The 53,424-nt window shown below is 44.1% G+C and overlaps 2 protein-coding genes across 6 annotated transcripts; both read right to left on the reverse strand.

Annotated features, from left to right (window-relative positions):
- Nucleotides 1–4,840: 4,840 nt before the first annotated feature.
- On the reverse strand, nucleotides 4,841–13,104 carry ATP5B (ATP synthase, H+ transporting, mitochondrial F1 complex, beta polypeptide). Of its 3 annotated transcripts, none has more exons than XM_015429690.1 (11): nucleotides 12,919–13,104; nucleotides 10,140–10,322; nucleotides 9,330–9,504; nucleotides 8,499–8,620; nucleotides 8,053–8,237; nucleotides 7,423–7,581; nucleotides 6,938–7,060; nucleotides 6,110–6,322; nucleotides 5,681–5,882; nucleotides 5,047–5,102; nucleotides 4,841–5,003 (listed from the first exon to the last, which is right to left on the reverse strand). In XM_015429690.1, the coding sequence occupies exons 1-11, from the start codon at nucleotides 13,049–13,051 to the stop codon at nucleotides 4,962–4,964; spliced, it is 1,593 nt and encodes a 530-aa protein (XP_015285176.1). In that variant the 5' UTR covers nucleotides 13,052–13,104; the 3' UTR covers nucleotides 4,841–4,961. The 3 variants fall into 3 exon arrangements, with proteins under 3 accessions (XP_015285176.1, XP_015285174.1, XP_015285164.1); XM_015429688.1 differs by having other exon boundaries at nucleotides 4,841–4,960; nucleotides 5,004–5,102; XM_015429678.1 differs by having other exon boundaries at nucleotides 4,841–5,102.
- A 5,549-nt stretch (nucleotides 13,105–18,653) lies between these two features.
- On the reverse strand, nucleotides 18,654–25,760 carry ATG101 (autophagy related 101). Of its 3 annotated transcripts, none has more exons than XM_015429743.1 (3): nucleotides 25,741–25,760; nucleotides 21,376–21,632; nucleotides 18,654–19,555 (listed from the first exon to the last, which is right to left on the reverse strand). In XM_015429743.1, the coding sequence occupies exons 2-3, from the start codon at nucleotides 21,625–21,627 to the stop codon at nucleotides 19,151–19,153; spliced, it is 657 nt and encodes a 218-aa protein (XP_015285229.1). In that variant the 5' UTR covers nucleotides 21,628–21,632; nucleotides 25,741–25,760; the 3' UTR covers nucleotides 18,654–19,150. The 3 variants fall into 3 exon arrangements, with proteins under 3 accessions (XP_015285229.1, XP_015285246.1, XP_015285238.1); XM_015429760.1 differs by lacking the exon at nucleotides 25,741–25,760 and adding an exon at nucleotides 25,198–25,292; XM_015429752.1 differs by lacking the exon at nucleotides 25,741–25,760 and adding an exon at nucleotides 25,022–25,071.
- Between the last annotated feature and the right edge of the window lie 27,664 nt (nucleotides 25,761–53,424).

A 53,424-nucleotide genomic window follows, 5' to 3' on the forward strand; every position in this document is an offset into this window, starting at 1 on the left:
TCCCTGTGCAGAATTAGAGCTGCTAAAACTCAGGGCTTGACTCCAAATTTCAGGATTTCTCAGTATTTCCATTTAAAGCTCAGCCAGAAGAAAGGGGACAGGCTATGAACGTTTATTATAGCAGCTGAAAGATTAGTCAGGTAGCCCCTTGTTCTCATCCTCCCTCTGCCCATAAAGGAGGAGGAGGAGGAGATTGGATTTATACCCCGCCCTTCACTTGGAGTCTCAGAGCAGTTTACAAACTCCTTTCCCTTCCCCTCCCCACAACAGACACCCTGTGAGGTGGGTGGGGCTGAGAGAACTCTGACACAAACTGCTCTTTTTCAAGGACAGCTGTGCCAGAGCTTGTGACTGACCCAAGGTCACATCAGCAGGTGCAAGTGGAGGAGTGGGGAATCAAACCCGGTTCTCCCAGATTAGAGGCTGCACACTTAACCACTACACCAAACCGGCTCCCCTAAATAAGCTTCTCTCTGCCTCAGCCCCCTTCCCCTTTATTATGGAAACAATACCTTACAGGGTTGTTGTACAACTGCAAGATAATCTTAAGAATTTCAAGCAGTTGACAAGACTGGAGGAGGCTCCTCTACAGTCTTCCCTTCTAGAGTTTAAACCACCTAATCCCCCTTTTCCAGCATGGTTTCCCAATCACAACACATTTTGCTCTGAGAGAGAACAAGCAAGCAAGCAACTAAGAGGTAAACGGCAAGGCAGCTGTAATATTTTGAAAATAGAGTGGAAAGCGGGCAGTGTAATTTTATTGTTGTGACCCGCCTTGAGCACACTTGTGGGGAGGGCAGGATAAAAATTCAGACAAACAAATAAATATATAAATGCTGAAATCACTGTCTGATCCCTTGAAAAGATGGCCTGATGAAAATGGAGGGATGTTTTAACAAGTTATTTTTTTCTGTTGGTACCTAACAAAAGCTGTAGATGGCAAGACCTCATAAAAGAAGCATTCCTCCCCCCCGCCCCCCAGAGGATGGAAGACCTTTTCAAACATACTGTAGGTGTTATGATACAAGCAGTCACCCGCTAAAAACAAAGAATGCCTTTTGAATTCACAATTACAGATTGAGTCATATGCAAGTTGACACAGAGCTACAAGGGGTCCTATGCTGTTACTCCATTCTAAGATTTCAGTGGCCTTATACTGGAATGACTCTACATGGGATTTCTCTGTTAATAGATGAAGTAAACATTGGACTAAGCTTTCTCTTAGTTAAATTACTGCCCTATTTGTTTTCTCTTTTAAAAAATTATCAAGTGCTGCTAGACTTTGCCCTCCTGCTTCATCCGGTGCTTTTATTGAGTTCACTAGCTCTGTAGTCTTACGCTTCAAGAACTGAACAAAAAAGGAGATCTGGTAGCTCAATGGAAACTGTATTCCCCCATTTTTCTTGGAAGCAAGACTAGTTACTAGTGAATAAATGATCAGGCTGTAAATTTTAGATGCGTATGGGAGCTGAGAAGATCTGTGCAGAGGCATATGATGTTCCATAAAAATGGCCCCATACGTACAATCAGGCTAACCATGCTTGTAGTGGAGGTACGCAACCAGCTGCTGGAGTGATATTCCTTTTTATAGCCAGTAGAGGGCACTTTGTGGCAAATCCATGCAAATAAAAAGTTGTATTGGCTCAGTCATAGTTAAAAGTTATGGTAGTAAACTTTGCCAAGCAAATGGCTTCCTTTTATGTTTTGTTCTATTACACCTCCTCAGATATAAACAGAACTGTAAATTAGAGAAATTGACACTGCAATGATAGCAGCTCTCTAAGGAGAATTCAGCTGAGTTAATCCCATATTACTTTCATTTCACAGCCACCACAGGGAGTATTGTTCTTCCTCTTTTGAGGCCAAGAAGGTTCATTAAAGATGCTGAAACTTATTAAACTGAGCTCTAGGTGACAGCAACACCAATAGGGCCATACAGGTCTCAGCATTCATGTGAAGAGCATCCTTACCTCCCTTGTAAGGCAGCTCCTAAAAACAGTGAAGCACTAGCAGAAACAGATACTGGCAGTCGTTAACAGGACCAAGGGGGAAATCAATACCTGGATACTTGGAGAAACGGTAGTTAGAGGATTTGGTATTCAGAGTTCAGTTACCAAGATTTTGATGGGAAAGTCAGTCAAGTTTTTATTTAGTACCTTTTAAAATCCCTAAGGAGCTCAAAGATGGTGTATCCGGTTCTCCTCTGCTTCACTTTATCTTAAAAAGCCATTGCGGGAGGTAAGACTGAGAGACAGTTACCTGGCCCAAGGCTACCCAGGAAGTCTAATGGCAAGTGGAAGCAGTACCTGGCTCTGTTCATCAAAATTTTACTGAACTGAACACAGAACATGTTTGTCCTACAGTTCATAAGGCTCCAAACATGCAGCATGGAAATGAACTACAGATTCTAACGCAAGTGACAGTCTTGGACAAGCCATATCCACTGAAGCCTGTACTCTCTCATCACTCAAAGGAGACAGGTTAATACATCAGCAACGGAGCATGTGATTAGCTGTACACAGTAAGGCTCCAACATGCAGCATGGAAATGAACTACAGATTCTAACGCAAGTGACAGTCTTGGACAAGCCATATCCACTGAAGCCTGTACTCTCTCATCACTCAAAGGAGACAGGTTAGTACATCAGCAACGGAGCATGTGATTAGCTATACACAGAACTAAGGTTTAAAGATACAGGAATGTTTCCGGAAACAGGCTTGAGAGGCTTCTAGCCAAGCTTGATGCAACTAATTTAAGTAGAAGTTACTGAGGCTGCAATCTTCAAGCCTTAGCTCTGTAACTCCTGTGTGCCTTTGTTTCCCTCAGACTCCCTCATGGATTTCTTCTTAAAAAGGAAATAAAACACTGAACAAAAATGGTGCCATTCGAGACATGAGTCAGACCAATAGCTCTGACCCTTTTAATGCACCACATGCAAAATTACAAATGTTCCAGCCCCAAGTGAAAAAATGAGGACATACAAACCACTGTAGATAGTGTTTATGCTCAATACAGAGATATCAAGCACCATATTCAATGAGGCCCGTGTCTGATGGCCTCCAGTCAGCTCCAAATTAATTTGATTTCTATTTGCTGTGCATCACTTTTTTCGAGGCCTGACAGAGAGAATAAGGGGACCCGAGATATTCCTTTTCTACTAGAAGCCATTGTAAATGGGAGAAGAGCTGCCTGAAATCATGGAGCACCCCCCACCAATTTGTACTTTATTTCTATTAAGAACCATGGAGTTACAAGTCATATAACCCATTAGTCTATGATTAATCAATCCAAGGCAAGCTTCTTCTAATAGAAACATTTTAAATGGCCCACAAGTGCTATACTAGATTCTTTGACAGAGGAGTGTTTCGTGAGTTTGTGATGAACATTCGCTGTTGTCTGATAGCTAGCTGTTTAACAGAAGAACAATCAAAACCAAGCTCCATGCTGAAGTGTAATCAAAGACTGAAATTCCACCCATAAGCCCAGGAACAGCTTGAGCGTTGAGTACTTGTGGCTGCTTCAAAGGTCCATTCTTTTTTTTCTGGAAGTGATGTACTTTAGGCACTGAGATGCTGTAGTAGAGGAGTGTAATAGGTAGGAAACATACAGAACAGCTCTGCCTATGCAATTCTAGTTCACACGTACTGCATAAACAATAAAGCATTTAAGCAGTAGTACTGAAAGACAGCTATTTATTCTTTTGCACTTAGGAAATAGTTCATAGTAATGTTGCTAGGATGACCACCACCACCCTTCCTGTCTACGCACTACCTAGAAGGTCCGGTCAGAGATTCCTGGCTTCTAACAGCTAACTGAAAGATTCTGACGGGGGCTTTCAGTGTAGCTATGTGAAGATCAGTTGTTGCAAGAAAATTTGCCATACTTGCTACTAAACAAGCCTTCATCAAAGCAAAAGCTACATCACAGACCTATGACCTGACTGTGCTTCTATACTGCAAAGCACAGGATAAACTGAAAGTGGGACTTTTCCATCTCATACCCATAGTTCCACCTTCTAGCCCTTTTCTCTAAATGCTTTTTGTCCTAGGTACAGTTCTGGATATGTTTGCTACACATCACCGCCATATAATCTTTGTTCACTTCCAACAGTGACTGCTGGTTGTCTCCCCCCACCCACAAGTTGCTAACATTCAAAACTGGGAGTTATGAAATAGGCTAGGGGAACTATAACTCAGCAAGCTAAGAAATAGCAGGATGCAAGGATTCTGCTCCCCATCATCTGGACAGATTATTTGCTGGTGATGAAATGTTCTGGAGACCAAGTACAGCAACATTTACTCTCACTTAACAAGGTGGGGAAGAGGAGGAGGGAGCAGTATGGAAGGCTAGGGGGAGAGAGTAGAATGCCTTTTATAACTGGAGAAAACCGTCCTGGGGTGTTTTCTGCAGTTGCAGTGTTATTAATGGGTATTCAGAAAGCCAGATGACTGCAGACGCACGAATAATCATTTCTAGCTCCTCACCTCACGCAGAAGTTCCAGTTTTCAGATGAGAGGCTGGATGAGTGCCGGCAATGTAATCTTGTTAATGAGAAGGTATTAGCCTCTCTCCAGTGTTGTCCCCTCTCACAAAGTGAAAAACTTCAGAGCTACCTGACAGGACACAGGTATACATTTTAGAGTGCTTTCTTAGCCAGCTCAGCTAATGATGGCCCTCTGCAGAGTGTGCTGGAACAGTTTCCAATATCAAGTTGCAAGATCTCTTGACTAACCCCTGCCAGGCAGATAACCTCAACCTATTTCAAGCTGGGGCAAAAGTACTGCTCGGTCTCCTTTTCCTAGCTACCTTCAGTAAGGCACCAAACACTTTTTAATCTCACCAGACATTTTTATTGGAAACTTTAAATAATTTTTAGACATATTACATGGCTTTCCCCAACAGGAAACTGGACAACATGAACCAGTGACAGAGGAGCAGAGGTTTTGCCTCAGCAGTGAGACTCATGAATGTTCTTCAGCTAACTTCTCAGCTTTCGCCACAGCCTCATGAATGTTCTTCAGCTAACTTCTCAGCTTTCGCCACAGCCTCTTCAATGGGCCCCACCATGTAGAAAGCCTGCTCAGGAAGATGGTCATACTCTCCTATACAAGAGAAGGAAAGGATACAGCAACTCAGGAAACAGCAGGAGATTAAACAGTGGTCTTTTGTGTGTTTTAAAGGATACAGCAACTCAGGAAACAGCAGATTAAACAGTGGTCTTTTGTGTGTTATTAATAAATTGTTTCATTTATATGGTAAGCAGCCTTCAGTTCTGCAAAACAGAAAGGCTACTAATAAATGTTTTTTTAAAATAAATAAGTAACTCAAGGAGGAGGGAAGAAGACTGTCACTCGTTTAAGAACAGCACTGACCATTGCTGTGTAGTTGAATTTTATTCCCCCTACATCATGCAGTTTTTCTGTTAAGGACAAAGAACTGTGTCTTATGTCTGTGACAACCTGTAACCACATTATAGATGGTGATTTGCTACTGCCACCAACCTTGACCCAGTGTGAAAAATTCTTAACTGACTTACAAATCACTTGCCAAGAGCTATTCATCCTGGAATATGGACTCTTTTTGCTCAAACAGTGCAGAAGCAATGGATGTGGTAGCTGCAGCAGCACTATGAGCAAAATTTTAAAAAGAGTTTCAAAAGGCTGCCAAGACCACTATTTACCTTTCAGGATTTGCTGAAAGCCCTTGATTGTTTCCTTCAGGGGCACTAGCTTGCCTGCATGGCCAGTGAAGACTTCGGCCACCTGGAAGGGCTGGGAAAGAAACCTCTGAATCTTACGGGCACGGGCCACTGTCAATTTATCTTCTTCAGACAACTCGTCCATACCCAAAATAGCGATGATATCCTGGAGGGACTTGTAGTCCTAGAAAGAAACATGTTTGTAAGATCTCATCCATGAAAGCACAGCCAGACACATGACAGTGCAATTAAATTTTGCCTCTTGGGCAGCAGCTGGCACTAGTGTGGGATCTCACAGCTGGAAGACCTTCTGCTCTAGACATATTGCAGAAGGTGTCAACCAAATAAGGCCAGAATGCATTCTTAATGCCTTTAAGCTCATGTTCTGCACACCAGTCTACCTTCTCTCACCTGCAGAATCTTTTGCACTCCACGGGCCACATCATAATGTTCATGCCCCACAATATTGGGATCCATGATCCGGGAGGTGGAGTCTAGAGGGTCCACAGCTGGATAAATGCCCAGTTCAGCAATGGCACGAGACAGCACAGTGGTGGCATCCAAATGGGCAAACGTAGTTGCAGGGGCTGGGTCAGTCAAGTCATCAGCCGGTACATAGATAGCCTGAGTAGAGAAAAAGTTACAGAAGAACCATACAAGAAGGTTTAAGACAGATGTGTCGAATTCATTTGTTACAAGGGCTGGATCTGACATAAATGTCACTTTGTCAGGCCGGGCCATGGGTGCCATAAATGTAATGCCAGGTACTGGTGATATAAACTTTATAAAGGACACAAGCAAACCCAATTAATGATGTTATTTTTATAAAGGACACAAGCAAACCCAATTATTGATTTTTATTCAATATACAAACATGCTTAAAACATTCTTACAGTATTACCTTACAGTACCTCCTTGACACCTGCCCTCCCACTTCTATCGCCCATTACTCATTAGCACCAGAACAGTATGCAGGGACATAATGCACAGCCTTTGTCACCTGGCAATAAAGGAAATGACCAGTTGCTTGCGGGCCAAATAAGAGTTCTGGTCCACAGGCCGTATGTTTGAAACCCCTGGTTTAAGACCATCTGCTTACAAATTTGCTGTTTCCCTGCCATATAAAGGGCCTGGGATGGGAATAACCAGACTTCTCGAGAGTATAATTCTACTATCTGTTCATAACTTATTACTGGAATTAGGGGCGGGTTAACTCCTCTGAAAGAGACTGTAGAATACCTGCACAGAAGTGATAGAGCCTTTCCGAGTTGTTGTAATTCTCTCCTGCATGGTACCCATATCAGTTGCTAGAGTAGGCTGGTAGCCCACAGCTGAGGGGATCCTACCCAGCAAGGCAGACACCTGAAAGAGAAAGAATGTATATTATTCCTCTAGAGTGTACTTGCCAGCCACGTAAGTTTACTTGAGAAAAGAAATCCTTGAACAAAGTTCTGCAGATGAATGGCTAAGTTACCAGGGACAGGTCCACAGTCACTAGAACAAAAAACAGGCTTTCCATCCTATCTTTCTGCTAAGCCACATCCCATTTTCACTAATACATCTTAAGACTGCTGTACATGTCTTCTCCTAAGAATGAGCAAACAGATCCCTTGGCAACCACTGCCAATCTTTTAAGCACATTCCTTGTCACCAATTTATTTTTCCCCATTAAGATACAAAGACCAAATTTAAGCCTGAGGTTAACACACTACATCCAGCCATACCTCAGATCCAGCCTGTGTGAAACGGAAGATGTTGTCAATGAAGAGCAGCACATCCTGACCTTCTTGGTCCCTGAAATACTCTGCCACAGTCAACCCAGTTAGTGCAACCCTGGCACGAGCACCTGGTGGTTCATTCATCTGCCCATAAACAAGGGCGACCTGGAGGAAAAGGTGATAGATAGCTGAGGTTTTAGAGAACAGCACAATACCTTACCAGACACATCATTAACTATAGGACTACAGATTGCACTATACAAAAAGCATTCCCTTGAAAAACAAATTCAGTCAATTGTTGCAACAGATATGCTAGCAAAGGGATCTCTTCTACTTTGGTCACTAGTACTTGGCCTATTAGCAGTCATACTAAAAAAAGGGAACTGGACATTAGTCCCTTAGATGGCAGACTAAAGCAAATGATACCATACCCATGACAGGGGAAAAGTAGGTTAGCCACATTAATCCACAGCAAAAATCCAAGCCAAACTAGGTTAGCCACATTAATCCACAGCAAAAGTCCAAGAGCCACACAATGCCTTTATTAATTGCCAACCAAAAAGGAACAAGGATCTTGTATCTTTGAGGACAGAGCTCAATAACTTTATATTTGGACAACCCTACTAGCTTGCTCACCTTGGATGTGGTATCCTTCAGATTGATGACCCCAGATTCAATCATTTCATGGTACAAGTCATTTCCCTCACGAGTTCTTTCCCCGACACCAGCAAACACTGAGTAGCCACCATGGGCTTTTGCAACATTGTTGATCAGCTCCATGATCAATACTGTCTTGCCCACACCAGCACCACCAAATAGACCTGAGGGAGAAAGACCATTCAGTACACCAGAATTTTTAAAATACTTCCCCCTTCCCACCATACCCTTTTCCTTCTCAGACAGAAAAGGTTGCTTCAGCAATCTCAGAAGAACGAAAGTCATGATGTTACTCATCACTGAAGGAAACTAAGTGAACACTGAATTTCTAACTTCTAGTGAACAGGATCCCAAACTGCTGGAAAGGAGGAGCTTCAGATCACCCCATTCCATGACCATCCCCACAGTCTTTTTTGGGAGCTTACCAATTTTTCCACCTTTGGCATATGGGGCAAGGAGGTCTACAACCTTAATGCCAGTGACAAGGATTTCCTGCTCAACACTCATCTCAACAAACTCTGGTGCTTCAGCATGGATAGCAGCAAACCTGTGAGAAACAGATGGATTTGTGTTAACATGCTCCTTCTGAGACATCCAGAAAGTGCTTACACAGCTCTTAACAACTAACTATGCAAAACTAAAACTTGTGGGGATTAATTAGCACTCTGCTGTACTCTAGAACAGGATGGGCAACACTACTTCATTTTGCCAAGGATGGCTAGAACCTCAGCTTTCAATTAAAAACTGTAAGGTCTCATGTTTGAGAGTGTAAAGAAGTACTTCAAAATTCTGCACTAGGGTGTGGTTTTTTGTACAATAAGATATGGTGTAAGGACGACGACTTGCTTATGAATTAAAATTTAATTTTGTGTCAAGATGATCTGGATGCTCTAACTCATCAGGTCAGTTTTCCATTGTCTAGAGAAGAGCTCAATCATCTGTCAACATTAGTAAGATGATGATGTACATATAAATAGAATCCCTGTACTCTACCTGCTGCATTACAAATGGTCAACAGTTATGCATGTAGCATCCTACTATTAGCATATATTTTAACAACTTTAGAAAACCAATACAATTAATAGGTTAATGATAACAAAATAATACTTCCCATAGCAGAAGGATATAACTATGGCAGGTCTTCAGAACTTATCAAAAGATATCCCATCAAAATGGAATCAGCTCTATGAAAATTAGCTACCATGCTATTTAGAATAACTCTTGCTTATCATTTAACCATATAGATTCACACTTACTGTTTTGTTGTTATTGGGCCTCTTTCATCAATTGGTTCTCCAATTACATTCATGATTCTTCCAAGGGTCTCAGGTCCTACAGGAATTCTGATGGGTGCACCTGAGTCCAAAACCTTCTGGCCTCTTACCAAGCCTTCAGTACCATCCATAGCAATGGTACGAACAGTATTCTCACCTGCAACAGAAGTGACAATGACTGTAAAAGTTGCACTTCCACTAGGTCTGCACTGTGGAAATAGCTGCAGCATTCAGTGATCAATCCCTCCCTTAGTATTCAGCCCCAATAGTTAAACCAATGAGTTAAAAACCTCAAATACCATTTTAAAAACACAAGATATAAATATATATTCTGCTTAATGTGAACATCCCACCATCAATGTGATACAGCTTACCAAATCTCAAAGAACTTTATGAAAGGGAAAACAAGCTTTTGCTCAAGCACCTCCAAAACAAGTAAATTAGACTCCAAGCTCGTTTCTACTGGATACAATTAAGACTTGAGCAAAGTTGCAAGACCACGGACAGGCCACATTTTCTAAACCTCTGACATGTTCTGCTCCTTAGTATGGAACATTCAGGCAACAGGATGTTCATTCCCTCCATCTCTCTCTTGCATTCACTTGAGGTTTGAACACAGTATGCTGACTGCATGAGAATGATCCCTAAGACATAAGGCAATCAGGGAATTTGTTTCCTTCTCAGATAATAAAAGAGGCTTCAGCAAGCTCAGAAGAACGAAAGTCATCTTTTATTGATCATCAAGGAAGAAAACCCCTCCCTCCAGTTATATTTAATATGTACAGTCCTTACCTAAGTGCTGTGCCACCTCCAGCACCAGCCGGGTGTCCCTGCCTTGCACTTCAAGGGCATTCAGGATAGGTGGCAGCTCTTCATCAAACTGGACATCCACCACAGCACCAATGACTGCCACAATACGCCCAGTGGAAACTCCAGCTTTAGCTGCAGGAGTTGTCTGCGCTGCATAGTTCCGGCCTAGAGAACAGAACATCAGAGAAACAAGCAATTAGGTGCAGGCCACAGAGCAACTTCAGTCCCCAACATCCTATCAAGGGAGTAAAAATCACAAGAGAGCAGAGCTTAAAAGGTTGACACATTTCTACTTCTCACCCTAAAGGACCCCTTCCATGTAGATTTGTCAGTGTACGAACCTCTATATAACAGTATGCTAATGGAAGTTCTAGAAAACACACAGCACCAGGCAGGTTTCAAAATACCTAAAACATTCCCTTAGAGCTAAGGTGCCAACAATGGACAAGAATGCAACAATGATGTGCATTCTTAAGGTAACTGCTCAACTGCTACCAACAGCTTCCAAGAACCCTTAGCTCCCCAGAACATAGTCTGAAGGCCCCTACTCCAGTACTTCAAAGAACGTGATCTGAAGGTCCATAAAGACTTTTGCATAAAAACACACATCACCCTATATACAGGTTGGTGTCCATTTTTGCACAAACCAACCTGTTTGCTACTTCAGGACCTTCAAATCCACCTCCCCATCGTTATTATAGGGAGCCCTGGGGCCCAGCCCCCCAACTTCCTGTCAAGGCCCTCCCACTTCCTATTTAGCCCAGGCCCCTCAACTTGCTGGAGCTGGCAGTGCAGAGCTCCAGGTGAGGCCAGCACTTGGAGAAGAATCAGCACCACAGGAAGCCGGTAGGCAAGCTGGGACCGGCAGGAACTTCACGCAGAGTGCTATTCTGAAAGCAGAAAGGAAGCTGGGGACGGTGCAGGCCATGGAGGCAGCAAAAGCCAGCCCGCGGGGGGCTGGTGCCGATGAGCCAAGGGTGGAGCAGGGCATCCGTGCCGCACACACCCTTCCATGGCCACCACCAGGGAATGCACCACCTGCCTGCTTGCATCTGTCCTGGCTGGGAGGCAGAAGGAGAGAGGCGGGCGAGTCCCCACAGGGGAGGGCAGGATCCCACAGACTGGCCGGGGGGAAGGGGCGCTCCAGAATCAGACTGCAAATGGGGAGAAGCAACCCAGGTGCTTTCAGAAGGGACTCACTACCCCCTTCCACGGCTCCTTGCTTCAGGGGGGGGAGCTGTCATGGTGGGGGGGAGGACGGGCAAGCACTGCTCTGTCCCACAGGAATGTGGCGCCCTTCCCTCCAGCCACCACATGGGAAGACCAGCAGGGACCAGCCAGCCTATATGAGTTTTTAAAAAAATTATTTCAGTGCCCCTCGACTTTTTAAAAGGCCCCCAAATTAAAAAATCTCAGCTAAGGGCCTGACCAGCTATCAAGTTCTAGATTCTTTCCTTGTGGAGTGATAAAGGCAGGTTACAGGTTCTGCCACACACAAAAAACCACTTATAACTGAGGAAGGAATACTCCTTGCAGCCTCTTCCTTTAATTCAGTGCCTACCCTTCAGAACATCTTATTATTTATTAAATTTATTAATTACCCCATCCCAGCTTGCGTCGGGCTCTGGGCAATGTACAAAGGGGCATAATACCATAAAATATACAAAACATTAACATTCAATATACAGCTTAATAAAAATTTAAATTCAGAATAAAAGATCCAAGATGGCATCCTGTAATTTTTTTTAAAATCCCAATTGTGGACTACCAGCCAATTTTCTGGGCAGGGGAAAAGGGAACTCAGAACAAAAGCGTGTGTGTGTGTTAGAGGAAGGGTGCTAGCCAATAAGGAAACCGTTGGTGCCCTCAACCAAAAGCCTGGCAGAACATAGGTATTATGTGCCCTGCAACTATTCTTGCCTTCTGCATAACCTGGTCTCTAAGACTGGCCCTTCGATGAGCTTTTTACACATGAAAATAGACAAGGTAACACAGAATTGGGGGGGGGGGGGGAACCAAGGAAAGAAAATTTCAGGGGCCCGTAGAGCTGTGCAAGGCATGCCATTTTGAGTTTATATATGGGACTGAGTCTTTCCAGTTACGCAAGTCCTCCCCCTCCACTGGAGGGTTGCAGAAAGCTTCTAGTCTCCAAACGTCTTGTGCGCTTGGAACTACCCAATTCAGTGCCGCAATCATGGCCTCTTGTAAAAATCTCTTTTCTGCCTAACCTGCACAGTCGCCAGGCGTTAGGCCGCTTCCAAAGCGAACCTCTCCATCAGTCTCATCCCGCACAGGACGTGACGCCTTAGCCAGGACACGAGAGCCCTGGAGGACAGAAACATTCTCCTCCAACTCAGAAATCTGAAGGCTCTAATTTAGGGAAAGGAGTCTGAAAAATAATGGTGGGACGGTAAAAGCTGTCAGAGCTCAGGACGATGCACGCCGTGTCTCTCCTACTTTATTCCTACAACAACCCTGTCAGGGGAGGCGAGTCTGAAAAAGCGGGACTGGGCCAAGGTCACTTCGCGGCGGGGGGAAATTTGCACCCACGTCTCCCCAGTTCCAACCTGAAAAAACCAGGAAGGTTCAGAACAATGAAGAACCAGGGCCTGCCGCTAAAGAATCGAGGTTACGCACAGTGATGGCAGCCAGACAACCGCCTCTCCCGCACCCCTCGCTCTAGGCCGCGCGGCTTTCCCTTCTCCACTCCCGCCATTAGGCCCCAAGGTGACCCCGCCCTCTGCTGCCTTCCCGCACTCACGAGCCGCGGCGGCAGCCCCAGCAGCGCCACCCCGCAGCAGCAGCAGGTCCTGGAGCGGGCTAGATACGCTCCGCGCGCCCCGCAGCAGGGAGGCGGCCGAAGAGGCACAGCAGCGACCCGCGAGCCCCAACATGGCGGTCACCGGCTGACTGAAAGAACAGTCCCAGCGCCAGCCTGGATCTGTTGCAGCCGGGGCGGGATCAGGGAATCTGAATCTTCTATTGGTCGGGAGCGTTTGGCTACCTAGAGTTTATTGGACACCAGCCTTGTCACCTGTCTACTGGAAGGACTATATAGCGCCGGAAAAAAGGGGAGGAGCTATGAGACATTGTCCTATTTGCCAAAGGGCCTGCTCTTCACCAGAACTACGTGTTTCATTTAAAAAAAAAATCCACTCGGTAACTGGCGAGAAAAGAATACCCTCCCATTGGGATAGGGATAGCCAATGAAAAGTACGAAAGGGGGCAGAGGCAATGTTTTTAAAGGCGCCGTCCTTACGAGAGCTGACATCATGGATTTGTCTTTTCCTGCTTGGGCAGGTTTCATTATTTCTTCAGGGCGCAGGGCCCGCTAACTATCAGAAACAAGGGAAACAAGAACTAGAAAAGGAATGCTAGTTCCAGTTTAAAATTCAGCGCTCTTAAAGTGTGTGTGGGTTGCTGACTTACTCGGGAGTAAGTCAGCAACCTTACGTAGAAGGTGATTCTTTCCTGGAGTAGAACTGGAGGCATACCGGTGTCACGCACACAAAACGACAAATAGTTTCTCAGTCTGCTTCCAGACAATGGACAAGCATGGTCTTTCAAACCGTGACTCAGCTGGGTTACTACACTGTGTCCCTCTCCCCAGTCAGTCAGGAACAGGACCGTACTTTCTGGACACTGGGAATGCTTTTGGGATTTCCGGATATTGTCAGCTGTAGTGCAGGTAGAATCCGGGATACTCTGGTCATTCTCTTTCTTGGGATGTGGTACAATCCCTATGAGCCAGTTTGGTGTAGTGGTTAAGTGCGTGGGACTCTTAATCTGGGAAAACCGGGTTTGATTCCCCACTCCTCCACTTGCACTTGGCTGGATGACCTTGGGCAAGCTGTAGTTCTGATAAGAGCTGTTCTTGAAAAAGAGCAGTTTCTGTCAGAGCTCTCTCAGCCTCACCTACCTCACAGGGTGTCTGTTGTGGGGAGAAGGCAAAGGAGTTTGTAAACAGCTTTGAGAAACCTTTGGGTAGTGAAGGATGGGGTATAAATCCAATCTCTTCTTCCATGTTAGCAGTGCCTGTTCCCAATGAAGCACATAACCATTTACCTGCAAAGTAGGGTCGCCAGCTCTGAGTCTGGACATTCCTGGAGATTTGCAAATAGAGCCTGGGGAAGGCAGGGTATAATACTTTAGAGTCCACCCTCCAAAGCAGCCATTTCCTCCAGGGTAATAGATCTCTATAGTGTGGAAATCAGGTGTAATCCTAGGAGATCTCTAGGTCCCACTTAGAGATTGGCAACCCTAGGAAGATGTATCCAACATGTGTCTAACATGGTTGCTCAGTTTGTCAAGGCAAATTTCAGCTCCTCTAATTTATGATATTGCGTTAAAGGTACAGGATCCATGACAGAACACAAGGGAAGTCACCAACCTTTGCTTTAGTTCCAGAATAGTGGTGCCATTTTTCCAAACAGGGAAACGGTACAATTCCTTCCTCAAATCATCACTATACTTCTTGAGTGTATATCTACCCCATAATGTCCTTTACCAGCCATCATACTCGTGAGCAGGGTGTTCAAGTGACAAAAATTAATCCCACAGAGTGACAGGAGAAAACAGGGATTAAAAAAAAATCAAGCAAGATGCAGGATTGTTTTAAAACAATGCTTGCTAAAAGTGTTTTGCTGTGATTTCCAGGTTTTGATAGCCATGGTTCAGTGGTAAAGGGGCTGTGGCTCAGTTGGCAGGGCATCTGCCATGCATACAGAAGGTCCCAGTTTCAATCCTTGGTATCTCGTTATACTGAACCAGGCAGTAGGTGATGCAAAATACCTTGACCCAAGACCCCGGAGAGCTGCTATCAGTCTGAGTAGACAGTAGTCAACTTAATGGACTGATGCTTTGATTCAGTACAAGGCAGCTTCATGTATTCATGTATAATGGCCAGGATGATGACTTCACACCATACAACTCTAACTTTCACCACTGAAACCCAGTCTCTTATCTATTACATTTGTATCTCAACCTTTTTCCAAGGACCTCAAGGTAGCAAAAGTGTGCGTGGGTTGCTGACTTACTCGGGAGTAAGTCAGCAACCTTACGTAGAAGGTGATTCTTTCCTGGAGTAGAACTGGAGGCACCGGTGTCACGCACACAAAACGACAAAGTTTCTGTCTCCTTCCAGACAATGGACAAGCATGGTCTTTCAAACCGTGACTCAGCTGGGTTACCACTGCATCACTGTGTCCCTCTCCCCAGTCAGTCAGGGACAGGACCGTACTTTCTGGACACTGGGAAATATTTTTGGGATTTCTGGGCATTGTCAGCTGTAGTGCAGGTAGAATCCGGGATACTCCAGTACAAGGCAGCTTCATGTATTCATGTATAATGGCCAGGATGATGACTTCACACCATACAACTCTAACTTTCACCACTGAAACCCAGTCTCTTATCTATTACATTTGTATCTCACCCTTTTTCCAAGAACCTCAAGGTAGCAGCACATATGAGGGTTTCTTTTTTTATGCTCATAGCAATCTCATGAGACAACTGAGTCTGAGGGAAAAATCACTGAATTAATTTAACAGCTGAATGGGCTTTTGAACCAGCTAAAATCCATAGTGGCAAATGATTTCCCAGACTTCAGTTCTACAGGATGAACAAAAGTAAAAAGTAAACCAGCCCAAACCCATTTAAATCAGCTCAAACTGCATGAATAATCTTTTAAAAAATTAAATGATCCCATCTTAACCATTCCTCCAGAACAAGGACAGCAATACAGTTATGTCAATTTACATGTGTTTGTCCTCCTTTTCGATCTCATTTGGACAAACTCTTTAAAGTCTGCCTTCTTGTCTTTTCTTGCTTTCCTCCATTTGCTTGTTAACCACTTTGCCATCACAGCTTTAATTATAATGATTGGAACTATCTTTCAAGTGTCCTGAGGAGATCTGACCGTCTCATTATTCCCTTTCAAGTGATCTCCTAATTTCTGAGATTTCCTCTTTTGAAATAAAATATGACCCTGTTGATTTTCTGGACAACATGGCATTGGAAATATTTTGAATTCTATAGTGATATGGTCACTGTTTCCACTTGGTTTGACAACATACACATCTCTTCTGCTTCCAGGCTCTGTTCAGGATTACCAGCAGTAAAGCATAAATCCAATCTCCTCTTCTTCTTTCACGTTAGCAATGCCTGTTCCCAATGAAGCACAGAACCACTTACCTGCAAAGTAGGGTTGACTGATGTATATTAGGATGAATGTGTTTAAACAGTCTGAAATTGTTTGAAGCGGTATACGTAAAAGTGATCCAAGCAGAGCTACTTGGAAATTTTGGTGCTTTTCAAACATATTCTTTCTGAAACTACTTCTGTATGGTATGAACAGACCAGGTGTTGTTGTTTTTTTAATTTCCAGGCTACTGTTTATTATACAGATAACATTAAACTGGAAAAAATATACTAAATGCAGAGAAGCCTTATTGTTTCTAGTACTGCAACTGCTGCTCTTCCAAACTCTGCAGAGAACTAGGTTTGCTTAGGCGTGGATGGGAAAGACCAGATGACTCTTTGAACAGGTCTATTAGACTCAGCGCCTTTTCAAATCCAATGCTCACAAGAAAAACACAAGTCCTTGCTACATCGCTACCCTGAAATCATGCACAGAAAGACAAGCATCTTGTAACAAGGTTCAATTCCTATAAAGCCACAGGTGGGATAAGGATAAAGACCGGGCTAGCAGAAAGAAAGGCACCCATTTTGCCAAGGAAAGTAATCCCAGCCTGCGCAGACCTGCAAAAGATTGTACAGTTAAGAGATCAAGGCATCTGTTATGAATATAATGTTAGGACTCATGGAGATCACCAACTTTGGAGATATCATATAGGCTTACTAAGGGTAATTATCACTAAACATGCACACAGTTTTCTCTCACAAAATGACATAACTGTAGTTCATCTAATGGAGCAAAGAAAAGGGAACTGATGGAGGACTCCAGAATTTCTTTCTTTATTATGAGGATATAGAGAAGTGGCACCAGGTTCAATCCCCAACACCTCCCGTTGAAAGGACCAGGTGAAAGATCTCTGCCTTGAGACCCAGGAGAACCTCTGCCAGACCAAGCAGACGATACTGGCTTTGATTCAGTACAAGGCAGCTTCATGTATTCATGTATAATGGCCAGGATGATGACTTCACACCATACAACTCTAACTTTCACCACTGAAACCCAGTCTCTTATCTATTACATTTGTATCTCACCCTTTTTCCAAGAACCTCAAGGTAGCAGCACATATGAGGGTTTCTCTTTTTATGCTCATAGCAATCTCATGAGACAACTGAGGCTGAGGGAAAAATCACTGAATTAATTTAACAGCTGAATGGGCTTTTGAACCAGCTAAAATCCATAGTGGCAAATGATTTCCCAGACTTCAGTTCTACAGGATGAACAAAAGTAAAAAGTAAACCAGCCCAAACCCATTTAAATCAGCTCAAACTGCATGAATAATCTTTTAAAAAATTAAATGATCCCATCTTAACCATTCCTCCAGAACAAGGACAGCAATACAGTTATGTCCATTTACATGTGTTTGTCCTCCTTTTCGATCTCATTTGGACAAACTCTTTAAAGTCTGCCTTCTTGTCTTTTCTTGCTTTCCTCCATTTGCTTGTTAACCACTTTGCCATCACAGCTTTAATTATAATGATTGGAACTATCTTTCAAGTGTCCTGAGGAGATCTGACCGTCTCATTATTCCCCTTCAAGTGATCTCCTAATTTTTGAGATTTCCTCTTTTGAAATAAAATATGACCCTGTTGATTTTCTGGACAACATGGCATTGGAAATATTTTGAATTCTATAGTGATATGGTCACTGTTTCCACTTGGTTTGACAACATACACATCTCTTCTGCTTCCAGGCTCTGTTCAGGATTACCAGCAGTAAAGCACTGGCCAATACCACCAGTGCTTCTCCAAGCTTCAGTTCTGTAGACTAAGTGGAACTAAATTCTGAAGCTGTTGGTAAACTATACAAGTCTGATGTATATTAGGATGAATGTGTTTAAACAGTCTGAAATTGTTTGAAGCGGTATACATAAAAGTGATCCAAGCAGAGCTACTTGGAAATGTTGGCGCTTTTCCAACATATTCTTTCTGAAACTACTTCTGTATGGTATGAACAGACCAGGTGTTGTTGTTTTTTTAATTTCCAGGCTACTGTTTATTATACAGATAACATTAAACTGGAAAAAATATACTAAATGCAGAGAAGCCTTATTGTTTCTAGTACTGCAACTGCTGCTCTTCCAAACTCTGCAGAGAACTAGGTTTGCTTATGCTTGGACTGGAAAGACCAGATGACTCTTCGAACATGTCTATTAGACTCAGCACCTTTTCAAATCCAATGCTCACAAGAAAAACACAAGTCCTTGCTACATTGCTACCCTGAAATCATGCACAGAAAGACAAGGATCTTGTAACAAGGTTCAATTCCTATAAAGCCACAGGTGGGATAAGGATAAAGACCAGGCTAGCAGAAAGAAAGGCGCCCATTTTGCCAAGGAAAGTAATCCCAGCCTGCACAGACCTGCAAAACATTGTCCAGTTAAGAGATCAAGGCATCTGTTATGAATATAATGTTAGGACTCATGGAGATCACCAACTTTGGAGATATCATATAGGCTTACTAAGGGTAATTATCACTAAACATGCACACAGTTTTCTCTCACAAAATGACATAACTGTAGTTCATCTAATGGAGCAAAGAAAAGGGAACTGATGGAGGACTCCAGAATTTCTTTCTTTATTATGAGGATATAGAGAAGTGGCAAGCCTGAAAGTCAGGGTTGTTTCCATCATGGCCTTGGATGGCTTTGGAGATTAATGAATTAGAACGGAGTATCTGGGCGCCAAGGCTCCTGGGTTTTCAGGGAGGATGGATGGATTCGGTACTCTGAAGCTGAGTGAGGACAGAAAACCAGTTGCTTGTGTTGCCTTCCAATGATGTCAGGTGCACATTCTCATGGGCATCAGAGTGCCAGAGTGTCCTTAATGAGGCGCCGCATGGTGGTGGTGACAGAAGTCCCAAGTGAGTCAGTGATCTGGTAAGAAATCTTATACAGGTAGGGCTGGACATCCCGCAACCCAGTGTCGAACACATTGTCCACCTCCGATTGGGTGGGCATCTTGGGTAGGTACTCATGCCGGTTCATCACCTCCACAATATTGATGATTTTCTCACAGAGTTTCTCACCCACCTTCTCACGACAGATCTGTCGCTCCTGCTCATTAGCCAGGCTCACCACATTCACTTTGACCGTCCACACTTCCCAGGGGATGCACTCATCTGAGAAAGGCCACCGTGACTTCTTCTTCTGATAAAACTCCAGTGAGATCTGGCCTATCCCATCGTTGCCAGAGTTTCGCAGAGCATCCTGGGAAAATAAAACCACAGTGTGTGATTTACAGTGAAATCCTAAAAATGTATACTCAGATGTAAATCCCACGGCATTCAACAGGACTTCCTCCCTCCCTAGTAAGTATGCTTGAGATTGCAGCATTTGAAGACTGATTCTCCAGGTATCCCTTATGCTACATAGAAATATCTGATCCATGCACCAAGAATCATGTCATGCATTCACCAAGGACTACACATAGTTGCATGACCACCTTACGGATAATGTGACAGCTTCCCAGAACTTGGAGAATCAAGCAAGATGCAGGATTGTTTCAAGACCATATTTACTAGAAAAGGGTTTGACTGTGATCCCAGTCTTCAATGACCATTATGATGACTTCATACCATACAATACCATGAAACCCAAACCCTGCCTTACAACCATAGTTGTCCATTGCCCTGACCCGGATAGCCCAGGCAAGCCCAATCTCGTCACATCTCAGAAGCTAAGCAGGGTCAATTCTGGCAAGTACTTGGATGGGAGACCGCCTTGAAATATCAGAGGTGGGAGGCGGGGGCAGGCTTTATTCAGTCACCTCTCTGAATATCCACCAGGCCCCCAGTAGGGGTTAGTCACCAGAGGTCACCATGACTTCCAGGTACACACTCACACGTGTACACACACACACACACACACACTCACACACACACACACACTCTCTCTCTCTCTCTCTTAAAAAATACAACCCCCCCAACCATAATTGTCCTTTGTGCCCATAACTGTGCTCAGAATCCCATTTTCTTTCTCATCTAATGTTCAGTAGCCTGGGTTTTATGTGACTGTTATTATGTACCTTGACATATTTATGTCTATTTTATGTACCTATTTTATCCCCCTTTGGTATCCTCTTGGTCAAGACTTCGGTCATAAAGACCTGTAATAAATTGAATTGAATTGAAAATAAACAAGAAAAATTCGGCTACTCTATTTAAGTACATCGTATCACAATACGAGATCTTGAGGACAGACTGCTAAGCTTCCTCCACTGAACAGTTAACCAAAATGTGGTGCTTGCAGAAATGTGTACAACTTTCAGATGTAAAACAGAAATAAGTTAGCGATCATCATAAGATGTATTTCAAAACATTTGTTTTGAAAGCACCCCCACCCAAGCAGTCCTGGTGACAAATGTAATAAATGCTCAAGGATAGTTGTTTTAAAAAGTAGTTACAGAAAGATACATGATATAATTAGTTATCCTCAAAAGAGGAATTCTTGGCCATGTTAGAGTGTTACGGAAAATTGAGAATCAGTGTCAGAAAAGGTAGGGGTCACCATCTGGATCCCTATTACCAATTACCAAGTTTACCCTGATCCCAATTACTTTACCTTTACTTTTGCCCACATAAACGGTTGGTTACCACTGAATCTTGTGGTGAAAAGAAAAGTGAGGCAATTAGGGATAAACCCAGTGACTAGATGGCTAGGTTATCACTGACAAAGTTTCTGCTGCATTAAGTATCCAAGGGCTCTTTCTGTCCTGAGAGTACAAACAGAAATGTTTGTACTTTCCAGGGATTCTTGCAGTTTACTAGTACTCCCTCCATACATAACCTCAGTCATTATAATGATTAGCTTTTTAGTAGTCACAAGCATGAAGAACAATGTCTTGTCTCTTTAACATAGATTTAATGGGATATTATTTACCACAAGGTGCCCATTTCCACATGTTAAGCCTCTATTAAATGGACAGGACATTTTTTTTCCTCCGGGCCAGCTGGCAGCCCTAGTCCAAGAAAAACTAACAGTAAGATATTAATAAAAATAAAATAACACCTAGACATAGAACACTGTACCTTGAATTCCCCAACAGCCTTTTTCAATGCCCGGTCCAGCTCTTCTGAAGAAACCCTGACATAGGTAAAATCAATGAAGTCACAGTCAACATCTTGTGTGCCAACTGTTCCAATGGAGTAGGTTCCTTCCTTTTTGTAATGGAATTTCCCTGTGCTGCGGTGGAGAAGTATGGTATGCAACACAGCCAGCATAGCTTCTTCGATTTGACGACCCTCCACCGACACCTCCAGCACCTCTGAACGACAGTTCATCTTGGCTTTTGCAAAGGAAGGTTAAACAATAGTATGACTGACACTGAGAATAGCAGGAGTATCCAATACCAAAATATTATATTCTTTAAAATAATGGTTTTACAGAAAAGGTCGATCTTTTGATTAGCGAAAAATGGTATTGGTGGGGGGGGGGGGGAGGATCTGATCAAGACAGACCAAAGATCTGGATTTAGTTCATTTCTTTGCCACAGCCTCAGTTGATGCAAAGAAGGCACCAATATCATATTGAAATACTGTAATTACAACACCAGTTAATTATGTTAGATCCCAAATTTTAATTTTATGGGTTTTAATATCTAGTCCATTAACCGATTTAAAGACTTTTGGTAGATTATTTCCGTGAGCAGTCATATTTTTAAAGAGCCAGTGTGGTGCGGTAGTTAAGAGCAGCAGACTCTAACCTGGAGAACTGGGTTTGATGCCCCACTCCTCCACATGGAGGGCCAGTCACACTCCACCCTTGGGCCCGGCACTGTTCTCGCAGAACTCACTCAGGCCTGCCTACCTACCTCACACGGTGCCTGTTGTGGGGAGAGGAAGTGAAGGCAATTATAAGCCACTTTGAGGCACCTTAGGGTAGAGAAAAGTGGAGTATAAAAAGCTCCTCCTCCTCTTCTATATTATTTCCAATACTACTTAAAAACTGCACATAAAGCTGCCTTATATTCAATCAGTTTGAGTAATATATTCAGTATATCAGTGCCAGAGTTCCCCACTTTGACTGAAGGCAGCTCTCCAGGGTCTCAGGTAGAAGTCTTTCATATCACCCACTAACTGGTCTTTTAACTGGATATACCAGGAATGGAACCTGGGACCAATGCTCTCTCTAAGCTGTGAAGTCTTGTGAGCAAAAATTCTACTTTGTGAGCTACTGGCAATAAAGTCGTGAGCGAACGATTCGGCTGCTGCATAAATTAGTTTGCTCTGGAGCCATCCTTCCTGAGCTAAGACAAAAATGTGTGAGCCAGAGGCTTAAAAAACTGTGAGCTAGCTCACACTAACTCAGCTTAGAGGTAACACTGCCTGGGATCCTCTGCTTGTGAAGGTCAGATGCTCTATCACTGAGCCTTGACTCCTACGTGACAAGCACCATTTTAAAAGAGCTACTTTTACACCCGTATGCATCACCTAAGAACCAAGAAAGAAAGCTTTTCTTTTTGTAATATTGTCTGAAAATTGATTCATAGATTAAAACACATACAATTTAAGGTTTATTTAAGCAAGCAAAGCCTTAGTTAATTTGTAAAAAGACAGCTGCAGTTGACAGGAGAGTTGCTAAAGGTTCCCTGCTCTGGACTTTGGCAGCAAAAAACAGGGGACGAAGTGAAGGATTCACAATTAGGAGACTCAGTGAGGAAAGCAAACCATGTATTTTCTGTGGCCACACCTCCAACCAGACATCTGGAGAGCCCCTAACTTAAAAGAAGACAATAAGTAACAGTTCCATTGCCTAGCCTTAGGAATTAGCCTCCTATAGAAATCCAAACATTAATTGTGCAGTGCAGTCGTAAACAGAGCCAATCCTGTTTAAGATCATTGACTGCAATGGATTTAGAAGTGTAATTCTGTTCAGGATTGCACTGTTATTGTCAGAGAGCAGGCGAGTTAAAATTTGAGGACATGCAATAAAACTGATGGGCAGTAGGTTCAGGACAGACAAAAGGAAATACCACTTTACACAGAAAGTGATTAAAATGTGGAATTCACTGCCAGAGGATGTAGTGATGGCCATAGGAATAAACAGCTTTAAAAAGGGAATAGATAGATTCATGGAGGATAAGTCTATCAATGGCTACTAGCCATGGTGACCGAGGGGAACCTCCACATTCAGAGGCACTAATCCTCTGAATCCCAGAGCCGGGAGGCAACATAAGGGGAAGGCCTCGGCCTGTATGCCCCGTTGTTGGCCATTCAGAGGAACTGTTTGGCCACTGCGTGAGACAGGATGCTGGAACAGATGGACTTCTGATCCAGCAGGGTTCTACTTATGTTCTTCTGTTCTAAACAAGTGTGCACATTGCCCCCTAGTGGTTTACACAGTCACTTCATTTGGAAATACCACCAGTGGATTACCCCTTTTGATTGGATTAGCAGAAGCATTTTCCTCATGAACATAAGAGAAGCCATGTTGGATCAGGCCAATGGCCCATCCAGTCCAACACTCTGTATTACACAGTGGCCAAAACCCAGGTCCCATCAGGAAATCCACCAGCAGGGCCAGAACTACAGAAGCCCTCCCACTGTTGCCCCCCAAGCACCAAGAATACAGAACATTACTGCCCCAGACATAGTGCTCCATCTATACCTTGTGCCTAATAGCCACTGATAGACCTCTGCTCCATATGTGGATCCAATCCCCTCTTAAAGCTGTCTATGCTTGTAGCTGCCACCACTTCCTGCAGCAGTGAATTCCAGGTGTTAATTATTCTGTGGGTGAAGAAGTACTTTCTTTTATCTGTTCTAAGATGAGGGCCCAAGAATTTTTGTACTGTGAGGGAAGTATTTCTTTCTCTTCCTTCTCTATCCCATGCATAATTTTGTAAACCTCTATCTTAATGCTTAATGTTGGGTAAAACATAGCACAAAGGGATCAACAGAATTTCCACTTCCATGCCAGGAATTAAGATCAGTAAGTGGGTCCCAAACATGTTTTTCTCATGTTTACTTAGGACAGAAATACTCAAACGTAATACTATTTGTTTTGAAATAAATAGAATAAAGGAGTGATGGAAATGTTTTCCAGTGACGGAGTGATCTCAGGTTGCAAACCAATGCACACTGTTTATTCCGTAAGATCCATTGAAATCAGTGGGATCTGTTTGTGAGTAAACATGCATAGGCTCCGGCTACATCCAATTCAGATTATTTGAATTGGGGTCTGGAGTGAGAATACATCTCTCTCACTCCTTATCTCTCAGTAGCACTGTAAAAGACAGGAGGGAAATCAACTGGCCAGAAAAAGCTATTCAGTCCCTTTGACAAGGCTCTAATATGCAGAAAACAGCAAGTGAAACTTTTTGTGGCAAGCAGTTAAGCATGATCACCTACTAGCTGTCTCAGAATATATTGCCCTTAAAGGAAAAAGCTACAAGGGCTAGATCAAACCCAGGCAATCAGAAACATGGTAGTTAACATGAGGACCCAAAGCAGCTTACTCTTCGGTCCTCCATTTTATCCTCACAACAATCCTGTGAGGTAGGGTTAGGCTGAGAATGTCTGACTGGCTATGTCCCCGAATGTTCCGGGGATTCAATGGGAGAGAGGCCGTTTGGTTGTTAAGGCAACCAACAGTACAAAGGTGGGCTCGCCGCGCAGGAGAGGGGTGTCCGTCAAAGGACAAGGACCCCTTTCCAGGTAGAAACAAGAGGCTCACCTGGCCCTGCTGCTGATGCTTCTCAAGATGATCCAGCCTAACACTTGGACCAGCCCAATTACGCAAAAATGGAAAAGAGTCCTCCAAAAAGCGTCAACCTGTCTTTTTGGAAAAAAGCAGTGTTGTTTCTTTCGCGTCATAAATATATGTTACTACATTACAATTTACCTACTCACCACATTTTATTTATGCATTTCCCCCTCTTTCCCGCTGTTTATAGTTTTCGACCTCAGGGTCTCCCCCCATCTGCTCTTAGTACGTTCCAACAAAACAAACCGCAGCTAAAACCCTGGAAAGGAATGTACCAGCGGCAATTTCCTGGTTCTGGGAGTCGATGGAGCTCTCGGCTGCCACCTACAGCTGGGGAGGATTCGTAGCTACTGATTAATGGAGCGGCTGCTTACTTTCTGTGTCGTGCTAGGAACATTTGCACTTGGGATCTCAAGCAGAAAAGACCCTCCTTTACCTGGAAATGCCAGAAAGTGTTGCTGGGACTGGCTGCCAACTAGGGAAAGTTAACTACAGCTTCAGCTTCTTCCAGAGTCGAACTAGGATCTGGTGGGACACCCACGTTCGAATCCCCACTCTTCCTTAGAGACTCACTGGGTGACCCTGTGTTAGTCACACACTCTCAGTTTAACTTGCTGTTGTGATGATAAAATGGGGAATGTTGTAAGCCGCTATGGATCCCGGCTGGGAAGAAACGCTTTACCTGTTACCTGAAATGCCAGAGAATGAATCTGGCATCTTTTGCAAGCAAAAAGCACAGGCTCTCCCAGCACATCTTTTTGCTTTTGTGTTTATTGCTATATTCAACGCCCAGTGTCTGAGTACTCTTTTAAAAACGACTGTTTTGTTTCGTGAAGGCGGGGGAAGGAGAGAACTCATGACCTCCAGACCTGCTCTTGGGAACGCGTCGCCATTTTTACGACTGGTACAGGCAGAAACAGTCGATTTCTCTCAAATTGCTCACGCAGCCTCCCAAGACTGCGCATGGCCAAGACGTTTTGTCGCGCGCGGTCCTCAGCGGAAGGTGAATGTGCGGTTATGGGAAAGTTTGAAGCAGAAGTGCGTGAAGCCTCTACTTGTTGATACGGGCTCTGGCGGCCTGCGGTCAGGGTGATGCGTTGCAAAAGTTTTTATCCCTTTATTTCCATTGTTGTTTCTTCTTTTCTCTTACATGTTGTGTGCATTTTTTGTTTGAATAAGACACACGGCACGTATCTATTTTATTTTTTTATCCTGCCCCGATTCCAGGGGATTTTGGGCACCTTAAGGAATCCTCTCTCCTTTCTGATCGCAATATGTTGTCCCTCTTTGGTGAGTTTTGGCATGGTAGCTGCTCTCTGTGGAGGAGTGTGTGCTCTAGCCCTGCACTCCTAGTGCTGGGGGTCGCACTCAGCATAACCAAGGGTATTATGAGGGTAATAATGTCAGTTACTTTGGGTCACCACTGGGGAGAAAGGTGGGGTATAAATGGAGTTAATAAGCAATACCATCTCGAGGGGAATAAAAGATTATGGCACCGTTCACACGGAGGATTTGCCATGGGAGAGCGACAAGTGCATGGCCGGCGCGATCACACCGCAACAGCTGGGAAGTGGAGCGCACCCGTGGCGTACCACCGAAAATGCAGGATTAAAAACTACCTGCTCGGAGGTACTAGCAACCAGGCTGCCTCCGGAGTCCCTTGGTGAGATCGTGCCAGCCCCGGCTTTTCCTTCCGGCCCCTTGATGCGCGGAAGGAAGGAACGATAGCATGCCGACGCATGGGATCGTGTTATGGCGGCTCGGAGTGCTGCAGTGCAAAAAGGCCCCCCCCCCCCCCCCCCCGTGTTATCCAGCCCGTGTGACCGGCGCCTCCGATGGGCCTGCCAAAAATCTTCCCTGAAGTTGGAAAATAGGTGATTGTAGCAATGCTGTCTGTAGATCCACAATTTTTTAAAACTCTGCTTTTGTTTCTACGGCATAGTATTGCTAAAATGGCAAGCACCATTACTAAAATTGTCAAGAGAATACAAATTGGAGGCAGGATGTTTAAAGGGTAAATATTTCCAGGAATATCCAGAACATGTGGGGAGGGGAAGGGGAAAAAGTTTGTAAATTGTTCTGAGACACCGAGTGAAGGGCGGGGTATAAATCCAATCTATTATTTTCTTCTATAACATTTTTTACAACATGACTCAATGCAGTTCACACCTTTTCATTTCTCTAAAGAGATCACTAAGTTCCTTCACATTAAGGTAATATGGTGACACCTGTACAACAGGTATCAGAGTAGACTAGAGAAATACAATGGGAAAAATTGAACTGTCCCAAGTATTTTTAAGGAAGCAAAAAGAGGAGATACACGGTATGGAGAAAATTAACAAAAGACCAGAAACCTGTGAATATAATAACAAAGAATTTATAAAAATAGTATATGACCCCTAAAGAAGAAGAGGAGGTGGAGTTTGGACTTATACCCCAGCCTTCACTCAGAGTCTCAGAGCGGCTTACAAAGTCCACCCACTTAACCACTACACCACACCACAAATGTTATTAATGAAGAATATTTTACTAAATGTCTCTGGTGTCAGTTCAATTTTTCAAGACACCTCAAAGCCCTAACAAAATTCTTATCTGAAGCAGTCCTTCCCAGTGAAGCAATAAAGTCCAATGTTGATGGAGCCAAAGTGATCCTGCACTGGTAAAAATTCCGTTTCCACAGTGACTCCTGCAGTATTGCAACCAAACATAATTAATCCATAATACATTCAGTATTCCTACTTCTTAGTTTGGTCTGGTAAAGCAGACCCCAAACTTTCAAAGAACGCTATGTAGCATTCTGTATCATTGACCAAGCAGCAAATGGCCATTTACCTGGGTCTCCAAACTACAAGCTGGAAATAGCCAAAATATTCAAAGAATACAGAAGTGTTTTCACGAGGAAAAGGGAGTTAGAGACACTGAAGTGGAATACCGACGAGTTAGGTTGTGTGTTGCTCTAAACAGTGGCTGTAGAACCAGAAGGCTATCTAGAAGATTGTCATCAGCTCAAGGATTTATGACTTTATGTGAAAATGCCAAGTACTTGACATGCAGAAAGTATACAAAGATGAGAGGTGACCCCTGACAGGAGTGTGCAGTTAAAAGTGAGATGAGAAGATCCTGGCAGTTACCAGTGGAAACACAGGAGCTACAGAGACCCATTGCCAAGCTTCTTGCTGCAAGGATATGCATCAGGGCATTAAACTAAGAAGACAGGAGCAAGGATGGGAGTGGTATGAAACAGACGGAGCTACAGAGACCCATTGCCAAGCTTCTTGCTGCAAGGATATGCATCAGGGCATTAAACTAAGAAGACAGGAGCAAGGATGGGAGCGGTATGAAACAGAGTAATTAATGGTGTACAAGGACTGAAACCACAAGTTTATTATGCAGATCTTTTTTAGTATACATGTGTCTGGTCCCCTTGTCACAGCGATAAATCCAATACACGTTTTAAGCAAAGTAGTATTTTATTAAAGCCATGATAGAGCAGGAGCAAGTTCACTGTCCAGAATGCCTGGGTCAGGGTGGGCAAGGAATAATGTAATACATTCAAACAAAGCCATAACCAATAATCTCCATTCCCGCCGAGCGGGCAGACCTCAGTTTCCGCGCGCAAAAGCCTGAGAAGCAACGTTCCCTAAAACCAAAACAATTACAGCTTCACACGGAATGGCTCATTATACAGTTAGCAAAGCATCTCTCCCCACACACCTGTTAATCTTGCAGATAAGCGTTGCCTAGCAGTAGCGGGACATGGAATGCATGGGAGCAGACTACACACAGGGGAAGGAAGGGCATGCGCAGATGCCCGAGGTGGCAGGGGCCTGACAGCTTCCCAATCTTCTATGGCAGCTAGCTGACAACATGCAGGTTACAATGAACAAAAGTTAGAGTCCAGTGTCACCTTTAAGACCGACAAAGTTTTTTTAAGGTATGAGCTTTCGTGTGCATGCACACTTCCTCAGATACGATGAAATGGAAATTACCAGTCATTACATATAGGTAGAGAGTGAGCAGTAAATTCACATATAACATAATGAAGATGTTTAACAGATTCAGGAATAAAAAGCTTAGGTTATATGGTTATATTTGTTTGGGTTCAATGCAGGGTGGGGGGGGAACATAGTGAAGGAAATAAATATGTCTACATTGGAGATTGGTGTATCCTTAATTGTGGAGCACTGAGAGTAATTAACTGAGACCCTGCCATTATGCTCCATCTGTCTCCTCTCAAGCATGGAGGCAACCTTACAGCATCATCTTCTTTGAAGTGGGACAATTGGCTGTATAGGGTTATTCCCCCCCAGTTCCCAGACCAGAGAAGTACTTTCAATCTATGGTTCCAAATTACATTACATTCTACTATTCGTTACTTTACAATCTGCTATTCTAATCTATTATTCCAATTAAGAAATAAAATAAAGAGGATGTATGGCCCTTCTGGGGGATTGGTGAGAATACAGATGTAAGGGCTGAATGTAGTTATATTCCTGAAGGCTAAAAGGAAACTAGAAACTGATCTATGAGAGTATCATGATATTTTCCAAGATAACAATTAAAAGCTGTTGGCTGTTGCAGATAGTATATCCTTTCAGAATGAACTCTTAGAAAATAAGAGGTTGCAAACAGGAATTCTAAGTTCTGAAAACAAAATCTACAGATGTCAACAAGATCCCTGCTCAAATATCATCACATATCTGATTAGATATTAAACAAAAGGTGAGGTACAAAACTGGTGCATTAACATCCCTCTTATTGTTTATGGTACCAGACCATTTTGAATGGCTTTTTGGATGGCCAGCATTTGGTTTGTTACTGGGAAAATGGGAGCAAGTGGCAGCAGAGATGTCTGTGGAAATGTCACTGGAAAGGCATGTGCATCTACAGGATGTAATAATGTTTTTGTATATTTGCAGGTAAAGAGAAGGCAAGTGTTCTGAAAATTTCGGACAGCTCCAAAGAAGTAGATGGAGTTGGACCAAGAATGGGACCTTTCTCCAAAACTCATACACAAATTAGAGGCATTCACCCACCTTAGCTATATTACAAACATTTTTATTGTGGAAGTCCATGACTTCAGTCCTATGGGCTGCTTCTGATGGCTGAAGGTGTGTGTGTGGGGGGCTGATTTTTGTTGATTTCCCGCTCTTCTTGTGCTGTTCATGAAGGTACCCTGACCCCCCAGGAACAGAATTTGGGTTGGCTCAGTAGCAGCCCCGTAGCTAAGGACTTTTTAGGGAGGGGGCCTGGGGGGGCCACCTGCTAATCCAATCAAAGACTCCAGGGCAAGGGCTGCAGCAGCCAAGAGAGAGGTAAATGTGAGGAGGTCTTTCTGTATGATCTCAGCTTTGTTTGTAGATCTCATAGGATCCTAGCCTGAGGTATTTCCATCTCTGTAAAGAAAGATGAGGGAGTCCCTGTGTGGTGGCAGTTGGTGCTATTTATGCATGTTTCATCAATGTGCCAAATATTTGCCAGCAATATAAACAGGGTTTTTGCTGTGGGACCCAAGTACATCCCAATCTTTGTAGCAGAGGCTAGGAAACAAAAGAAGGGACTGAACAGCTGGTTGTACCCAGGAGGGTCTGCCAGAACCTGGGGTAGTGCCAGATCTGCTAGCCTGCAGTTGTTCTAAGAGGTGTGAAATAGTATATGCCTGTCAAATGGACTCAAGTGTACTGATAGGCCAAGCCCTAAGACTGATAACCTGGCACCAGGTTGCAATTATGATGATAGGAGAGCTGAAGAAAAGTTGGATAATATTCAGCAAACAGTTAAATGCTGCTTTAATGCAGCACCCAGAAACCAAACCCTATTTAATAACTAAAATCTAAATATTTTTACAACATTGCTGTGTACTATGGACTACAAAGTGAATGAAGACATGTTTTCACTTTGTTGTAATGTCTACATATCTGATGATCCTGCCAACCTAGCAGTTCGAAAGCAAGAAATTGCAAGTAGATAAATAGGTACCACTTCGGTGGGAAGGTAACAGCGTTCCGTGCGCCTTGGTGTTTAGTCATGCCGGCCACATGACCACGGAAACGTCTTCGGACAGCGCTGGCTCTTCGGCTTTGAAACGGAGATGAGCACCGCAACCCTAGAGTCGGATTCGACTGGCTTTCGAGCAAGGGAACCCTTTACCTTTACCTATCTGATGATCTTATCATGAACTTCACCTCCCTGTCTTTATCAATATACTTTTGCAGGCATTTTGACTGCTGAAACCACCACAAAACAATTGGGGGCAGGGCTTTAAAAAAATTGTGGTTAGTAACCATGATCTAATCAGTGATTCAGTGCTATCAACTCTTTTTCCATCTCTGGGCAAATAGACCTTACTGAAAACCATGAGCTTTCATCACCCAAGATAATTTTGATGAAAATTTTGTAGTCTGTCTTTGGTGTCTGCCTGTCAGTGTTGTTGACCTTGGGCTGCACAGGCTTTTGAAAAGTGTATGCTTCCGAGTTCTTTGAGAACGAGCTAATCAGCAGAGCTGCCATATAGCATCAGCCCAAAAGCCCAGCTGAGCTCTTCAGGCTGCTTTGTGGCTGGGATCCCCTTATTTGTTAAGCACCAGACTTAACAATTTTGATGAAAATTTTGTAGTCTGTCTTTGGCGTCTGCCTGTCAGTGTTGTTGACCTGGGGCTGCACAGGCTTTTGAAAAGTGTATGCTTCCGAGTTCTTTGAGAACGAGCTAATCAGCAGAGCTGTCATATAGCATCAGCCCAAAAGCCCAGCTGAGCTCTTCAGGCTGCTTTGTGGCTGGGATCCCCTCAAGGCTAGATGGATTTATTGCTGTTTCTCAGGGGTCTGCTAGGGAATGGGTCCTCGCATATTAGCATACTCTGCTCTGGCTAATCTGCCTGTGGCCCAAGGCTGAACAGAAGGTTCAGCAGTGGAGAACAGGATGTGCAAAATGTTCCTTCATTCTAAACCAACCAGATTGCCTGCTGTGATTAGTGAGGTAAAAATAAACTGGAATTTCCAATTCAGAAAGAGTTATGGCAATAAATTAGAGAAGAAAATTGTGAGGGGAAAAGCAAAGCTAAGCCCAGGTAACAGCACGTTACCTGAGGGCTTTATTACAGCTGCTGAACACAGAAAATATCTGCTGTATGTGGCCTGGAGGAAAGGATACTGTGATCTTTCTGGATTCTTCAGCTCCATGACTGCAAAACACCAAAACTAGTACTGATACATAATTCAACATTCTGAGGATTAGAGTTCTTTCTTTTTTAAAAAAGTAAGCCGCTAGTTTCTATTAGAAAATTTGTTGCCTCTCCAGAGACCTGCGAAGATCGGTTTGAAAATAAAATTGCCTTGCTTTTAGATAGATGCCGTGCCTGTACTTCAGGGCTGCATATTTACATGAGAATAAGACTCACTGAACCAACTCATGTCTAAGGCACTATACTGTGGTGGCTAAGACATTGATCTATGAATTGGGAGTTTCCTAATTCAAATCCCACTTCTCCCTGCAGCTCATTTGATGACCTTAGATAAGCCCCTCCTTCTGCTTTAGCCCTTTCCTCCTTCTTTAATATGGAGATAATAATACCTATTTTATAGGTTTGGTGCAACAAGATGATGTATATTTGTACACTTGATAGGGCTATACAAATGCTAACTTCATATTAGTTAAATATGGGCTGCGGTCAGACGGAACATAAGACACGCAAGAGAGACGGAAGACAGGAGGATTTTCCGGGCGCGATCTCACTGGCACATCTGGGAAGCGTAGAGCTCCCGTGGCACAACCGAGGCTTCCTGGCGAAAACGCGCTGCAAAAAACTAGTACCTCTGAGGTACTAGTTTCCGGAAACTGTGGGGCAAGGGCGGGCGTCTGATCACGTTTTTGGAGGCATCCAGCGCCCGCCCATGTCCCCTTGCGACAAAGGTTCCCCCCCCCAGTCTCCGTGGATGCGCACACGCACCCAACGGAGCATGCGCATTCGTCGGGTACACAAAACAAAAACACCAGTTTGCTGCACCGCCCGTTTCTTCGTTGCGCGCAGGCTAGTCCTGTGATCGGCACCTCTCCCTACCCACAGAAACTCCACGGTACCTCCACAGGACCTCCACGGGAGGTCTGATTGCTTAACTGCGCGTTTGTTTGCCCCGGGGCACACAGCCACGCTCCCCCCCCCATTTTCCTGCCCGTGTGACCGGAGCCATGCATTGGCTGGTACTGTATATCCTGTATCCAGGCATCTGACCTATTTGTCCTTTAAAACAGTACCACACTATGACCCTTCTTTATGCTTTGCAAGCATTCCTTTACCTATCTTGAACAGAACTACTTCCTTTAGAAAGCAAGAGGTTCAATGTCTGATATTGGAACATGTAAGCCGCTCAGAGCCCTTAGGGGGTGAGCGGGATACAAATTGAAATATAAATAAAATAAAATAAATATTATCACATGATTTCGTAGAACTTTATTGCCATACTGGGGGCCCGGGCACACGGGTCGGATATCACGGGGGAGAGGCGTGGCTGTTTGCCCCGCAGTGAAATAATGCGGGGCTGCGCGATCAGGCGTCCCCTTGCGGTCCCGTCGAGGTCCCGTGGTTAGGGGGGAGGTGCCAATCACATGACGCGCCAAAGAAGCGGCGCGGCGCGGCAAACAGGGTCGTGTGTGTGTTTTTTTAACCTGAAGTATGCGCATGCCCCGTTGGATGCTTGTGCGCATCCCTGGAGACTTCGGGGAAAAAACCTTTTCGCAATGGGGCATGGGCGGGCACCGGATGCCACCGGAAACGCGATCAGACGCCCGCCCTTGCCCCGCGGTTTCCGGAAACTAGTACCTCCGCGGTACTAGTTTTTAACCACGCATCTTCGGAGGGAAGCCTCGGGTTCGCCACGGGAGCTCTACGCTTCCCAGATGTGGCGGTGAGATCGCGCTCGGAAAATCCGCCTATCTTCCGTTGCAGTAGCGTGGCTACTGCTCCGTGTGACCGCAGCCTGGGAAATGTTTTTCTATGCATTAAGACTGATTAGGTAGTCTGAGGCAAGCCACTCTCAAATTGCCACCCCCCACCAATATTTTATTTATTTAAAATATTTCTATGCTACCTTTACACCCAAATAGGGGCCCAGAGGTGGCAAGGAATGGCACTTAGTTGGTTATCGAGATGGTAATACTGGCCTATCTTGCATAGCTATTATAACAATGATGATAATATAATGTATGTGAAGGACCTTGAAAAAGCAATATAAATATGATTTTGACTGACAGTGTGAGTGTTTGGTCTCACCTGCATTGCTGCATTCACTGTCATGGCTTTCTCTAGAGAATCCTGGGGATTCTAGTTTACTGAGGGTGTGAAGAATTCTCAGGAGACCCTAACATAGATTTATAATTCCCATCTTTTCCTAAGAAGAGCAAATGCTTAAGGCAGTTGTGTGGATATACTCTTCTGTATTTTCAGCTATATTTATCCTACAACTACCATTTTTAGTTCACTGGCTCAGCCAAACGTTGAATCTGCGAGCGATTCGGCTGCTGCATATATTAGTTTGCTCTGGAGCCCTCCTTCCTGAGCTAAGACAAAAACAGTGTGAGCTGGAGGCTAAAAAACTGTGAGCTAGCTCACACTAACTCAGCTTAGAGGGAACACTGTTCCCCGCCCCATTACATAAGCTAGCCGAGTACTTCTCTGTCTCCCTCTTCGAAATATTTGTCCTCCTTCTTCCAAGACGATTACTGAACTATCAGTTACATCAGCTTACAAACTTCCATTCTTCCCTCAAAGGTGAAATGGCGGGTCTTGTGTTACCAATACTCTTCTATTCACTGGTGTGTATGTGCGCGCGCGCACACGCTCCTTGTCAGTTACAGCCTGAACTTGCCCAGGGTTCACAGAGAAGTGCATTATGTGAGAGTGAGCTTACAGCATCTCAGATGTCTTGTCTGTGGTCCAAAATGACTTTGTGTCTGGACATTTATGGTATGGGTTACTCGCCCGTTCTTTTTACAGTCAAGGGCACTGCTAAATGCAGACCTAGTTATTATTCCACTGCCCTGGTGTGTCTGCCAAATCCTTTCCCAAGAAACCCTCAGCATGGAGAAGTGTCACCTCACACAGAATGCCTTTCACATTACTCCTCTGGCTCTTTCTAGATGGGGCTTTTCCATGGAGGAGTTTTCTCTTCCAAGCAAGTGACTTGTCATACGGAAAGGTGGTAAGGCTAGGTCTGTTTTTTTTAAATAGATCATGTAACATTGTATGGCATGGTAGAAGTCCAAATGTGTGCTTCAACAGCTCATCTCTTTCCCACTTGTCAGCAAACCTGTAGGAAAGTTAATCGGAGTTCTGTCCAAATTTTGTCCTGGAAGAATCTTTTAATGAATTCCAACCAGTGGGAAATTCTAGAAAACCTGAACTGCTAATCTAGGAGTTAAACTAAATGATGGGGGGGGGGGATATTTTATAGGAAAAGTTAGCTTTTCCTAATGAAAATAAACATTTTGGATATTCTCATACTGATTTTTTAAAGTGAAATGTGTAAGGATCAATTTATTCTGCTCTAGATTCCCTTTATTTTTCGTCTAACATTTCAGACATGTGTGGTTTAGTTGGGGTTATGAAAAGGCGAGAGGGGAAAAAAACCTTTGGACCTGTTTGAAGGTACTCTTTTCTCCATTGCTGCTGTAATGCAGGGTAAACCTTGGCAGTGAAAACAAAGTTAGTTGGTCCTCTTTTTAGACTGCAAATCTGATGCCCCTTGTTTCGTTCTGTAACCTCAATGCCAAAAAGACTGATTTATATAGATATATACTATTGAGTGTCTTTTATTCCTCACTAACCTGTTGAGAAACAGATCATAATCGTGTCCATTTTATAAGAAGGCGGCTGAGTTAAAGGCTGCGTTGAGATCTGAACCCAGTTCTCTCACGTCCAAGCACAACATTCTTTCTATGATGCATAATGACCACTACTCATATTTCACTCACACACAACTTCCTTCTCTTTTGCAACCAACTGGGGGCATAATCATATCTATACCAAGGCTGCATCTGCTGCAGCATATACTCTTTACCTTGAACAGCATAGAAGCCATTTGAGTTGGAAGTGTTCCCTTCCTTTGTAGTCTCTGGTAAGTGCTGTTACTCAGCTGGTGCTCTCCTTTCTCTTGGGTTGCCACCTGTTTTACTGAACCCTTTCCTGTTTCTTTAATAGCAGGTGGAACTCTGCCTCCCATAGAGATGGGGTGCAAAGTTTCACCTGCTAAATATTCTGAATGTCTTCTGGCAAAAACACAGGAGCAATAAGGAAATGGTGGAAACTCTCCCTCTCACGCTCGAGCCCAAGGGCTGCACTGAAAAGACACCAGGATGCCACGCCAATAACTGTGACAGAGAGACGTGTCTGTTCTGATGTTTCCATGCAGCTGGGCTCTGAGCCAGAACTGTGCCCAAGGAACGTCCCTGTGTCACGCGCACAAAAATTGCCTCAGACTTCCCAGCTCAGGTAACATGTAATTACTGATAAATATAAGTGGGTTGCCAAGGAGTGGTGTGTGTGTGTGTGTTTATTTCTCAAGCAGGATGTGAGCATTAGTCCCACATGTGACAGCCAGCCCTGTGCCTGTTCCAGCCTTAGCTCCAAAATCTGCCAGTTTGGTGCCTTTCTTGCAAAACAAGGTCAGATGTAGGTCAAAGTCAGAGCTGGCTGGACAAGGGTCCCTAATATGTTACTATGAATGAGGGCATCAAAATTGCACCCAGTCCCCCTTTTGCACAGAATCAACTGTGTTTGTAAACCAGAAGTACAAGTCTAAAGCATTATCTGAATGCTGAAGCAAATAATATTGAGAATGTTTACAGGCACAGTGGTCAGGAGTTGAGCACAGTGCAATATTTGTATGGAGCCCTCATCTATCTAGTGGTGGAAACAGAAAGAAAATAACTTGCATGTATCCTTGGTCTTATAGTCTATCCCTTTTTTAAAAAAAATTGTTTTTATTCTTTTACTTAAAAGTACACATAAATACAGAGGGGGGAAGTGACAGCTCTGTTAGGAAATAACACATACATATGAAGTCCCCTATACATTAAGTTTCAACTATGAGCAAAACTGTTTGCGTGGTCTAGTTCTATGTACACATCTTTATAAACATGTTAAACTCTAGGATTCCAAAGACTACCCTCCAGCCTTACTTCCCCAATTACTGCCCCTTAGCAGACAAAGTAAGTTGATTAGCGTCTCGTAGTCAGAAACTGAATTCTCCGGCTAGTTATATGAACAACCACCTATGGTAAACCTGGTTCGTGGGTAGTATCTCATGTTTGGTCAGGTAGTTCATCACCGGCGACCAATATCTTCTAAATTTCATGTTCGAGGCGTCAGTCGACGCTTGGGCCCCTTGACATAGGTTGTTGATTTTTGCCATGACAAATTGTTCCCAGATCTTGTCGTGCCACGTGGACAACGTGGGAGGTTCTGGGGATTTCCACTTCGCAGCTATCGTCAGCTTAGCGGTTGTTAACAGGAGTGACGTGAGATGTCTCTTATCTTCCTTAATGGAGTCATCCCATTTGTTCAGCAAAATCGTTTCTGGCTTAAAGGAAATACTCTGGCCAGTCATTTCCTTGATTCGAGGGGTTATTTCCCTCCAAAATTGACTGATCACTGGGCAGCCCCACCAACAGTGGACATAAGAGCCTGTTTGCCCACAGCCCTTCCAGCATGTGATGTTATTGGACTCGTTAATCTTGTTGAGTTGTACCGGGGTCATATACCACCTCGTGACTAGTTTAAAGTTTTGTAGACGGAGATTGAATATTGCGGATTTATTCATAGGGGAGGCCCAGATCAACTCCCACTCTTCGTCTCCCCAGTGTTGGCCGAGCTCCTCTTCCCAGCGGCTTTGATGATTACATCTCGTCCGGTTCTCCGTCGTCACTATCGTCCTGTAGATTTTGGCTAGTATCCCTTTGGACGTGGTGGGGTATAATTTTATAATTTTCTCCAAGGACGTTAACTCCCTCCCGAAGACGCCTTGTCTTGCCAAGATTTCTATCAAATTTTTCAGCTGTAAGTATTGATGCCATCTTGTAGGGACATCGAAGCACTGGTCGAAACTTTGCTTGTCCTTGATTCTCCCTTGATGTACCAAATCACTCAGCCGACTTATGTCTGCCTCCGTCCAGTCCCTGAATGCGTTCAGAATCTTCCCTGGGGGAAACCATGGTTTATGTAAGTACGTGGACAGTTGAGATATCCCGTCCGGGAGTAGCGTTTGTTTCTCATCCCACGTCTTTAGCGCGGCCGATAGGAACATGTTGGATTTGGTAGTTTTTAGCCTGAGGTTAGGTTTCATCCAAAAGACTTCTTGCAAGCTCATGGGCTGCACGGTGGCCTCCTCTATTTGCCTCCAAGGATTCTGAGTGTCCCGGTGAAGCATTGAGACCACATTTGACAGTATTGCCGCGCAGTAATAACCGCGGAGATCCGGGAAATCCAATCCACCTAAGCCCGAGGGTCTGGACAGTACGCTCTGATTTATTCTGGCTTTTTTTCCTTCCCATAGAAAACGCGTGAGTGTGCTTTGCCAGATACTTATGTCCTTTTTCGGGATAAGGATCGGTAATGTGCGAAATAAGAACAAGAATTTCGGTACTAAGAAACTCTTAACTAGGTGTAACCTATCCGCCAGAGTTAATAGAAGAGTCTTCCATTTCATTATGTCCTCTTTTATTATATTGTGGATTCTCCGGTAATTGCATTTCACCAAGTCCTTAAGATCAAGGGGCACATACACCCCTAAGTGCCTCCAGCAGTCCGCAACCCATTTGAAACTGAAAGAAGCCTTAAGTTCCATTTCCGTTTGTTTCGAGATCTTGATTGGGTAAATTTCCGATTTTGTAGGGTTTATCCGTAGACCAGAGACCGTATCGAAGATGGACAGCGTGTTGTTCAGCACTCCGATTGAGCGGACCGGGTTTGAAATATACAGCGTTAAGTCGTCCGCGTACAGGCTCACCCTATGTTCACGTCCTTTGATAGTTACTCCTTTGAGTCCCTTCTTTTTTAATCACACTGACATATCACTTTTCCTTCCATCCTTGTTCATGCCAATTATCCATAGAAACATGGCTACTAGCCATAATGACTAAATCTTCACACTCTGAATGAGTAAACCTCGGAACATCAGTACTGGGAGAGAACATCAGGGGGAGGCCTTAGCTTCTATGCCCTGTTGGCCCTCCAGGGCAACTGGTTGGCTACTATGTGAAACAGGATGCTGGACTAGGTGCACCACTGGTCTGATCCTGCAGAACACCTTTTATGTTGATTCGTAATACTTTCAGACACGTACAGAGCACATTCACCATGCCCTTGAGCAGACAACCTGACCTCAAATACTTGAGGTCAAACAATAAGAGACATATTAATTCCTTTTTTTCTAAAGGCAAAAGTAGCTCTAGGGGAGGAAGGATAAGTCCTTTCCCTTGGACCATTTTTTGAGACAAATCTAGGCTTCAGTCTCATTATTCTAGGAATTAATATCCAAGGCCCTCTAGGTTCTTTTCACATTGAATTTTCCAGTTAATCTTCTGTTAATATTACTGAACTTCAGGCAACATAGCCTTTTCTTGAGCAGTTACCAGTAATATATAGAAGATCATGGCCAGAAGAAGCATGGAATAAAATGCTTTTGGTGGAATTTCCAAAGTTAGCTGATCTCCACCGAACCCCATAGGATAACTCATGCAGGATCGTCTCTATATTATTTAAAGGGATAAGGTATCAGGTTACCTGTTTTGCTTTCAGCAGAGCAATGATATATTACAAGGTTCTGGTAGCTTTCAGCTTAGATAACGGTTGGGTTGGATCCAGCAGTAATTTTCCACTAGCAGAAGAGGGCAATTTTTGCTGATTGCTTCTCCCACTCAGTTGCCCCTCATGCTGTATCTGAGGGTCTCCGGCATTTTGGGGAGCTCAAGTTGGAGCAGTGGCGGCGGCGGGGAGGTAGTTCTATTGCACTGGCAGAAGTGCTGCCATTAGTGGACAATTACTGCTCCAACTCATTATGTGACAGTTCTCTGTGCATCCCTTGGCAAATAACCCCCCCAAACACACATACACATAATTAAAGCTATGGATCTGGATAGTTTGGCTGTCCCGTTCATGGAATCTGTTTGAATCCACCTCAAGAACCACTTTTTATGTTTATAGAATAAACAAGAACAGTTTATAGGACAGGTTTGACAGAAAGAAATGTACAATATATGAATCATTAACTTGCAAGTGAGATTTTTAACAGTGACAAGACAGCCTTGCTCTTCCCCCAGTCATGAAGGGAATGATTCCTGAGAAATGGTCCATAGCTCTTACTCTAACTTCAGTAGAAGCAACGTGTTATTTCGTCAGAGTCAATCTGTTTATCAAAGTGCCAGAGCTTTTGGTAGAAGTAGCCAGTCACACTACTTCTCTTGGGTGGATGTAAGATTCACCCGATCCTATTACACATCTGGAAATGCTATATAAGAAGCATTTTGTATAAAAAGTGCCCTGCATCATGTATTGCCCTCTCTTTAGATTTTCTTGATGAGGGCCTTGATGATCTTTCAGTGCCCTTCCCAATTTCTCCCTAATGACCAATTTGTTTTTCCTAGCCTCGCAGTACATACACCCAAGAAGATGGCTTAAATGTATTAACATTTCCTTCACCTATCATTTGTAATAAAATCTCTAGATATTCCCAGCTGATGATGTTATTCTTGGAGCTTTTAAATATATACTTTATGTTGTTGTTCAGTCGCACAGTCGAGTCCGACTCTTCGCGACCCCATGGACCAGCTCCCGCCAGGCCCTCCTGTCTTCCTCTGAAGTTCGCTCAATTTCATGTTCGCTGCATCTATGACACTGTCTAACCATCTCATCCTTTGCCGTCCCCGTCTTCTTTGACCTTCAATCTTTCCCAGCATCAGGGTCTTCTCCAGTGAGTGCTCCCTTCTCATTTGGTGGCCAAAGTGTTTGAGCTTCAGTTTCATTATCTGGCCTTCCAGGGAACAGTCAGGGTTGATTTCTTTTAGGATTGACTGATTTGATCTTCTTGCAGTCCAAGGGACTCTCAAGAGTCTTCTCCAGCACCATAGTTCAAAAGAATCTATTCTTCGGCGCTCGGACTTCCTTATAGTCCAACTCTCGCAACCATACATGACTACTGGGAATATCATTGCTTTGAACATGCGGACTTTTATTGGCAGGGTGATGTCTCTATTTTTTATCATGCTGTTTAGGTTCGCCATCGCTTTCCTCCCAAGGAGCAGACGTCTTTTAATTTCATGGCTGCTGTCACAGTCTGCGGTGATCTGGGATCCCAGGAACGTGAAGTCTGTCACTACTTCCACGACTTCCCCTTCTATTTGCCAAGGAGTGATGGGGCCGGATGCCATGATCTTAGTTTTTTTTATGTTGAGCTTCAAGCCCACTTTTGCGCTCTCCTCTTTGACCCTGAGCAAGAGTGTTTACCTGTACACGCGTATATAAAACAAAATACGTCAAATTAAAAATAAGGCAGGAAGGAAGGATCACTGAGGGAATGCCACACACACAAAAACTCTTTAACCACTGGCAAACTGTTCAGTTTGCTAATTCCCTTTGCCATTATTCTATTTCTTAATAAACAAGTGATGTTTCAGGAAACCCAAGTCCTCCTTTGCTCTATGTATTAGCCATTTCTAATTTCTCTCACAATTGTCCTTGTACCTGTCCATCACATGCTGCCACTCTGCGGGCTATCCAAGCTGAGTCTCTTCAAGTAAGAAGAAGATCGCTTTCTGTTAGGAAAACTTGTCCATTGACATTTTATAATTGGTTCCCATCTAATCCTTGTTGGATTTGGATATGCAAATAATATCTAGGGGTCTTTCCTTGATCTGCAAGGATACTAAGCTGGGCTTCAGATTCAGTGAACCCCCACTTGAACAAATTTCTCAAGGCTCAGAATTTAATCTTCCCTTCCAAACTTCTCAAGCCACAATCTTCCGAGTACATAGCAGCTCAGGTGTACTTCCTTCATGGTTAGGTAAATACCTTGATGTCTTCACCTGATTCTTGAGATTATATACCCTCACAAGTATGATAGATAATATTTATGAGCTTGTTTTTCACCTGAATATGTCTTATTCTTTCAGGTATATTTTGTAGAAAACCACAGTCTAGGTTTCTTGGGCTATTTAGATGGGAAGGATACCATGTCTCCCCTTGCAATTTTAAAAATAATTTCCCAGCATCCGCTGATTCTTTCAGTATTTAGACTTCTTAGACATTTTTAGGTAGTTTTGCCCGTTTACCTTGTGGATTTTTGCTCCTTTTAGTTGGTGAAATTTTCTCCCGGATGCTGCTCAGTCTCTTGATTAGCAGGGTGCTGGGTCAGTGACTCCTTTTGCTCTCCTTTGATCCCTGCCAGTGGCATTGAAAGGAGTGCAGCAAAAGATTACAGTCCTGTCCTTCAAGTGAAGTTGCAGTGTAATGTTGGGAGATGAAAGGAAGAAGAGGAGGGCTGACAGAAGAAGAAAGGGCTACAAAATTGTGGAGCAGAAAGCAGAGGAGGAAGGAAGCCATGATGTGGAGCCCACACGTCTGGTTGGGAATAATTTGCCTAACATACAGTAGCTTGATACATGTGATGGCCCTAAGTTTGCTGGCTGGCCAGGAAAAAAACAGTTCTTGCCCTCTAATATGCAGAAAAGGGCAGCTGGAGCTTGTCTTGGGATGGAGCTTTTGCACAATAATTGCACAATAATTGCTGCGGATCAAACTGAAATGATAGGGACATGACAGCTAGAGAGACCAGTTCAGAGGTTGGCAGCCCTAGCTGGGCTCCATCTTGGGACAAGCAAGCCGGGGAAGCTCAGGCCTGCCTCTTGTGCAAATCAGAGGTTTCCCTCTGAAATTCTGGCCAATTTTTGTTTCAAACCATGCTGCCGTAGAGTTGCATTGAATCCAGTTCTTTATGTGCTTAATCTTGACTCAGAACTGAAAGTTTTAGATTTGATAGATTTGGTGTGTCATTTGAGTTGGTTTCCCTGGGATTTTCCGGGATCGTCAGATAACCATAGTTAAAGGGTATTTACAGGGCTCCCAGTTCCTTTAAATGCCTTCAGAGTGAACTCTCAGCTTGGAGAAGGCATTTAAAGGGACTGCAAGCCCCTTAAATGCCTTCAAAGTTCACTTGCCACATGGCTTGGAGAAGGCATTTAAAGGGACTGCAATCCTTTTAAATGCCTTTCCCCCTTCCATTAGAAACAATGTAGGATGGGGGCACTTTCTTCTGGGTTTTTTGAAACTTGGGGGGGGTGTTGAGGAGAGGCACCAACAGCTATGCTGCAAATTTGGTGCCTCTATGTCAAAAACCAGACCCCCCCCAGAGTCCCAGATACCCCCAGATCAATTCTCCATTATAGCCTACAGGGATCATTGACTATAATGGTCCCCATAGGGTGTAATGGAGTTGAAAAAAATCAGCAATCCTAAATATTTACCGAATCTGAATACCATACTGGTATTGGGATTCAGGACTCTCAGGAAATACCAATATTTTTCAGGTTCAATGTACCCGAACCTGAAAAACATAGGGTTTTTTTAACATACCTCTACGATGCAGATTTCCTCAGAAATTGGCCTTGTTGTGTTCCATGGGGCTTGATCCCTGGTAAATATGGAAACACTGCAGCCCTTAACATCTTTTCTGTGCATATCCTTGATCTAAAAGGTAGTTGGTATCCAGTTTAGAATGGTCAGTTGTTTTTTTTCTGGTGGTGTTCTATGCAAGCCTGACAGTAAAAAGCAAACATTTAGTTAAACTTTTTTTTTCTGGGGATACAGACATGGGGAAAGTTACTGATCATTTGCCTGTTACGCAGACGGTTAGGACCTAAGAGCCCTGCCATGAAAAATAAGTGTCCCCAACCAAAACAAGAAGGGCCCACCATATCAGGACTACCTGGAGAGAAATGTCCTGCCCTTTAATAGATACAATGTATGGAAATAGGCAGCTGAAGCTTTTGATGGCATCACTTGGTAAATAACATTTATTAAGCCTCTGTTAAAGAGCAGGACATTTCCCCCCCTTGAGGCCTTTGGCAACCCCAGTCTCAGGCTGTGTCACAATGCAGTTCCTTCCCTATTTATTTATTTTTATTTATTTAGACATTTTTTTACCCCGCCCTCCCCGCAAGCGGGCTCAGGGCGGCTTGTATTTTAGTGTATTTTTTTCCTCCAGAATAGTATATTAGAATACTGAATGTAATGCAAGGAATATTGGGTTGTTTTGCTGACATGACACTGCATCCACCTCAAAAAGTGCTGTAAAGTGATCTTCATACCTGAGAGGAGAGAATGCAGATTCTCCATTTGTTTCCCACAATTAGAAAAGACACCTTTAGACATTTATCTGCTATTTTGACATATTTATTGCTTTACAACTGTTGACCTTATAAACTTAGCTTGTTATTTAGTTCTGACTTTGCATACTTTACAGCTTATCTCCAGAATATAGAGATCAGTTCCGCTGAAGAAAATGAATACTTTGAAGGATGAACTATATGGCATTGTGCCCCACTGAGGTCCCTGTCTTCTTCAGGCTCCACCCCCAGATCTCCAGGAGTTTCCCAATCTGGATCTGACACCGCCCCCCCCCTCCGTGGAAAGTTCCTTCAGCTCGCAGCTGATTTATAGTGATCCAAAATGGTTTTCAAGACAAGAGACTAACAAAGGTGGTTTGCTATTATATGCCTCTGTGTAGCAACCCTGGACTTCCTTGGTGGTCCTCCATCCAAACACTAACCAGGACCAACCCTGGTTAGCTTCTGATATCTGACAAGATTGGGCTAGCCTAGACCATTCAAGGTAGATTACAGGATTATAAAAACAATGCAGTAAATACCAGTAGACAGGGGTCGTTTCGTAGAAAAAGAGCTAGGGGAACTCATTAGCATAACTCATTAGCATATGCCACACCCCCTGACATCACCGGAAGTGTGTCATAAGGCCACACACCCCGCCCCCAACGGTCCCGGCCGAGGGAGGAAGCAACTTACCCTCCCTCTTCTCCTGCCTCCTCCTGGCTGAATGAGGGCCGGAAGCGGGGCAGCTGGAAGCAGGGGGCGGGGCTTCGTCATGTGCCCCGCCCCCGTACCTCACCTGGGGGAACTGCGATCCCCCGCGATTCCCCCCCCGAAATGACCTCTGCCAGTAGAATATATACAATGATCAATACAATGAAAATGGACAGGAAAAGTAAAGAACAATGAGATGAAACCAGTATAACACATACAAGAAACTGGATTTCACTGTTCTCTAACAATTAAATAAAGACAGTGTTACAGGTCCAATAAAATGTGTATTAAGAAGGGGGAGTGAAAAAAGAAAATAGCCTGAAATTACAACCCTGTTACCTTTATGGAATGTACCCTCCTGAATATCTGTTTTACCACATTCCTATTCCCTTTATAAAAATGCCATCCTGAATAGTTCCATTTTACACATTTTGTGAAACAACAGATGAATGGGAGCCTTTCTACTTGCTTTCTACTGGTATCCTGTGCATTCCCATTTATAGGAGTTAATTGTGTGTGTGAATCAGAATGTGTATCCGCTTTAGGCAAGAATTTCAAACGCTTGCCTGCATATCCTATACGCTCATGTGCTCCTTAGAAGGTTTAAGTATATTTCCTTTACAGAATTCCAAGCAAACTCCCTGACAATGTCTTATCCTTTTAATAGCTGTCTGGAGGGAAGCCAGCTGATATCAACTAAACTCTTTGCCACGCAGATGCTGAAGATACAGAATTATTCTTCAAGGCCAGGAGTTAGCAACCCAATTCTGCCATCCCAGCAACAGCTGTGAATTCCTCATTGGTTGCTGAGCTGCTAGGAACTCTCTGTGTTCTGTTGCGGATGCTGTGACATAAATTAGCTCCATCATGGCCTGATTTCTGTTCTCACCTAGGAGACAATTTAGTTGCTTAGTTACCACCAAGGGCTGCTTGAGGATATGTTCTGCTGTATCCAGGAGGTTTTTTTCTTTTACCCTTGAGATGCTAGATTCCATGACCATATAGTATGTAGGAAAACATATTAAATAAAACCTGGAAGTACTGTCATTTTTTTGTTTTGTTTCTAGGAGGAAAAAGACCCCCCAGATGTTGCCTAAGGACCCCCCCCCAATTGTACAAGTGAATGAACCTGAGAACCATGTATGTCCTGGACCCCCGCAGGACAGCATACATAGTTTTCAGGTTCATTCACTTGTTCATCTTCCAATGTTATGTATGACATCAAATGTCAGCAATGCTCTTCCACTCTTTGCATTGGATGAACAGGGCAGTCCCTATGCAAAAGAATAAGTGGACATCAATCCAATATTAAAAACGACAACACTCAAAAATCAGTGGGAGAACATTTTAACCTTCCAGGTCGTTCCATTGCTCACCTAAGAGTGGCAGTCCTCAAACAAAGAAACTTCAAGGGGAGATTACAATGCAAGATTGCTGAACCTGAATTCATTCACGAGTTCAGAATAACGGACACCCAGGGCTGAATTTGGACATAGGATTCTTATGCATGTGTGTGTGTTAAGTGCTGTCAAGTCACTTCTGACTTATGGCAACCCTGTGAATTAATGACCACCTAAACATCCTCCCCTTAAAAGCCTTGCTCAGGTCTTCCAAACTGAGGGCTGTGGCTTCCTTTATTGAGTCAATCCATCTCATGTGGGGTCTTCCTCTTTTCCTGCTGCCTTCAACTTTTCCTAGCATTATTGTCTTTTCCAGTGACTCCTGTCTTCTCATAACATGACCAAAGTATGATAGCCTCCTTTCGGCTTTCGACCAGTTGCGTCATATAGGTCCCGGTCACACGGGCAGGAAAATGCGGGGGGGAAACGTGGCTGTTAGCACCGGGGCTAAAAACCGCGCGGTTGCTTGATCAGACCTACCGATCGAGGTCCCGTGGAGGTCCCATGGTAGGGAGGAGGTGCCGATCACTCCACTGTCCTGCGGCGCGGCAAAGAAGCGGGGCACGGGGCAAATGGGTTGGTTGTTTTTTTATTTAAACTCAAATGTGCACATGCTCCCTTGGGTGCGTGTGCGCATTTGTGGAGACTTTGAAAAAAAAAATTCCCGAGGGGACATGGGCGGGCGCCGGAACTACTTCCGGAAACGCGATCAGACGCCCGCCCTTGCCCCGCGGTTTCAGGAAACTAGTACCTCCAAGGTACTAGTTTTTTACTGCACGTCTTCGGCGGGAAGCCTCGGTTGCGCCACGGGAGTCTGACGCTTCCCAGATGTGGCGGTGAGATCATGCCCGGAAACTCCGCCTATCTTCCGTCCCTCTAGCGTGCCAAATGCTCCGTGTGACCGCAGCCTAAGAATAGCGCTGTCCGTAGTTGTCCTCCGCTCTTTCCCAGTAGCCGATTGAGTGGCATCCAATATGGGGTACTCACTTACCTCATTACAGATGCTAATTTTCTATCCCCAAGCATTTCCCCTCTGCTCTAATCAAGCTGATCACAATGCAAAGTGTACCTCTGCATCCCGAGTTCCTTCTCTGCAACACCCCTCCCACCTTTTGACTGGAATACAAGGACTCCAGTATTTACATTCCAACTCCGATCTGGCAAATGGAGCTTTGACTCTCGAAAGCTCATACCCTGAAAATCTTGTTGGTCTCTAAGGTGCTGCTGGACTCTTCTCTAGCTGTTCTACTGCAGACCAATCTGGCTGCCCCTTAAAACTGTTGTCCCTCATGCTGCCCTTACACGAGTGCTGTGAGGCTGCTACGACTGAGAGAATGACTGGCCCAACATCACTCTGTGAGGCTCCCCAAGGTGGTGATGGGGAGGATCTGAACCTGGGCCTCCCTGTTCCTAGTCCAGCTACTATCACACTGGGTCTTAGATCTCACTAAACTGAATAGTGCTCACCACTTACTTAGTGTGGAGGATGTATACGTAACAGTTCATGTTTCATATATGGTCCTGCAAGCTTCTGTGGACAGCTACCCTGGCGGGGAGAGCTAAGAGCTCCAAATGTTGATGGGAATGGTAGTTGGAGGGGAAAAACCTCCCAGTGGAGGGCAAATCTGAGGGAAGCAGAGGAAAGGCACTTCTTTTGACAATTACCGTACTTAATTAGTTAATCAAAAATAGTTATTGTTGTGTACGTGGACCGCCACTAGGGGTCCACGGCACAGGCAGGAGCTTAGCTCCCCTGAACAATAGGAACATTGGATTCTGGTTCCCCCAGCACCAACCAATAGCCACGTTGGCGGGAAATTCAAACCCTCCAATGGGACTAGGGGTGTGCTGGGTGGGTGTGTATATAGTTGGCCTTGCAGGGCCGTTTTAGTAGTCTGATGTTAAGTACAATAAACGTGTGCAAACTCATGCCGTTGTCCGAGTCTTCCATGTGGCGAACCCAGTACTTTTCAGTTATTTACTGTATAGTTGCTAAATGCCCTATGTGTTTAATAACGTAACATTTGTGAGGATTTGTTTGGGAGAAGGTGGATTGCTGCCAGGACCAATTTCCATTCTGAATGGACTCTGCGGCTATCACAGCAGATGCTACAAATGTGTTTCTTATGCTTTGGAAAGATATGCTATATGGGAGAGACTGAGATGCCTTGGCTTGAGAACCTAGCCCTGGTTGGTCATTTTTTGCTGGTGAGGTAGAGCAGCTAATATGCCTTTGTCTGGCATTGGGCCGCACCAGGGGAAATCTTCATTTTGTGTTTTGTGTTTACTGAAATCCTCCTTGCGGTTCTTGCTGGGTCCACTGAATATAAGATCTTCACTTTTGTGGCTTCTGGAGCCAGAATTCAAAACTCAGATTCTCCAGACTGGAATCCATGGACACCACTGAGTTCGGTTGGGAGGGACTGTTGAGATGGTAAACTGGAGTCTGGAAAGAAAGCGGTTTAGTGCTGAATGCAGAGGACTTCTGATTCAGGGGGCATTCTGTGGGGCATTCTGTGGAGCTGCTTGATGCTTGCCACCAGCGTGAGACTGCCAGACAAACGCTCAGGAGCATCATGGATCCAGGATCAAATTGTGGGCTATAGGGGATCTTGGACTTCCTTTGGACACTGGGTATACTAGCATCATCACCACTATGGCGATGCCTACGGGATCAATAGCGGCTTGCCTTTCAAATACCCTTCAGTGTCTTGTGGTGGTGAATTCAGCTTACTATCGGAAGGGCCCTCAAATATCTTTTGAAGCCCTGAGGAGAAGCTTGTGTTGGGGCTTGAGTTGTCATCTGCCAGACGCCTCAACTGTTGCTGGATTGGTGTGGCCTTGGTTGTAGCCCCAGTTTTTTGGCTGTTACCTTGTCCAGTTGTGATACAACTTCCCCTAGCAGGGAATGCAAGACAGCAATGTATACAGACAGTGTATCGACTTGCTACAGTGTACATTAATAGATTCAGGCCCACAGGACAAAGGAAAGAACAACTGCAACTTTTTTTCATGGCTCTTGTTGAATATACATTTGGGTAACATTCAACTTAGGAGCTGCGGTGGCTCAAGTGGTTAAGACGCTGAACTGCAGGCTGTGGAAGGTCAGTAGTTCAGCAGTTCGAGACCCGAGTTGCCGCATGACAGAGTGAGCTCCCGTCTCTAGTTCCAGCTCCTGCCAACCTAGCAGTTCGAAAGCAAGAAATTGCAAGTAGATAAATAGGTACCACTTCGGTGGGAAGGTGTTTAGTCATGCCGGCCACATGACCACGGAAACATCTTCGGACAGCGCTGGCTCTTCGGCTTTGAAACGGAGATGAGCACCGCAACCCTAGAGTCGGATTCGACTGGCTTTCGAGCAAGGGAACCTTTACCTTTACCTTTAACATTCAGCTTGCTAATTTGCAGGGAGTGTAAGTTCCAGGCTGGGGGTGCATATGAGCTTGTGGGGCTGAGAGCTCCAAATGTTGAGAGAGTGGCAACTGGAGAAAAAAAACACACCCCTGTAAGTTGAGGGAGCGGCTGAGGGAAGCAGTGGAAAGGCAGTTCTCTTGATTGTTGTTACCCCTTAGCTACGTTTAAAATAAAGTTACTTACTGTATTGTTGCTAATTATTCTTTGTGGTTAATAAAGTTACACGTATCTAATGTGAGTGTCTATGACTGTTGGTGTCTTCAATTCATAGCCAACCTTTCCCCCACCACAGAACAGAAAGTGGTGCATGTGAGCCTCCCAGGCCATCTCCTGTCCAGGCAGCGACCAGACCCACCCAGACTTGCTTCGCTTCACTGAGGTTGCTGCACCTTGTTCCTTTGAAAACATAACCTGGGATCAGGTAGTGGCTTCATAGGCCAAAGAAAACCAGGCTCCTGCATCTTTGACAGCGGTGTCAAAGGAGGATTTTTGGCTCAGTCAGATTTTGATACGCTCCACTGCCTTTCCCAATCATCCCTCACCTGTCCAGCTTTAAAAGACACAGGAGCCCCTGTCCTCTGTTGCATCAGGCCAGTCTTTGCACAGCTTCAGGAAGACAAACTCCGTCATGTGTGCTCCTTTAAACTGTAGAGAAACAACTGATAAAAAGCTCCGTTTGTCCAACAGGGGGAGCCAGTGCTTTGAAGAGAGCCTCTTCACATTTAACCTTCCCTGTGTTTGTATTCAGCTGTGTTCTCAACAGTTGGCAAGCAAGGAAAACAAATAAGGTGGAGAGGAGATCCAGTGCTATCTAATCTCATGCTTTTGACACACCTATTTTGCAGAGTCTCGTTCTGCAGGGTAGTCACGGTCTGCTATCCCAGCCAGTTGGCATTTGCTGGGGTGGATTCAGACTAGCCCATTCATGTGGAGATAAACGTGTGAAAAGGGAGCTTTTTTCTTAATGAGAACAATTGCTTTTAGTGTGTGTGTGTGTGTGGGGGAGGGATCTGCTTTGCAAAAAACCTCAAGTTGACAAGTTATGAATGTGTCAATTGACCAGGGTATCATAACTGTAGTCATCAGATGAATAATCCTGGCCATTTGACTCCATTCTCGGTAGGGTGGAGGACAGGACTTCTTTAATTTGTGACTGGAATCTCTCTTATGCTTGTATACGAACCACTTAATCTGAGATGTCACAGAGCTTGTTCGTGTTAGCTAGCTGATCTCCCCCCCCCCCCCCAAATGCCTCGGCTTTTCCCTGTATGCGTAGCTCACAGCAGGCAGTGCTTATGTGGGTGGGGCTTTGCTTTGTGTGAACCAGCACTGCTACACAGGGGATATTATCTACATGATCACTGGCTCGAAACAGTGATTACACAAGTCATGGGGAGGTCGTACAAATCACTCCTTGCTTGGAGGCTCTGGTTCATACAAACAGCCCGAATGCTGCCTGATCATAGTTTTGGCCAGGGCTCCACACGCTCCTGAGACTCCCATGTTTAGGCTGCCACAGGATCATCATAGGACGGAGGGATCAGTACATGGCCTAGTCATACTCGCCATATAAGGTAAGGTCATCCATATCTGGTGATTTCCAGATGTGCTCTTTATGGGTCTGCTTTCTGAAGGGATTTGGAAACTGCAGCTGCTACAGAACAGGGTGGCCAGTTTGTTGAAAAGGACAAACTCCTTGAGGCACATAAAGCCCAACATGACGTACAGTGCAATCCTAAACAAAGTTTAAGCCCATTAACTTTAGTAGATTTAGGTTGTGGTCACACGGGCCAGATAAACCACGTGGAAGTGAGGCTATTCCCTCCGGAGGAATTTGACCTGCAGTTGCGCGATCACACAGTCCTTTGAAGGTGTGGGGGCAGCCTGCCACTGCGTGATCAGATGCAACCGTGGGTGAGTTGGGGTTGTGGGTTTTTTTTGCTGTTTGTTTCCGATACGCTTAAATGGGGAATCGATGAATCGCATCTCTGCACTGAGGGTTCCCTATGGAGGGTACGATGATGCACAAACTGAGAAGGGGGGAAAACAATGGCACGGAGTTGAGATGGCCTGATCAGACCATCCCGACGCCATGAGAGCGCGCTGGAATGTAATGTTCACTTGAACAAGAAGTAGGGTATTGCTAACCTCTTTAACAAGGAGATTGCTATTCCTTCCACATCTTAATTCCACTTGTGAAGCCCGTAGCCATGAAGTAGCCACTGTATAGATTTCTAGAGGTTGCAACAAGATTCAAAGTGAGATTCAAATGCTGGATATATCCAAATTCATATTACAAAAACAAAACACAAACCTCTGTATATTAAGAACATCTATGATGTGACTTTTTATTAGGCTTACCAACTGCTTGAAGAAGAAATGTCCTGTCCCGTTAATAGTGGCTTTTTTGCCCCCCACCCAGGGGAATTTTTTTTATTTTTTTGCATTTTCTACACACTACAATTATGGGATGGGGGAAGGGATACTAATACCCTAACACTAATACTATGGGTGATGGATAAAGGAGCTCTAATACATATATCTACTTGATAGGGAAAGGAAAACTACCATTCTAATCTATTTCATCTACGGGATTTGGGGAAAGGAAGTCTAATACATGTCACGATCTGAATAGTTGAAAAAATGCTTTTTTACCTAATATTACAAGTTATACAAAAATTTGATTCAATTATGATAGTACACATTTAATAGCTTAACACAATTACTGCCTTTAGTACTATTGTCTTAGTTCTAGAGTCTTTTCTTCCTCCGTTTCTTCATTTTCAGGAGTTTGGGAGCAGTCTCTCCTTTCTCTGATTCCGATGATTCTGATGATGTAGAATTTTGGCTTGTTGAATCCTGTGAGTAGGATTCTTCTTCTTCTTCCTCCTCCTCCCCCCCATCTGGTTTTAAATTCTTTTCCTTCTGCTTCTTTTTTATATTAAACATTTGATCCATAAATTTTTCCGCTTTTGGAACAGAGTCTATTTTATATTTTTTGTCCTGGTAGTTGAAGCTCAGCCCTTCCGGGAATAACCATCTGTATGGTATTCTTTTTTTTTGCAGAGTGAGAGTGAGCATCCTGTAGAGTTTCCTCCATTTTCTAACTTCAAAGGGGATGTCTTTCAAAAATTTTATGTCTTCATTCTTGATTTTTAAGGTTTTTCCCATTGTTGACTTTAGCACCAGTTCTCTGGTAGATCGTTTCGTGAATTTTAGGTAGGTTTCCCCTGGGAGTTTGTTTTTCTTTATGAAGTCCGGATAAGTCCTATAAGCCACATCCATCTCTTTTATTAAATCTTCTTGTTTATAATCCATTAATGGGGCCAAGGCAACTGCCAAAAGTTCTTTTAAATCTTCGTTCTTCTCTTCAGGGATCCCATGGAAACGTAGAACGTACATGGATCTTTCCAGCTGGAGCTGTATTAGTTGTGTTTTATCAGGGGATCTCTCCTTCCCTGCTTCATCCACTCTTT

This window comes from Gekko japonicus, unplaced genomic scaffold, assembly GCF_001447785.1.
Source record: "Gekko japonicus isolate JY-2015 unplaced genomic scaffold, Gekko_japonicus_V1.1 scaffold947, whole genome shotgun sequence".
NCBI lineage: Eukaryota > Metazoa > Chordata > Lepidosauria > Squamata > Gekkonidae > Gekko > Gekko japonicus.

What these genes read in the sequence shown, in the direction of transcription:
- ATP5B (XM_015429690.1), bottom strand. Translation starts at nt 13,051, where the DNA reads ATGTTGGGGCTCGCGGGTCGCTGCTGTGCCTCTTCGGCCGCCTCCCTG. An exon ending in TCACACAGGCTGGATCTGAG is followed by an intron (nt 7,061 to 7,422) that starts GTATGGCTGGAT and finishes TTTCTCTTTCAG; the next exon opens with GTGTCTGCCTTGCTGGGTAG. An exon ending in CTTTCAGCAAATCCTGAAAG is followed by an intron (nt 5,103 to 5,680) that starts GTAAATAGTGGT and finishes TCTCTTGTATAG; the next exon opens with GAGAGTATGACCATCTTCCT.
- ATG101 (XM_015429743.1), bottom strand. Translation starts at nt 21,627, where the DNA reads ATGAACTGTCGTTCAGAGGTGCTGGAGGTGTCGGTGGAGGGTCGTCAA. An exon ending in AGGCTGTTGGGGAATTCAAG is followed by an intron (nt 19,556 to 21,375) that starts GTACAGTGTTCT and finishes TTATTTTCCCAG; the next exon opens with GATGCTCTGCGAAACTCTGG.